This window comes from Corvus kubaryi, unplaced genomic scaffold (genome assembly GCF_017639235.1).
Source record: "Corvus kubaryi isolate FWS band 111438036 unplaced genomic scaffold, C.kubaryi_AGA036_p1.0 137, whole genome shotgun sequence".
NCBI classification, from domain to species: Eukaryota; Metazoa; Chordata; class Aves; order Passeriformes; family Corvidae; genus Corvus; species Corvus kubaryi.
This window is the reverse complement of record NW_024580671.1, coordinates 2568893-2629840: the sequence shown is the minus strand read 5'-3', so window position 1 is coordinate 2629840 and position 60948 is coordinate 2568893. Positions and strand designations below refer to the sequence as shown.

Genomic DNA, 60948 nt, shown 5'->3' with positions numbered 1-60948 from the left:
AGGAAGAAAGTTCGTTAAAGGGGGCTTGGATCGGGACCTTTTGCAGCCTGGCTGCGGAAATCCGGAACACAGTCTTTATTTTCAGGGATCAAAATAGTGATGCTTCACATACATAAAGAAAAAAAAAAAAAACCAAACAAAAAAACAACCGTCCCCAAAACTCAGTTTATTTCAATGCTCATTGAGAGGCAATGCACTTCTTTTTGCTGGCAATAAGAATATTTCACATGATTCTTCTCACAAGCAGGATGTCTGGAAAATTATTTCTCAGCCAAGCTAGCGTTTGGATCTGTAATTTGTAATTTGCCACGTTCCACTGGGAGGGAGATATGGAGTGAGTCGCAGAGTGTTTTTTTACACCTTTTTTCGCCTCCGCAGGTCAGGTCAGTTCCCAGGACCGAGTGGCAGAGATAGAGAGTCTGGTTTCTCAGAGGTCTCTCTGGAGCCTGTGCCCATTTCATGCAGTAAAATCTCCGTGTCTGAAATTGAAATGAGCTCCTAGGTAAAGCCTCAGCAAAGAAAACAGAAGGCTTGCGGAAATACTGAACCATTCGAGCACCTGTTTTTCGAGATAGACATTTCTCTTCGTGTTTCACGCACCCGATCCCCGACCTGCGGCGGTTGTTGGGGTGCTTGATCACATTCAAGACAATTTATTGCTTCCCTTCTTCCCCTATAACCATCCCTCAGACGCCCCTCACTGAAGGGCACTCCTCCCGCGGCAGCACCCAGCCCTTATCTTCATTGCTTCACCTTCCATTTACCAGACAACTGGAATGTTCGTATGTGGAAGGAATTGAATAGTACCCCCAAAATTCGTTTAGCCGAGTCTCAGGTAGCGTGAATTTCCTCCCCTTCAATCCTTAAATAAATTTCGTGTTGTAACTTTTCTGAAGGGAAGAGAAGTGTTGGTGTAAAACAGATTAAAAGATAAAAATCTTCTATCTGTCCTGACATCCATAGTTAAAACCCGGTATTAGAAATGGGGAGGAGGGACGGGAGAGGATGGGGATTCCTGGACATTTGAAGGGGAGATCATCGCCCGTATTGCTGCCGTTCTCACTTTATTTAAACAAATGCAAGGGTGTGAGGAGATCCCTCCAACACGCAGTAGCCCTGTTTCGGCTGGAAACTGCCATCCCGAGCAGCAGCGGCTGCGGACCCAGAAACGGAGCGTACGGGTCCGGCACCGCAGTCCCTCATTTCTCTTCCTAAATTCTTTGACTGTTCGGCAGCGAGACGTTTGAAATTTATGCGGGATCCTCTTTCCTACGCTTGGTCTGTAACTTCTGATCTCAGGAAGGGAAGGAATGCGAGGACGGCGGGGGTAAGGCAGCCAGCCGTCCCCGCAGGAGAGCCCAGCGGTACCGCGGAGCGTCCCGCGGTGTGCGCGCCCGGCTCGTCCCAATGGACAGGCTTCCCCCAAGGAGCTCCTATGCACTGCAGGGCCGAGCTCCTTCACACCACCTCTGGTCACGAAACGTCTCTCCATCACACATAACACCCTCTCACAGAAGGTTTAGGAGATACTCCATCTCTGGAAACACAGCGGCACATCTGCATGCAGCTCTTAATAACGGGGCTGCCTGGCGGAGGGAGTAGGTCCCTGAAGAAAGATGCTTTTCAAAGCTGTCTCACCTCAGCACAGAATTTTTTCCCTTTGCCGCCTTCTCCCCCGGGATCTGTCCAACCCCTCTCAAATGGTTTTAGCCCGCTGAAGTCAGCTTTCTGTTTTCAAGCTTTTAAGGAGAACGTGGCGCCAATTCTCCCCTAGGTTACATCTCTCCTTCCCTTTGAAGTCCTCTGGGTTGCACAGAGGTAAATGAGAGCAGAATTTGGTCCCTGGAGCTAACAGTGATGTGGAATCACTCTGATTTTTATTTATTTATTTATTATTTCCTGTTGAGGAAGGACGTATTTTAAGACCCGGTCATAGTTGCTATCGCGCTCTATATTTAATACTCAGATATTGTAAACGCATATACATAAATGTCGGCGCTAATCTCGGCGGGGAGTGCTTCGCAAAGACGGGGCTGTAAGGGAGAGGAGTCCCCGCTGGGGAGAAGAAGCTGCAGGAGGGTCGTGCTCTCTCAGCGGAGCAGGGGTGAAGAACACAGAGGACGCTGCAGCCCGTCCCCAGCTCGGTCCCCGGACGAGGCCGGCGCTTCCACGGCCCCGCGGGTCAGCCGCCGCCGCCGCCGCCGGGGTGGTCCGATCCTCCCGGGAGGGAAAGGGTGGAGGGGCTGCCGGGGTGCGGAGCAGCTCGGTGGGGAGCGAGCGCTGCCGCCGCCGAGGCGGCTCCTCGCCGCCAGCGGGCCACGCGCATCCCCGCGACAAGCACCCGCGCTCCCTCCGGCCTCCCTAGAAATAGCCCTGCTGCTGCTGGCAGCTCTTGGGGGGTTTACAGTCATAGGAGATGCTCCTTGTCCTCGGCTTTCCTGGAGTTTAATAGTTGTCTTTAAAGAGGGACATTTATTGGGATAAAAGTGGATTGCAAGCTGCAAAAATGTTGCACGTGTCTTTCATTTAAAAGACATCCAGAGCTCCATTTTTTCCCTCTCTCTCTCTCTCTCTCTCCCTCTCTTTCTCTCTGTGTGTTACTCTCTGTCTCTCCCCCCCACCCCCCCTTTTTTTTCCCTTCCCCAAGGCATTTAGTGCTTTTAACGCACAGTTATAAACACGCTGCCGAAGTGCCAGCACACGGAGATGCGGGGGCAGGGAGAGGATCTATTTCCCCGGGTCCGGAGCAGGCGTTGTTCCAGAAGGTGCAAGGAGGAAACGTGTCGTTTTTCATGTGAAATCTGGGGAGGGGAACTGCCCGTGGAGCGGCCCCTGGGGCAGGGTCCAGCCTCTCTCCCGGGGCAGGCAGCTGGCCTCTGCCTCACCTGGCCGCGCACCGCGGGCACCGCTCGTACTCTGCGCCCCTTCCATTCCTGTTCTCTCGGGGGCTTACGGAAACCGCTTCCACCTCTCACTCCCCACCAAAGAGACACCCCCATACCACAAAAAAACCTGTCGCACCCCAAGCCCCCGAGCACCACCTCTGCGCTCAGTCACGACGGGGTTTCGCGCCTCCCGCAGCCCCAGCTCGGTGATGGCGGCAGGTAACGCCGGGAACAGGGACGAAGATGTGGGGGTAGCAGCCCGGCCCTGACAGATGACAGGGAAGGGCAGATGGTGCATGTGGCGGATGGTGCCCACAGCTACTCGACAGTGGTAGCTGGAAAAAAACATCCCTCAGCTACCCCTTTCTCCGGGAAAAGATCAGATTAGAGACCAGCTGAAGAAGGAAGGGAAGCTGCTTGCCGGGAAACATGCTGGACCCGAAATGGCCTTCCCTTCACCTTTGACTGGGTTCACAGGAAAGGTCTCTAAGCCGCTCCGCAGCCCCGGCTGGCCAGTGTTGCACCGATACTTCAGCCACTCATTAAAGCCCCGCTTCTTCTCCCCTCCCCGCCCCAGCGGGGGAAGGGCCCGCCGAATCGGGTTCTAAAATAGCCTGAGTAGAAAAGACAAGCGCGGGCACACGATGCTGAAATATTCTTCTGAAGAGATTGCTATCTCGGGTTTGCTTTACTTCAGCGAGTACTCCTTTCACGAGGAAGCACGGAAGCTCTTTTCCTTAATTCGTGCCTTTTCGAAATAGTCCACTATCTTTCTCGCCTGTGTTTTAAATCTTATCAATGTGCGAAGGGACCAAGGAATTCAACACTTCAAAGCTCACACTTTGGGTGAAAACCACCCGCTTTTCCAATATCCATAGGAATGCATGAATATATGGCTCTTTTATTTTTCTTTTTATTACCTAAGACTTTCAAAAATACTTTCATTTAGAAACAGTATTTAAAAAAACCCGAAATATTTCAGGAGATTTAAAATAAAGGTCCGTTTTAACCACTTTGCACAGACACACACACCCCCCCTCAACCCCAAACACACACACAGAGGCAGACTGGTTAAGATCTGTTTCATAGCAGGCAAATTCTCTTTTAGGCCAGTTTCTGCTGTGAGAGAGTTCTAGTTTTAAGTTTCTCTGTTTCCATTCCCTCTGCGCAAACAACTGCCTATAATATTTCTTTCTCTGTTTAACTCTAGGACAAAACTTCTGAGCAGTTTAATAAAGAGGGAACACCGGTTCTTAATTTTACAGCTTCAGAGAACAGGACTGCAGCTACCGACGTATCAGTCAAATCGATTAAAGAAGATCCTTTACTTGAGGGTATGTGCCCCTGAAATTACGTTGCTCTAAGCCTCTCAGGGAGCTGGGGGAAGAGGGAGGGAAGCGAGGGATTACTCTTTCCAGGATCCCTGGAGAAATAAGAATAGGTTGCAGAGGGGAAATGTCCTTTTTATTTGTCCTCCCTCCCCTCCCTCCCTTTCTCCCCTCACCCTCCCCGAATGCTTGTGTGCATCTGTCTGAAACAGATCTGTCTGTCGAAAACGGGCCTGGAACTCCCTCCTGTGTTGGGATTAGGTCTTGGGGGACCTGGGGTGGAGTTAGACTGCTTGGTTATTTTCATATTCATTAGAAATGGGAGGTTGCACAAGAAGTCCTGCTGAGCTTCAAGATATAAGAGCAACTTCGGGTTCCCCTTTCAAGACAAGACAAATCAAAGGCTCAGAGGCAAAACAGCTCCCTAAGCACTGAACGCCTCTTCCTCCCTCCTTCCTTCCCTCCCATCCACTCACTCTCCCTCCCTTGCTCACAGTCCAGCCTCTGTCTAGGGAAGAGGCTCTCAAGCAGCCTTAGATGATTATGGATTTTCTGAGCGAGAAGTTTGCCCTGAAGAGCCAGCCGAGCAAGAACAGTGACTTTTACATGGGAGCAGGAGGCAGTTTGGAGCACGTTATGGAAACTTTGGACAATGAGTCCTTTTATAGCAAAACGTCAGGCAGCAAATGCGTACAGGCCTTCAACCCTCTGCAAAGAGCTGAGCATCATGTGAGGCTGGAGAGGACATCACCCTGCCAGGACAACAACGGTGAGTCGTCATCCCAGGGTTATTCTTCCTCCTGGAGATACACGGGCGAGGGCAGGGATTCTCCCGCCCAGGGAGACCAAAGGCAGCTGTGCAGCCTTCGGCTGTGGGCATGCGAGGGGCTGTCAGGTCGTAGTAAAATAACAATAACTGTAACAATATTACTGTTATAATACTACCATCACTACTATTAAAAAAAAAAAAAAAAACTCCGGGAGAAGGCAACCGCCTACTTTGAGGAGCTCTTTTCCTCTCAGTGCAACCCTTCGGCTACTGCCTTCCACACCGGCCCCGGCCCGGGTCCAGCGGCTGGCCGAGGAGCACAGCGCCGGGCACGCCGGCACAGCCCGCCCGGGGAGCCGGCGGGTCCCGGCGGGAGCTGCAGGGCACGGCCGCCCCCCGGCACCTCTCGGCGCCCCCCGGCCGCCCCCCGGCACTCCCTTGGCCGCCCCTGGTCGGCTCCGGCCTCTCCCCGGCCACCCTCGCTCCCGCTACGAGCCGCGGCGTTTTCACCCAGCAAACTCCCGGGAGAAAGCATCCCCGGGTGTCGGTGTCGGAGGAACCCCGGACACGGCCGGCTCTCCGGTGCCGATCCAGGAACGGAAGGTCGCTTGGTCATTTTCGGTTCCTTCAGATATCGTCCTGCGACGGTAGCGGGGTTCTCTCGGCCGTGTTACCAAATGATGCGTAAAGATGATTCTTCCGAAAACCACGTCGGTCATCCAAAGATAGTGTTAAACCTTCTATCAAGTATTAAAATTTTCTAGCCTACCGGCAAGGAGAATATGGAATATTTTCTTTTAAAAACATTTTAAATTTTCCTCATTATTGCAACATGATGAAAATCCCTGTAGAAAAAAAAAAAATAAAAATAATTTCCTAGAAGAATTGGAAAACACAGTTAAGATCATATGCAATAAGAAGACTAACAGTACCATACTTTTTTGACTTCATATAGTCATTGAATTATATATATATTTCTGAGAAAAATTTTTTATTTTCTCAAAAATAAAAAACTATGAAAAAAATTGTAAGATAAATTGATAGATTTCTTCAAGTGTAATTAAAAAAAAATAACCTATAGAAAATTGATTTATACATTGGAGTCTTTCCTAATTAACTAATTTAATGTGTGCCTTGAGGGCTTTGGGGCATTTCCTATCTATGTATGTGTTGATGGTATCTAAAAATTGTGTTTCATTACAATCAGCTCAAATTGAAAGAAATTACTGAGAATGTGAGAAAATCTCAAAGCAAGCTTCTTATGTTATGTGGCATCTTTGTAAATTTTAATTTCTATAGAGTTTGAATATTTTTTTACCTTTTTCTTAGAAAAGAAAAAAAGTTTTTTTGAATTCCATAACTTATCTCATTACTTTTCCAGTGATGTGTGATAAGTAAAAAATACTGAAAAGTAAGAAATGTTTTCATTTCCTATTAAGAAGCTACTGCAGAACATTTCTTATCTCTACAACTAAAGACAAATAGTTCCTGCAATCCTTATACAAAGTATATGAAACGATCTCTTTTAATAAGTTAACATTTTGCAGAAATGCCTTGTATTTTGTAACCATAACAAACCTAATTGGAAACAATTCCACCTCACAAATCCAAAAGAAGGTATATGGAATTTATTGAGTTTTTAAAGTGAATTCAATTTTTGATTTCATTTGCTTATTGATTTGTCAGTTTACAGCTATTTAGTTTACTTCTTTGTTAGTTTGTATTTTCATAGAAATAGAAGTTTTTGCATTTGCTTTCAAGTTTAAAGGCACATTTGTCAATAGCTTTATGCCTCTTCTATGAAAATCTGTTTTGGGCTACGATTCCTTATCTGTATAACTCTAGCTGATGCTGATTTCATGGATTGTTAACTACTTTAGTGGCAGTAGTGGCAGAGTGAAAATATCCAAGTCTCTTGCACAGTCTCCTTACTCTGTAAGTTTTCAGATGATATTTTCAGATATAATTCTCATTTAGAATTCAGTGTGATTTAGCACTTTTATTCTATCAGTAGTTAATATTACAGATTCCTCTCCCATGATCTCATATAGAAACAACACAGCCAAGACAGAATCTTGTTCCTTGTGAAACTGTTTTATATGAACTCCTGAATCTAAACACCTCCCCTTCCCCCTTGATCATTTATTAACCAGCTGTTAACCCACCTTGTATGCAGTGAACTACGGGATTACTAAAGTGGAAGGTCAGCCTCTTCACACAGAGCTGAGCAGGTCCATGGACAATTGCAACAATCTCAGGATGTCTCCAGTGAAAGGGCTGCAGGAGAAGGGAGACCTGGATGAACTTGGTGATAAGTGTGACAGCAATGTCTCCAGCAGTAAGAAGAGGAGACACAGAACAACTTTCACCAGTTTGCAGCTGGAGGAACTGGAGAAAGTATTCCAGAAAACTCACTACCCTGATGTCTATGTAAGAGAACAGCTAGCTCTAAGAACAGAGCTCACTGAGGCCAGAGTCCAGGTAAGAACCAAACTTCAGCATTTCTACAACAAATTGTGAATTGTAGGAATGAGTAAATTATGCTCTTGAGGATTGTACAAAAGCCTGTAAAGCTAAAGTAAACAGCTCGTTTTGCTTCTTTTCTTTATGGATATGAGCTGTTATGCTGCAGTGCTAAAATGTTATTTTTTAAAATAGCTTGTGTTGCAGTTCTGAACAGTTGTTTAAGGGATGAGAAAACAACATCATTAGAAAAGCTTTCTTGATCTCATGTAGAATTCCAGGCAATGAAAACATAAAGTGTTACATGCAAAGATCCCACTAAAGACTCGTTGCATGTAGTTCAGACTGATGACAATGCAGAACTCAGATACAGAGGATTGTGTGTGTGTTATGGCATGAAAAGTACGGTCTAAAAAGTAACCAAATTCCTTGTTTCTATCCAAAGAGTGTGCAGTGAAACTGCACATACATAAATGTGCATAAATATCTATATATCTATATATCTATATGCCCATACTTATTTAGATCTCTGTGTGTGTTTGTGCCTGTATAAAAAGAAGGACAGAATCCTTCCACCTTTTCTCTGTGGAATGATCTCAGAAATCACAAAATTAGGAGGTACAATTGCTGGTTGTTAAACTTTCATAACTGATGAATAACGTTATTCTAGTTTTTGGAAACAAACATAGTGTTGACCACTTAGTACATTATTTGAGTATCGTAACTGCATACAAATATGATTCATTCAGTATGTGCTCGTATAGTAATCTCAATAGTATTTATGGCTTTTGGTGTGCAGTGGTGAGAAAAAAAGCTAAATATCCAGGAAATGCAACCTTTCCCTTGTTTAGAGGTCTTCTGTTAGAAAAGGGTGTGAGCCACATTTTGCAAGTTTATCTTAATTTTAGGTATCTTCACTGTTCTGGTAATAATCATTATTTCAATTTAGAGAATTGCAGTCCTGTTGATTCTTATAGACTGGGATTAATTTTTTAAATTTAGTGACTTGAATATGATAACAACTTCACAACTTGTAATTAAACACATGCTCACACATGCATATAGAGAAATAGGCATCAGTGCACATGCATACAAACTGAAATTAAATAAGAAACACTTTCAGAAACAAAGTCAGCTAATTAGTTTTATAAAGAAGTGTTCTTTTCATGTCTATTCAACCAGACATCATATTCACTGTTGTCATCAGAAAATAGAGTCCAAGGCTGTGTGTTCAGTTACATCGATGCGATATCAGCAATGCCGATGGAATTTGTTTCAGTGGCTTTTAACTCTTCAGGCTCTGCACAATCCCTCTCCTGAATTTGGTACAGCTTTCCAAGTATGACTTCCATTCATTGGGTTTTAGTCTTGAAGAAAAGAAGGTAGCATAACGTTAAAACACTGTTCTAACAAATGCGTAATTCTGGAATACAGAGAAGTACTTCAAGAACAAATTAATAGTGAGAACAGGGAGGGGAAAATTGAACTAAAGTGTGTCAACTGACTTCTTATCACATTTATTTTCCTAAGATTTAGAAGCTTCATATGGTAAGAGTATTAAAAAGAAGACAGTAAGTGAAGAATATATAAGTTTATATCAGGCTTTCACAGAGTATCTACTTCTAGTTTATTTAGACATGTTCTTCCCTTTCTTAAAAGATAACCAATCTTTGCATTTCTCGTATGCTAAATATGAAAGGACATGTTGATCATTTCTGTCCAGAGTAGCGAGAGTATTCCATCACAAGATGAAGCAATTTGCAAGGCCTTACGTCATTAAAGGCAAGCATCTGGCAATTCAAGGATAACAAGCAGCAGATTTCTACATTGCTTTGTGGAGGCAAATGGTTACTTTATCTCTGCCAAGAGTAAGTTTCTAGTAAAATGGTGTAAACAGAAACATTTTGGGGGATTGTCAAAGGAAAAAATATGTGCTTTTTCTCATTTAGTTCTATGAATTCAAGCAAATTGTTTGATTTAGTGTAGCAGAGTGATCAGCTGGATACCTTACCCACAGTTCCCTTCACCACCATTTCATCAACATCCAATTTAATATTTGTCCTGCACACATGCAGAGAGAGCCAACCTGAACCTAATTTATCTGAGTTGTTCTCTTTCCTGCTGCATGCCAGTCCAGTAATTGGTACCCATTTTAAGGAGATTGTCAAGGTCTTTTTTCAAGGAAAGAGCTTCATGACTAAATTTCCTTATCGTGTCCTTGATGCCTCCTGTGGAGATAGGAGATTTTTTTTTTTGCCATCCCTTTTCTTTTTGCTGAACCTCAGGCATCATAAATAACACAAATTTACCACCAAGGTCCCTAACAATATACACTCAGGAGTTATATGCATGAGCCTTGCTTTGATTGCTGAATACATTTTAAAATATTGCACATACTAAATCTGCAACAAGTGCTTGGGAATCAAAATGAGCAAAATTATTTCCTGGTTGCTTATGCAGTATCAAAAGACAGTTGTGTTCTCCAAAGATTAATGCAAGAATGGAATTTTAAACCAAACAGTGTTATTTTAAATGTCCCACAATATGGAATCAGAAAATATCCCTCAAAATATAGGAAGTGTCTATACAAAAAAAGCACTATTCATTTATTTATATATCAAAATGAATTAATGATCAATTTAGCAGGAAGACTAACCAATGCCATGGTTTCCCTTAAAAAAAAAGGTTCTGTTAGTAGTGTGACTTCTTAGAAAAGTCTCAGTGAGCTTGCTTACATCAGAACAATAAAGATAAGTCAGATATTACTCTTATACAGTGTTACTTTTCTTAGCAATCACCTTAATTAATCAGGATAATTCTTAACCAGTCCAAAATAAACTGTCTGAAAGAAAAAAATTATTAAGACCATGGGACAATTACAGTTATCAGTAACAGAAAGAAATGGCCATATAATAGGTTTTTTATATAATTCTTGACACTCAAAATATTACAGAACAGTCCAGGGGGTATGAAGAAATTTAAGCATAAAATCTAAATTACTTCATAAAGTTCCATTATTTTGTTTTCCATTATAAGAAGCAGATATCACCTAACAACAATGTGAAAAAAACCCCACAATAGTTCCAAAAACTCTGTGACATGATGACTTTTTATTATCTTCCTGGCCTTTTAGCCTTCCTTATAGGAACCTTTCCTGCTGCGTAGAGTACTGTCCTTGTGCCAGTTTTTCCTGCCTTTTATTACTGCACTTGATAAAGATTATGGACACCTCTAGGAGGCAGATTATGGGTAGTCCTAGGAAGTCAGTGGGAATGGGAATTTAAGAGAATGTTTCTTTACAACTTTACTTGCTGCAGACTGATATTTCTCAGGATGTTTTTTTGTTTATTTGTTTTGTTTTGTCTGTTTTTTGAGATAATAGAAAGGAAGCAATATGTATTGTTAAAATAGCTAGCAATAACTTAAGCAGGTCAGACATTGACCATATTGAAACTGTAAGAAATTAATTTTCAGGTGGAGCATTTCTCTTTTGTAGATAAAGAGAAATTTTCAATGCCACTGTCCAAAATCTCTTGGGTTTTTTTCCCTAAAACTCTTTGCACAGTATATAATTTAGTTTACCCTGATGACTGTTTCCTTGTATACTACAGGTTTGGTTCCAGAATCGAAGAGCAAAATGGAGGAAAAGAGAACGCTATGGTCAGATCCAGCAAGCTAAGAGCCACTTTGCTGCCACCTATGATATATCTGTTCTTCCAAGGACTGACAGCTACCCTCAGGTATGGTAAAGACCAAGCAGTACTTTGGGTCTACATTTGGCAGCTGTCTTAACAACTCTGGTTTTGTATGCTTTGCTAATATGAGTATAAACTATATGATCTCTAGACAGCTTCCTTCTGATGTGTTAAACATGCACCATTTCTTTATGGACCTCAAAAACCGTAATAAAGCCATGTAGAATCATAATTTAATGTATATTGCTGGGGGGAGAGAGGCAGAGGGAAAGAACAGCTCTCTCAGACAGTTGTAGTTAGTTTAATCTGTATTTTTTTTCCTGTTTCAGTTCCCTGTTAGTATGTAGTAAGGTATACGGCATAATAAGATTGTAATCTTCTGTCTCTGTTCTCCAGTCCTTTGGTTTACTGCTTTGCCTCACTCTCTGCTTTTGTCTGCTTGCTTGTTTTAGCACATTGAATACTTTTATTCTGAAGCCATTGTTTTTCATGTCTCTGGCTTCACATTGCTTTTACCATATAATTAATAAAAATAAAACACCATACAAAGCAAAAAATTTTGCATGGTTCCCTTCACTACTGGTGTTCTGGTGCTCTTCAGCTTCATTAAGTAGCGGGGTCTCTGTCAGCCTTAAGAATATACTCCTACTCTATGTGAGCTTGCTTTGGTCATGCTCTAAATTGGCTGAATGGAGAGGTCCTCAGCGTTGGGGAAGAGTGGCTGGAAATTGACCCAGCAGAGAAGGGCCTGTGGGTGCTGGTTGACAGCAGCACAACACGAGCCAGCAAGTGCCCAGGTGGCCAAGATGCCCAATGGCATCCTGGCCAGTATCAGCAATAGTGTGGCCAGCAGGACCAGGGCAGTGATTACACCCCTGTACTGGGCACTGGTGAGGCTGCACCTCAAATCCTGTATCCAGTTGTGGGCCCCTCACTACAAGAAAGACATTGAAGGGCTGAAGTGTGTTCAGAGAAGGCAAACGCAGCTGGGGAAAGATCTGGAGTACAAGTCCTACGAGGAGCAGCTGAGAGAGCTGGAGTTGTTTTGCCTGGAGAAAAGGAGGCTCAGGAGAGACCTTATCGCGGTCCTAAACTACCTGGAAGGAGACTGTAGCAAGATGGGCCTTGGTCTCTTCTCCCAGGGAGCAAGTGACAGGTCAGGAGGACATAACCTCAAGCTGAGCCAGGGGAGGTTCAGGTCAGACACCAGAAGAAATTTTTCACTGCAACAGTGGTTAAGCATTGGAGTGGTGGAGTCACCATCCCTGGAAGTGTTCAAGAAATGACTGTAAATGACAATTAGTGCTATGCTTTAGTTGGACCTAGTGATCTTGGAGGTCTTTTCCAACCTTAATGATTCTTAATGATTAGCTATGAACCAGGGGTCTTTGGTTCATGTGTCCTCTACTCAGCTTAATGTGCTTTACCTCTGAAGAGGTTGCATGTTACTAGGTTTGGTGCCTGGGACAGAGCTGGCTTGTGTTCCAGCAGCTCAGAACATGGACACAACCATCTCAGCTGTGGTGGCACTTGTAAGTCTGTCTAGTTTTATTTTATAATGTAACAGGTCAATAACCCAACTGCATTAGCAACCACTGCATGACAGACTCTGTGTTTAAGCAGGTGGACACAACCTTAGGTAGTCCCAGGTAGATTCACAAGGACATAGATGCACATTCACTCACAGATCTCACTCAAGGTGTTCAGTTCTCTTTTGAAAATCTTTCTGACTTACTTATAGCATAACAACAAATGATACAAGGAACAGTGCAGAAACTTTGGGATTTCTAGACTAATTTCCAGAAATTTTGTGTCTGCAAGGTCACCTTGTATTTTTAGTAGGATTCCATCTACAAATTTTCCCAACTGACCAAAGTTTCATTAGTATAAGATAATGGAATAATACAAGTAATTGGCAAGCACTTAAAATGATTGTCCTAAAATTAATGTTTTTCAAAAAATCCCATATTTTTAAATTATATGATAATATGATCTATAAAATTCTAAATGCAATAAAATATCTATTCTGTCCTTTCAGGTTGTTAAAAAGATTAATTCACTGCATTTCTGTTTACATTTTTGTCAAAAAAAATCTCCTAGACAGATGACACAACTAAGTTTCAGCCTGACAAATGTTTCCATCATTAATTAATAGATTCTTAAAAACAGAAGATTGAAATACAAATGCTGGTCCCATAATCTTAGATCAAGCATCTCTAAAATGTGTAGAAATACAAAATGTGTACCCATTCACAAACAGTAATACAATGTGCTCCCCTACAACCACAGACTAACAGACTGCAGGCAAACAGAGAGGCACAAGTGTGTAACTGAGTCTGGTCGCCCGCACGAGAAAGCTGCGTTGTACTGTTCTGTACTTCAAGAACAGGAACAAGGAGCTAAATGAAGGTGTGAGTGCACTTTACATTGGCTATTTCAGCTGAGTGCTTGCATGTATAACTTGGCTACATGATAAAAACAAGTTAGCCCACTCCTTAGAGAAGAAGTTGGCTACTTTTCTGTACACTGGAATATGAGTGGGTATCCATGTAATTAGCACAGGACATTTAATAAAAATTCATGTTTTTGCTAACCTGGGGGTAATTCTTCATAGTTTTCACATTCTTAAATCCTCACCTTCAGTAAAACCACATCCCTATCATGTATATAACACTTCCAGTGGGAATGCCTGAGACAATGAAAATCTGTTTTAAAAACACAATGACCACTAACATCATTCAAATCTTTTGAACTAGATATCCTTTTCTAAGTGCCTCACTTATGGAAAATAAATATACAGTGCCTGACTTGATATAAATTTATCAATCTACCCCACAATTCAGCAGAAAAGGTATTTAAAATTGTTATCTGCATGTTTTGTTCTAATGTTATAAATTGATTTCCCAAACAATTCCATTATTTCTCTGTAGATAATGTAAGAAAAGGAAACAAATATCCTTTTTTTTCTTTGCTCCTATTCCTGCACCACTACTTGTGTACAATCACTTCTCTCGTGACAAAGAAATAAGCAAATATTAGACAAGCTTTGCCATACTTTTATGTAAATAGTTTTTCTTGGGGATTGTGGAACACAGATCACTGAAGCTTATTTAAGAATCAACAAGGGGAAAAACAGACTCCCTGTTGCTGGAAAAAAAATAGGTTGAATATTGGAAAAGGATGAAATCAAGCCGAGATGTTTACAGCTGTATGGCAGAAAGAGCAGGAACAAATGTGAATTTCTGGTGTGCATTATAAGGATTTGCAGGCTGCAGATTTTCTGTTTTGAGTCCAGACACGGATATGTTGAGAAAACACATCTCGGTTGCTTTCCAGCAGAAGCATCAGTCTCTTGCAGCTAACAGAGGGTGATGTGGAGACTTCTGCTTAATCTCTTCACCAATTATCTTAATCAAATACAAATTAAGAACAAAATGCTGCTATGCATTGTGTGACTATGTAAACATGAAAATTTTTTCCTGTGAGAAAATTATTCTTTCAACTCATTTCAGACAGAAGGCTGGCTCTGAATCAGAGAAAGGTAGAGATTGCAAGTGACCTCGGGAGATGGTCTGGTCCAACACTTGTCTCTACAATCCAGTCTAATTTTGCTATTAAATTCCACATCTTCATCTTCACAATAATAACAGTTTAGGGTTTTTTTGGTAGATCATAGTTCTTTGCTCTGCTCTTTCAGTCTAACCTTAATTATTTTTATAGTGTATTGACTTTAGATGTTTCTTTTTTTCTTCAAAAAAATTGCTCACCTACCTGCCAAGAAGTTGAATATCTCCTAAACTGGCCAAATTCTGCACGCATATATTTTCCATTAATTACACTGTCACAAGCTGGATTACAAAGGAGTGCAGTTTGTACAATAGTCCAGCACAACTAAGTGTTACTTACATGTTTTTTTCAAGGCTTTAACAATATTATGCTGAAAATCAGATTTTTCTTGGAAAATGTTATGCACAGTGTTTTTCATTCATTTTAGTGAAAGATTTCCGTTTCATTAATTTCAGTATTTGAACTTCAAGCTTCTCTTGCAGATACAACACATTGTGGTCTAAGTCATCTTAAGTGCACTCAGAAAAACACATCCTATGCAGTTTAACTTATAGCAATATCCTACTGATGATGTGAAAGTGAAGATGGAGCATCTTAACATCAGTGGGGAAATGAATGCAGATTCACTTCATGGGGGAGTTTACTTCATTTCACCTGAGTGAATGTTAGTAAACAAGCCATACTTAATTTGGTCACCTAAATACAGTATCGAGTGTCATTAAAGATGTCTCAGGATATCTGAGACACTGTTGAAGTGTTGATGAACAGGATTTAAATGGACAGTCCATCCTTCATTGTAGGCAACCGTGGTCAGATAAGTATTAGACATTTGTGTTTAGGAAACTTAACCAAACGGACTTCTATGCCAGACATGGGTTCCCTTTAAAGCTGTCAAAAACCTGATCAATTAAATTTTTTATTCCTGAAACATAAGGTGTAAAACAGGTATGATGATCTCTAAAAGTTTTTTTAATCTCATATGTGGTTCAGCTGCAGTCATCTGTAGTTATCTTACATGGATCTATAAATGATATGTTGAAAGAGGAACAATAAAAAGCCTCTTTAGCTTTGTTCTTCTCTTACCTTATTGGTCTTTATTTGACTCCTTCTGCCACCCTATGTTAGTAGGAAGGCTACTGTTACAAAGGGCACTCGATCTCATCAGATTCAATGCTTACCTAGGAGAAGTAGCAAGAAAACCTGAGACAAAATTTCATATAACCCCTCCTTATTTCTGCGCACAAGAGACTATACTATTACCACACAGACTTGCAGCTTTCCCTGTATGAATCAAGTTTATAAAGATGTTATCTTTATAAATAAGTGCATCAGTATGTAAATAAACATTAAATTGTATCACTGAAAAGCAGATAAAAAAGGGCAACATTTTTCTCCCACCTAGGCTCATTCCTTACTTTGCATCTTTCCTCATTTTGCATATTTCCTCCTTCTTACTTGTTCTTTGAATCATGTTCATTTATTGTAATTTTTCTTCTAAGTTCTTTTAAAAGGATTCATTTTGTCACACCATTCTACTTTCCCTCTTAGTATCACATGTAAAATGTTTGGGTTTTTTAAAATTTTGTTGAAACTGCAGGCAAGAGTGGGATAGGATAGAATTTAATTTTTTTGTTTTAGTTAAAAAAACCCAGTCTAGTGCAGGTGGGAATCTTAAGACGACAAAAGCTTTTCGAAAGTATGGGAACAGGAGTGATATAGAAGGTATAGAAAGAAAGGAAAATGTTGAAATCTCAGAAATAGAAGGAAGATGCTGAAGTTTGCATTCCATCCACCAGAATGATAAATTAAATTAATATGTTGAACAGCATGGCATCACATGATGTGTTGGCAAAGAGTGTAGAAGTAGTATCAGCATACATGTGTTAAGTACTAAGTCCTTGGATCATCATTATAGTTTGCTCTAGCTTTAGTACATATGGCTAATCCTCATTAGCAATAATCAAAGTTACATGCTCCAATTAAAGGTTCATATGGAATATATTAGACACCACATGTTATATGACTGAAAATTTCTTTTAACTGTAGTAGACATAAAAATGACAGTTAATCACAATAGTTCATTAAGGCTATGGGTACACTGATTAAGCAGGAATAGATGTGGCAGACATATCTGAGCTAGCTTCAAAGGAGTTTTATCACACACTCATGCTGTCTAGCTGTGACAGCATGGAGCTCAGGCTGAGCCACCACCTGGATGGTGTGTGTCTTGCTGCATGTGTGCTCACTTGCCTTGCTGTGCCTGATCTTCCAACAAGAGTGACACTTCTAATCTTTCTGGGTGGTGTCTGTTCTACACAAAGTAGCTTATGCACTGCACTTTTATTTTTTCTTGGTAATAAACCACCACTGTATGTGGTCCTTTTCACAGTCTCAACATTCAGTTTGTTCTATCTCTTTTTTTGTGAAACATATTTCTTTAAGTGTGTGAGTGACTTTACTGGGGCTTAATTATAAGGCAAATTAATTTTTTTTTCTGAGATACACAAATTTTTGAATAGTATTTTTCAAAGTATGAAATTTTGCCTTTAACTGTATCATAGAGTTGAAATATAACTAACCCTTATTGTAACTGGCTCCAAGATTGCAGTAGGAAGAATTTACAGTTTACAAAACACCCCATACAAGAATGAAAGCTTGATGACTTTTCAAATCCTCATTATTTTGAAGCTTAGCAAACTTTAGTGTGAAATCTAATGATCAGATTTTTATTTTGTTCACTATCTGTAAGCCCAAATGTGGACTGAAGGGGTCTATCACATATTTTTGAGCATATTTTAAGCATCTCACTACCAGGGGCCAGGTAGCATTTTATTTATATCTAAAAATTGTGTACTGCATCTCTCTCATATGTACCTGAGCCCAATACAGTACAGGTGATCTTCACATGTGCAGTTGGTCCAACAGCTCCTACAAAATGTTCACAAATTACACTGAGAAGCGTTCTGTCTAGATATAAATGTAAAAATGCAATGAGAGTGGTGAAGCTTTGGGACAAGTTGCCCATAGAAATTAAAGAACCCCTGTAGCTGGAGTGACTCAAAACATCGCCGAATGGGGCTTGAGTAACCTTATCTAAATTTAAGAGTAGCTGTGAGCAAGGGTTTGGAAAAATAATCCCAGAGGCTCTTTTCAGTTTAAATTATTCTGAGAATCTACAAACTTGGGAAAAACAGGCAAATTTCTACCTGTATTTTGGATGTTCTAAACAGGCATCCAGAAAAAAAAAAGCAGAAAGTGACAAACCAAACTAATCATAGTGATGGACTAGGAATGGCCAACAGATACGAGCTGTGAACTAGCAGTTTTGAGAAGTTTAACAGCTATTGCATTTAATCTGCCTGAAGCAGCTCCTTGTGCTTGCACAGATTTGATATTTTCTGGCAGTGCAAGGACTGTTGTTTCACACAAGGAGAGGAGTGACAAAAGTTTAGCAAATCAGTCTGACACTCACATGTTTTTTATAATTGCATAAATTCTTAACTGTTCAGTTAGTGCCACTCTTGTTTCCCATGCAGTGAATAAGAATACCCTGAAAACAGAGTAAATGTGTAGTTCCTAATTAATTACTTGAGTAATTATAATAGCATTCAACATATATAACATTTATTGCATAATATAATAATAAAATCTCTTAATAGCTAGAGATCTTAAAAGAGATTAGAATTTTGTTTCTCATGTGAAGCACTAAAACGCACTCAAATAGAAGTGCTCACACGTGTGTCTGCTGGAGACAGACTCTAGTCCGGACAGGCAGGTGACTGCAATGAGTCAAGAGATTTGGTGATGGGAGAACCAAAGCTAGGGAAGTGATAATAAAACTCCCAGAAAATTTTGACATTTGAGTTTGTGTGATTTCTCCAAGGCCTGCATAAAAAGGCTGAAGCTCAGGTTTAACAGAAAAAAGCAGTGACACCAAGCGGAATGAGCAATTACCTCAGCTCGTTTTCTTCTGCAGTGTCTAAGAGAAGGTCACGTGCTTAGGAAATTATATCGTAACCGTGTTAACAACCATAACTCTCCAGTTATGTTCTTGTCACAGCTATGAAATCCTATTTCTTTTTCTATCAGGAAGGGTGTGTGTGCATGTGTATAAAACATACAGTAGGTAAATATATTGAAGGGCTCTGGTAATTTCATGGTAACCACAAGAGCAAAGCTCAAGTTGTTTGTGATGTTAACAGAAACCAGAGATGTGCAGTATGTATAGCCTCATTCACAGTCTCTGAATTGCCTTTTATATAGTTCATGGATCACACAAGATTTTAAGAGGAAAAATATTTTCTTTAAATTCATGTACATAATGTCGCTTTTCCTTCTAACATACCAGAAGAAGGTCTGATAATTTTGACTTATTGTGAAACATTACTGTATTTATTTTTAATATAGGACTACCTTCTGCATCTAAATTTTGCTACAAGATATTTATGTTGTAAATCCTTGTAAAGAAATGAAAATTTAATAGCAAATGTGAAGTCACTCAACCAACAAAAATGAATAGAAAATTGATATGACTGAGACATTCTTTTGGAAAACATAACTACCTCATGAGAGAAGATGTAAAGTTTCCTAGAATCTTGTGGCATTCCTGAAGTTAAGTTTACTAATTTGTATTCCTTTCTCTAAGAAAGAAACCTAGGGCACACCTTTGAAAGTTTTAGGAATTAATAGCTTGTTCACATATTGCTTTAAAAAGACATTGGAATATTTTAGGATTTGAAGCTGAATTCTCTTCTCATTTACACCTGTGCAATCTCACTGAAGCTAAACTGAAAGGGATTTGTCTAGGGTAAAAATATCAGGAAAATTGGTGGTACTAAACTTAGTTTACTGCAAACTAAACTACTCAAAATATGGAAAGACAAAGTGATGTTGTGATTCCTCCAGACCACATAGGTTATTGGGCACTTTCAAACTGAGCCTCTGAACCTTTTGAAGACTTCCCACCATGACTGTTTTAAAGGCAAACTTGTGCATGTTTGCTCTTAATCAGATTTTTTTTGAAAATTATTCCCATAATTATATCTGCACCGCCTGGGTGACTGAAGCATTTGGCATAGAATTTCTTAGAAAGAAATTTCAGTAATTCAGATAAACAAGACTTTGTCACATGTGAGTTACCTTTGGAGACTATGAGCTCCTTCAGAAATAGCTCCTGTATTAGACACTGCACAGATTAACTGTTTCTCCCTGGGGAAATTTGTCTGATTATAAGTCAAAACTGGCTCAGGTAGATCAATTAAGGAGTAATAAGGCAGCTGGGAATCATGTCAAACTGTGGGGAGTCTCCCATGGGCTGATGTTTGAGTCCTCTAAAAACTGATTATGGGAGGAGGGAACTGGAAAGTTCTGAAGCTTTTTATAGATTTCCTCATGTAGACTTCAGGAGGCCCACAGGAACGAGGAAAAATCTTCCATATCCTTCCTCAGGCACCTTACTTACTCCACCGCTTCTCAGCCTGCCACCTAACATATGCAGGAGCAGAAGCCTGAGGTGTGCCCAGCTATGTGTGTACTTGTGTGTGTGGAAAGCCATGTCCACGAGTGTGTGTGGAACTGTGTGTGGAACTGCACATGTGCATGTCCGTGTAAACAAGCTGAGCAGACCCAGAGTTTGGGGAGATGTGTCATACCATTACTTTTCCCCAGGCTTTTGTAGGAAACCAAAATGGAGCATTTACCAAATCTATTTTTGCTGCTGTAATTCCCAAGGAGCCCAGATTAGTTTGTCAGCTCCTGATGACCTTGCTAATACAACTGTTTAAAATATTAACTTTTAAAATAAGACTATTTCATCCTTCCTATCTGCACTAGATCTCAGCTAGACGAGTTCAGTGAACCATAATTTATCGCTTTAGCTTGTTGGTGCTTTGGTGAGTATGTGCTGTTGCAAACTGATAGGAAAATGGGAGAAAACACAACTCATCAGCATTAGAAACATGTTTTCATTCTGTGTATGCCTATGTGTGCATCTGTCATACTTCATTACTTCCCCTGACCTCTACTTTGACAGAAAAAAATCACTCATCTAGAAAGATAACCTTTATATCTTAAGTCAAAATTCCTTTATCTATGGACTTGGAATGTGAATGTAAAATTAAGTTTGAAGTGGGAATTCACTTTTCAGTGCTAACCAAGGAGTAATTGAGTTAGTCTAACATATCACAGAGAACAAAGACACGTGGGCTCAATTGCAGTGCATCAGGGCAAGGATACACTGAACAGACAACAAATTTTTAGAAGGAGGACAAATTTAGCAAAGGAAAACAAATAGGAGAGGATATGGTTACTGGCGGACAAGATCCATACTGTGAATGGGGGCTAAAAATGTCTTCCCTGATGTTATTTGTACATTAAAAAAAAAAAAAAAAAAATCAGCATTCAGGAAAGATATATAGGTAAAAGTGGAGAAGGCATACAAAGCTGTATATTGTATAATGGTGTGTGCAAATGAGGAATGACTGAGGAAGCTTGAGTATGTCAGAAATTATACCATATACATGTAGTACTAATAGACAGAGAGTGGAGAGTTTGAAAAAAACAGAAGGGCAGCTGCTGAGTATGAAGTTTGATCAAATCAAAGTGAATACAGCAGGAATGAAAGACCATGCAGTCTGAGATAATAACAAGAGCTGACTTATGTTAAGTCTTGAAAATCTTCCTGTCTGTTCATCTAGTAACAAACAAGTGAAAAATACCTATCCATAAATAGCATCTATACATAGACGGTAGAAGGCCTGGGACTCAGAATGAAGCTTTAAGTGACTGCCAAGTATAGAAAGGATTATACATCAAAGCTTGAATACATGGTTACTCCAGACATCGCTGGTAACCACAAAGTTTGTGTCCTAGTCTGTCATACAACCTTTCCCAGGGATACATATTGCAGCCTGTTAAGGCTGAATGCTGAAACAGTGATGCCCTCAAAGTATAATTTCACATAAAAACACCATGAAAAGAAATTTTAGCTCAAATCTATCTTTGAAACAAATTTAAGAAAAAGCCTTGAATGTATTATCAGTAATTCCTGTGTTTTATGGTTTCATTTGTTTTAAAGTAATTATGCAAGGCTTCTCATTACTAAATTTTTCAAATACTTGTTGGGCTTTGTCGCTTGAGAAATCCGAATTGGTTTGTTTTGTTCACCCTCGTCTAGTCTTTCCTACCATGAAAGTAGGAATTCTAATGAGGAGAAGCATTTATGGTGAAAATATTTATGATCTTGTATGCTCTTTTGACACCTCTTCTCTGATGTCAGTTGTGTGTTTCCATTAATTTTATTGACTGGCTGGGCTGATGGCATCCTGAGGTTCAACACTAGACATCATATATGGAGCCACAGAGCAAATGGATGACAAAGTAAGGAGCATGAACCATCAGCCCTTGCTCTTAAGTGAACAATCTCATATTTTGACTCATGTGATCTCTTCATACTGTTTTCTAACATGATTGCAGGGAAATATGTTGCTTGTTTCAGAGGAGAACTAGTTATGTGTGAAGTAAAACAAACCAAGCATTGCAGAAAACAAAAGATGAACTATCTAAATTTAATTGTATTCATTTCATATGTTCCAGATTCAGAACAATCTGTGGGCAGGGAATGCGGCTAGCGGCTCTGTGGTTACCTCCTGCATGCTGCCACGAGATACGTCCTCCTGTATGACACCTTACTCCCATTCACCCCGGACAGATTCTGGCTACACGGGCTTCTCAAACCACCAGAATCAGTTCAGCCACATGCCCCTCAATAATTTTTTCACTGACTCATTGCTTTCTGGGGCAACCAATGGACATGCTTTTGAAACCAAACCAGAGTTTGAAAGGAGGTCCTCCAGCATTGCAGTTCTACGGATGAAAGCCAAAGAGCATGCTGCCAATATTTCTTGGGCCATGTAATATAGCAGTACGCTCTCTCAATTTGTTTTTTTTTTTAATAGCAAACTAAAACCATTTTTATTTCCCATATTTAAAGGGAACAACAATAAGCTGCTGTGTGTGGAATGCTAGAAATCACAATATACACGATGTCTGCTTAAAGAAATGCAATATAATATTTAACAATAAACCAAGAATAAACCAAATAGATTTACCATGCATCAAGCTCAACAAGCCCTCTTTGTTTTGATTTTTATATATGTTTTGTTGTACCAGTTGATGAAATATGATTATAGAACCTGAAAAAAAAAATAAAACTACTAAGCAAATATGTCTACTTCATGGTTTTTAGCAGTCCTGTATAAAAATTCTTGCTTTACAAATGAATACTTCATAAGGGAACAACTCTGTAAAGGATAATAAATTTATTATACTAAACCCATGATGTAAATCTCTAAGCACACCACGCAAAGAAGGAAATATGTGACCATTCATGTTGTAGGTAGAATTTGTAGACTGAGTTCTCTCAGCACTGGGCTGCTGCTCTAAGCCAGCTGTTTTACTAAATGCATGTTGAGCTTGTTGAATTTATACCAATGAACAACTAATGTAATATGAATAGAAGGTACTACTTCATCTTATGGACCTGACTGTATTTCTATTAAAGATAACAAGATTTTTTTTTGTCAAATATAACACTTTAATAGAGTATTCAAAGATGTGCACAGATTGTCAACTAGTATGTTTAAATTAAGTCTTAAATTACAGATAGGGTGTCATGAAGCTTAGGTGACTAAAAGACAGCATGGAACAGTACTCCTACACTTTTAACAGAATACAGATTAGGGAAAAACCCCAAACAACACAACAGTGAGGTCTGACTTCCAGTACAGTCCATCTTACTTGGTTTTGCTACTCTATGGTCAAACTGAAACAAAGAAAGCCCAACAAGGCTTGCCACTTTCAGTTAGTAACTGATCTTAAGACATTATTAGAGTACAGTTCATTTAGCTTTAGTTATATTTTGTTGATAATTTTCTTATATGCTTTCCAGAGTGTAAGACTAGTTTGCTACCTTTAAAGTGTACAGGAAAAATCTTTTTGAGTGCAAAGGCAGCAGGATTTGGCTCTCAGCTCCCAGCCTATCACAAAGGAATTAAAATGTCAGCAGACTTTCTGACATTTCTGGTGGAAAAAAAAATAGAGGAGAAGAAAAATACTTTACATCTGGAGAATTGCTATCTGCTTTGATTTACTTCTCCTCCCTTTCCCCTGTCACATTCCAAGCTCCTTCAGATGAGTGAAATGTTAGCCTCTTTGAAAGCAACAGTCAGTCTCTCAGGTTCATAAAGGCAAAGTAAATTAATTGAAATAAAGAAGGACTTGCATGGCTGTGACTAGAACAGGATACAACTCTCGGGGCACCCCCTGCTTGTTCTTGGTTTTCTCTCTGCCATTAGTTAGGAACGGAGGGTGCATGGGGGAAGAAGGGAAGATCCGGGAAGCAGTTTCATCACAGCAACTGCAGAACTACCAGTACTCACAAAAACAGACACACAGGAATCCCCAGATTTTCTCTGCTCCCACTCAGGGGGGCTAAACTTGAAATAAAAATAGGAGATGGATTCATTCTGTAGCCTTTCAAGGGAATAAATAAGCTTAACTTTGAAACCACCAGGATCAACTGAAAATGGGATTTTTACAGCAGATTCTTACACAGCGGAAAGGAAGGTTGTCCTATTTTCCACTAGTAATAAACTCAAATTTTAACACATACATATACTCCAATTTGTGGTTTTCTGATTCGATTCTCCTTCTAAAAATTAGCTTCAGCTTTGGTCTGAGGAGCTGGAAAAGAGTATTCTGGCTAGAAGTTATCTTTTCCATTTTTTATGGTCTGTTTAGACAGCAGTAAAACTAGACTGACAATTTAAAGCAAAAAAGAAGAGCATTTTATTGGTACAGGTAGAGACATTAGTTTTGTATAGACACTTTTGCCACATGCAGAAGGATGAAAGTGGTGGAAATGCAAGGTATATTTTAGTAATCTGTTTAAAGTTAAAAAAAATTATTTTTCCTTTTTGTTTTTGTTATATTTTATTCAGTTTCCACATAATAATTTTTTAAGGTGTAGTATTTAGAACATGCTAAAGTGATTTCCAGAATTTTTTTAGGGTGTCATTAGTGGACAAAGAAGGAAAAGTTTAGTTGACTATCTCCAATCCATTTTTGTTGTTGCCTCTTTCAATTTACTTATTTATTTTCATAGCAGAATTTGCTACTGTTTTCTTCTGAAATCCCCCCAAAATAATTTGAAGATTTTTTATGTCAGGAGTAAAATGCAACAATTTCTAGGAATTTATTGCAGTTGCAGATTACTTGGGGAGAATAAATATCCATTTTCAAAATATTACAACAATTTTAGATGCTTCCAAAATCAAAGGGGAAAATAAAAGAACATGTCATCTTCCTGCTGATTTAAGTGAAAGTGATGCAACTCTAATTAATTCTTCATCCTCAAATCTAGCAACAGAAATTTTTTGTTACATGTTGCTAGCATAACTTTATACATGAAATAAATAGGTATTCAATCCTTCATTAAACCTGAGGTGTGATATGTTGCAGGCCTGCATTAAGCTTGTCATGCTCTTGCATCAGCCTCGTCTCAAAGAATGAATGATAGCCTGTTGGTTGCAGCGTTTCATTTAGCTAATGAAAAAGTATCTTCATGTTAGATGTCAAGTACTACAACAGGGTCACATTCTGCCAGTTTTATTTAGTAGTGCTTTACTCTGTGAGTAGCCGCATTGATGGGAGTGAGGCTACTCACATAGGGCAAATTGTGAATCACTTGTAAATGTTTATTCACAATGGCCCCATTCATGCATAAAAAAGCACAACATGAGTAATTGGTTCATAATCAGGCCCAGCTTAAGGTACTATTCAGCTCTGGTAAGGATGGCAGAATCTGGCCCACACTGGCTTAAGGCCAGACTCAGATTTTTAACCAAGATGAGTAGCTCCTTATTCCACAAATAGTGCAGAGAGACTCAACAGGGCTATTGGTAGTATACTCTTTTTTAATAAAATTCTAGGAAAGAGACGTTTCAATATATGCAAATAATTTAAGCAAGTTTCTATCAAAGGTAAATGATTTTATTTTCTACTGGATTATACTCCCATATTTGACAGAACTTGTGTTTTTGTGCTTTGATTTTATCACTTAATGATTTCTTCTCATGAGCAACTAATCTTTTTACTGCTTCTTGAACATGTGGAAAATGCACTAAAAACAAAAGGAGGTGATTTACATAGCCTTCCTGTCAAGTATGTTAACTAATGTTTGAGATATGTGATCATGATGCTATGCTGAGAAGCAAATTTATAGAACTTTTGGGCAAAGAGTCCCTATCCTGTTAAAAGAGAAAGTGAAATATTGTTCTAATTATTGATGCACTGTTTTTTCTCCTACAATTGATTCATCAACACTTTGAAATCTTAAGCCTGTATTTTAACAAATTTTTGAACAAATGTAAATTTACCTATGAAATGTAAATTTATTTATATTATGGTTTTTACAAACTCATAAGTGATGGACAACACTGCATTTAGCAGCTAAAGATACAGTCTTTTTACGACCAAGATGGTCAGAAAAGTTTGACAAAACTCATTTCTACCTAGAGGTTAACAGTATTACTTACCACAGGAACGTATCAATGAAAGCATCTTTTGTTGCTGAGAATAAGTTGAAATGAACTATATTTCTCACTTCACTTCTTTACTGTCATAACATTTTGTAGAGTGAAGTGTTGAAAAAATACAGTTCAGTATGTTAAAGGCATTTTATTTTGACTGTGAATTTTATGGTAAGGCCCTGAATTATAAAATTTAACAAATATAACCTATATTGTGCATTTAATAATGAGATAGTTTAGCATAATAGAAGTAAATTATCTCATCTGCAAATAATAAAATATTGCAGGGTTTTTTCAAAATGGCAAAGATTGTTTTATTGATAAATTTTTAAATATCAGTGCTATTTCGAAATCAGAGTTAAATCAGGCTGATCAGAGTTAGAACCCATTAAAGCTGCTTTTATTTCTTTCAAAACTTTTTCAGGGGAGGTTCTTCCTGTAAGAAGTATGTGTTCCCTGTAGTGGTTTAAACCCTACCAGCAGCCAAGCCTCACGCAGCTGCTCGCTCACTCCCACACCAGAGAGACTCGGGAGAGAATCAGAAGGGTGAAAGCTGGAAAACTGATGGATTTAGATGAAGACTGTTTAATAGGGAAAGCAAATGCCACGCACACAAGCAGAGCAAAACAAGGAGTTAATTCACTGCTTCCCATGGGCAGGCAGGTGTTCAGCCATTCCCAGGAGAGCAGGGCTTTATCACATGTAAGGGTGACTTTAGAAGACAAAGGCCATCACTCCAAATGTCCGCCTCTTCTTCCCCCAACTTTACATACTGAGCATGGTGCCAAATTCTATGGTATATCCCTTTTGTCAGGTGGGGTCACCTATCTGGGCTGTGTCTCCTCCCAGCCTCCCAGGCCTGCCCAAATTCCATGCCGATGTAGCAGTATGAAAAGCCTTAAAGGCCTTGGCTCTGTGTAGGCCCTGCTCAGCAGTAACAAAAACATCTCTGTATTATCAACTCTACTCAGCACAAATTCAAAGCACAGCCCCGTAGCAACAAATTGTGAAGAGAGTTAACTCTACCCCAGCCAAAAACCAGCTCATTCGCCCAGCACTTTCGTACCCAAATAACAAGTGGCTCACTCATTCCCAGAATGCATACTTCTTATTCATCTACAGTGATCTTTTTAGATTTGGCTGGCATTAGAATCATGAAGGAGTGTGCAGAATGATTGTTCTGGGGACAGAACAATCTTCTGGGAGGAGAGTCAAGAGTACAGTGCTGGAGTAAGGGGGAAACCTAAACCCACTGCAACCCTCCCTTCCCTCTATGCCTAAACAACTTGTCCTGAATGTCACCAGGACCTGGCAATGTAAGATTTATTCTATTGCTACCTTTCCAGTGTGCGTTTAAGGAGGGATATAAAGAATCAAGAGTAAGTCTTGAAGAGGTAGGGTTGGTAGGTGTTTGACTGTCATTGGCAATAAATACATACTGTGAAATTAAGAGTAGTTTTGTGGAGAAGCACCTCTAATCATGAATTTCAAGACTTTTTTTCTCTGTATTTTTGAGGCAACAGTAGGACAGAATATTAAAGCAAAAGCACAGTGACAGTTGAAACAGTGAGCTCACTAAATTCCTGAAGCACAACCACTCTCCCTTGCACCACAGGCTCATTAAAACTAATATGGCTGTGGCATGCAAATGAAGGAATATATCACAACTCTACCACATGAAATATATTTGAGATATTGTCCTGTTCTGACCAGTTGTTTTTACTCTATTGAAATAACAGCATAAAAATTACATCGTGCCTCATCAAATCTTTACAAAGTCCACACAAGATATATAATATAAGGAAAAAAAGCCAAAACCAAGTAGGTGAATCTTCATTATCATCACAAAGAATAGGGGTTTGTGAGCCCTTATACTTTTCTAGACCTCACACTCAACAGCTCAACTTCAGCTTGACTCATGCTGCCGAACTTCATAACAGTGATTATTCCCATAGGAACTAGACTAATAAATACATCAATGTATAGGAAATAATATTGGTTATAGTGATGTTAGCATGAAAAACATAATTTCAAAAAGTGTAGGTTATAGGATCAGGTCAAAATTCATAATTTCTGACTGGCTTATAGAGTGGAACTTGATGGTTTACAAGATGCTGTTACAGGAGTGCTTTTCCATGCTCTAGTTCTACCTATAGCAACCGTCCATAATGTAACAGCTGTCTGCTTCATCTCTCAGAAGCTGGGTTCTGCATTCTTTAATTATGAAAAATAATTGAAATAGGCTTGATCCTCCCTGTCTCGTACTCTCGCGAGAGTATCCATCTATGTGCACTAACTGCAGTTTACTTTAGTCTCACTGTCATTAAAGTGAGGCAAAGTCTTCTGCTATAATCCAGTAGCTGAAAAGATTTGATTTTTGATACCATTACCTCTCTGTGAATGAGCAATTTATTGATATGGAGAGGGATGACTAAGTTGTGTAAAGCCTTTTTTTTGATTAAAACCCAAAACCTTAATTGGTTTGGTTTTGGTTGAATACAGTCTGATTATAATTAGCAATCTGCTTGTAGGCAGGAAAAAGTCCCAGTTAACACTTTTACAATATTTTTGTCCATCTGAGAAGAAAGGGCATCATTAAAATGAAGCTTTGTCAAACAGCATGCTCAAAGACAGACAGAAGCATTTGAATGTTTGTAAGCCTCTATTTACTCAGGTGTGTTTACTGAAATGATTTTGGTTTAATCATTAAAAATGGAAAACAGCTGAGATCTTTAATGGAAAAAACATTATAAAACGTTAATTGTGTTTTTCTTCCAAAGTGATATTAGGGGAACAACTCTGCTTCTAGTGTACTAAGAATGATTTTGCTCATTACTTGTTATAAACATTTTAGTATATAATGAAATACATATTTATATACGGAAAAACCTCACAGATATTACTTAAAAACATAGGGTAAATAAAATACTAAATGATTTTGGAGGTCTTTCAGAAAAAGCTCTGGGATAGAGATCAGAGTTAGTGAGTATTATTTAGCAAATGCTTAAGTAGTATATACAATGAGAAAAGTGGAAAATATACTCATTGGCTGGGAGTTTATTGAATATTTAGAGCCAGAAAACTTGGTGTTGGCAAGGAGGGATGAAATTTTCTTTACTCAAGAAACTCCTTATTATCAAATCCTAATTGAACTTAACAGGAATCTTGCCAGGGATCTCACCTGGGAGTAGGATCTGGTCCCTACTAAACACATAATAGATTTACTATGCTAAATTCAATTGTCCTGGAACAAAATTACTTAGTTTATATGAATGCTTTTTTTATTAAGGTAGTCCATTCAGCTATTTTTAAAGCAGGGGAATTTATTAAATCAGTGGTTTATGTCTGATTTACTACAATGGTTTCTGTATTTGTGTCTGATTTTTTTTGCAGAATTAAAGAGACAAGGATAGACTGAGCAATGCTTTTATGTTTTTAGGGAGATGTGTTCTAAGAGGGCTGTTAGTTTTAGTGTGAAAACAATTCTATGCATATGCTAAATCACTAGTGCAGAGGCATTAATGCTTGTGTAATCTAATTGGACTAATTCTCTTCTGGAATTTAGGCAAATAACTGAGATAAACAGAGTCGCTTACATGTCCACATTTATCTACACTTTCTATTTATACTGTTAAATTCTTAAAACAACACTAGCCCATAAATTTGCCTTTTTGTTCTCATTCTTTTGGCAGTGTTTCCTACATGCTGCACTTTTAGAGTGCAGTTTGGTCTCATCTCAAATAAATAAGAGCCATGGAAGGAAAAAACTGCAGCTACAAAGTAGTTCTAACCCATTAAATGCAGATGGCCCACAGGGGGTTTAATCATAAGAGAGGGAACACACATCATGCTGAAATATAGAGCTGTTTTCTATCACTTGTTACCATTTGAATGTCTGTCCCAGGAAAGTGAATTCAATATATCTTCCTGGCCATCAGTTGCCCTCTGAATACTCCTTCTCTCTCTGATGTAGCTAGATTTCCCTTTAGAACATACAGAGATGAATGAGCTCTTACCACACGTAGAAGTGAAAGAAAACATTTCTTTCTGCACCAGAACAGATGAGATTCATCATTAAGAGAATGGATTTGACCTTGTCAAGTGGACCAAAGCAATTTATAAACAAACTCCTACAGGGGAGGCTACTTTTGGCCAAGTACTATATTAGCAGTGTTTTACTTATGCCTGCTGCTACCTTACAATAACTTCACAAACAGGCTGACTTCCTGAAATATAGAGTGCTGAGAGAAATCACAGATGTACCTAGAAACACTGGGATAGCATAGGGTTACTTCCCTCCCTAGAGACTGCACAGAAACATGTCCACCCACCTTGCTTTCTCATTCCTGGCAAAAGTTGCTGATCACTACCCAAATTAAATCTTCATTTCAAGTATAGATATGTATCACAAAACATATTTATACGTCAATTTGCCGTTGTTATGCTGTTGTTCATGTAAGCAGCACCCATATGGATGATAGTGTTCAATATGAAACTGAATGGCATCTACCTATCAGAGCACTAGCAGAATAACAAAAGCAATTCAGCATGGGTCTATTTTATTTCCAGCATCAGAAAAGGGATATAAAGAGTCAACAGTTTGCTACAAAGTTATTTAGATCAGATAATACTCCTACTAATACCAATAAATTTTCTCCCTTTAATAGGATATTTAAACTGCAGGTAAGAATTTTTACTCTCCTCCTCCCAAGTCTGTGTCGCATATGTATTTTAAGTGAGAGCAGTGTTTTAGTGGTAACGAAAGCACAATGGCTCAAACCTTTCTGTTCTGTCCAACAATCATAAGAAAGGAAATAAAATGAGGACATTCAGTGGCTCAAAGATAACCCTGCTGTATGGAAAGAGAATACTGTGTCCAAGGGGGTGGTTGCATGATAAAGTGGGGAAAAGTCTCACTAGATATGTAAACTACATGTACAATTAATAAAAAAGTTTTTACTATGACTTCTAGGACATACCTGCCCATCTATATCAATCTTAGTCATGCCAGCAGAGCTGATAGTGTTATAATCTCTTCTATGGCTACAAAAAGAGAATCATGGAACATTTGCAGAAGGGGTTTGACCAGAATATTCAGTTTTCTTTGACTCACTTTTCCTGTGCCATGTATCCAAACAGAGATGCAGTTGCAGGTGCAGTTACTTCCTTGAAGACTACAGTAATAAGCCTGTATAAGTGACAACATGTTACTTTACTTTTTGTTGATATTGCCTTAGAATCATAGTTAGGGTTGATGACAGTGAGACAGACCTCTTCTCATGCTAGAAATTTAATAGACTATAGGTGGAATCCTTCAAGCCATGAAATTTCCCAAAGCTTCCAGGAGTCTCCCTCATTAATGAACTCTATGTGAATAGCCAAGAGTTTGATACATATTTTAGCTCAGGAGAAATTTATGCTGTCCAAATCTTATCTGCATCATCATAAAAGCTCTTTATTGTTCAAAACCCAAGACCACACCATTGTTCCATCGCCAGTCTATGCTTCATTGCCAGGAGATAACAATTCTGACCCTCTTAAGGTCAGAATAATGAAAAGAATTTCCCAAGTCCTTACAAGGCACTATATTGCAGATTTATGCCTTATTCTTCTGTAGGTCGAGTTCTCAAGGTCTTCTACAATTAGGTTGAGAAAAGAGGGAAGGCCTTGCTTGCTTCTTATTGCAATTATTCATTATTCACACACCTCTCTGTGTGCGTGTGTGTGTGTGTGTGTGTGTGTGTATGCAAGGTGTTTCTGAGCCAAAGATGGAGATGAGGGACCCAGTTCTGATGTTAGTTCCCTGGTTTTATGATCACTTCTCCACTCTGATTTACAGAATTGTAAGGAAAAACCTTGGGCCCTGCACCCAGCATACTTAAAGTGAAAATATACAATTTACAGAAAAAAGAAAGAAGAACCAGTGACAGAGTACTACTGCATCACTCTTTATCTTAACCCACATTTTTATAAGCATGCATCTGTTTACACTCTCTAAGAGGAAGATCAAAGTTCACAGAGAATTTTTATTGCCCTGGGAAGAAATTTATATCTTTTTAAAAGAAAAAAACATGGTTTATGATCTGCCTTAAATGAAAACAAATCCATCCCTCTCTCCACTTCAGCACCAGACAGTAAGCATCCAAGATGGATGACACTTAGTGAAAGGTCTCAAAATTTCTCCAAAAACACTAATTCATCCTGAAATCAACTCTCACAGTTTTGATCTGCCTGAAAATTCATTAGGATGTTTACAGAGAGGATATTTGGCTGTTGAATTTGGTCCTGTGGATTAATGGGGTAATCACATTTCTATTGTCCTTCAGCTTTATTGATTCTGCTGGAAACCACAGTCCAGGATAATAAGGGCTATTTTCCATTTATTCTGTGTGTCAGTATTCAGATGGGGGTCCTTGGGAAGCTGTCAGAGTCAAGAATTCTATAAACTTCTGTAGCAAGCAATAGCTTGCTACAGAAGACATTTTATTTATTTTAACTTCTCCACCTCCATTCCTTTTTGGCATCCAATGTGCATATTTAAAGTGTTGCTGCTACTTTCCAGTTTGACTTTAGAGCTCTTTGTTTTTATATAAAATAGTTCTGTTGCATTCCTCTAGTATGTCAAAGCAAAATCAAGCTTGCTTTAACTCTTCAGGGTTTTTACATCTCTGCTTTCCTTTTGTTAATATGCAATCTGGCTGTCAACTATTGTCTCTGTTTCATCAATGGTAAGAAAGTTGTTGCATGGCAATTTAAATACTTCTTTTACATAGCCCTGGTATAGTATTAGAGCCCTCCCATGCAATGATTTGTCTAACCCAAAAATTTGTTCTTTAAATTATCTTCCTTGGTTTTGTAGGATGCTATGGATTTGTACAAAAGTGATCTAGTGTAATTTATTTTCCTGAATGTTCAGCTTGTGACATCTCAAAGCAGAGACTGTTCATAGGCAGAATGATTTGCAAAAACAACTATGTAAAATGATTTTTATAGGTCAACAGATTTATGACTTCCTCTCAGTTTCCTCACTTTTAGTTCTCATTTTGAAGAAAAATTCCATATTTATTTCCCATTTGATATCCTCCATCTATTCAACTACCTGCTTGTCATAAGATAATCTTCTTTAACACTATGTTCATTCAATTTTCTGTATTGTCTTCTCACCTTTCTAAATAGATAATACAAATAAGGTTTTCCACTGTGGAATTAGAAACCATCCTCTCTTGTCCCATTTTTGTTCCTTCTTCCTTGAGAATTTGCCCAATGAGTTTAACTTCGCTTGGATCATAGGAGGTAAGAAGTGGCTTTCTACCTGGCACAGGACTTAAACTGAAGCAGAGGAACCTTTCTTTAATACTGAAAACCTCATTAGGAGACACGACAGAATTATCATGTATCTCAAGGCCATGAAAGGGAATTCTGCTACATGAAGTACTACAAGACTCCAATTTTTGTTCCAATGAACGCTTGAAGAATCTGGCAAATATTGCTGGAACAGGATGGGGACTTCTTAAGATGCGAGTCTGCTTACTAGAGGATAAAAATAATTCTCACATTTGCTCTCCTTTTAGCCTTGCATGGTGATTTCTTAAGCTTCAGCAGAAGGTAATAGAAGGACATGTCTCCCTAAAGTACCAGACAGCTTGTTGCAAGGATGTTTGGGTAAAAATTATTGTAACTTTTCAAGCAGAAGATGAAGTTGAGCCTCCTTTCATGAAAAGCAGAGTTTAGTGATAATTCTACCTGTGTGAGATGATTTGCAAAGCAGAAAGGACCCTGCGTGTCTCAGAAAGCCTGTATTTTTCATATGTGCATTACACAGGATTTAATATTCATTACCATATTTATAAAACAGTGTTACCATGATTAAGGATATCCAGGCTGCATTTTCATATTACACTATTCAAAGAGAATATCACACAGTATATTGTTGATATATTCCAAACATACAAGCATATATTTTAACCATCATAAAATATTTGCGTTTGTATTTATGTATATTTTAAATAGGAAGTCAAATTCTCTGCAGAAAGTTTTATGAAAGATATTAAAATGCAGAAATTGAAACTATGTGGCTTTTTCAAGATAGGTGATATTTACAGTAAATTTTTGTTCAGACAAAACCACATGAATCTGAAACATTTAAAAGCCTTAGAGTGTGATTTGTACTCAATTTCAGAGACTAATTTTCATTTTTGAATTTGTCTTCCATAAAAACATGGTTTCTATTTTCCAGATTCTGAAGAGGTTTCAGATCAGTGGTGCAAGTAGTCGCAAGTTCTGGGTGGAAGCAGTGACTCTTTGGTAGTTGGAACTTGCTTTGATGAGAGAACTTGGTGCATATTATTAACGAAGACAAAATTTTAATGTCATAGTGTTGATTCTCAAACTTGAGTACAAGCCATTGGATTTTGATTTTGTCCCCTTCTCGTGTTAAAAAACTGTGTTGTGTGTAGACATGCAGTTGCTGGCAGTGGGGGGCTGCAGAGGAGGCCTCTGTGTGAGGAGGGCAGCGTCTGCCTTGTGTCAAACCCTTTGCACAGCACAGCTGAGCCCAGCAGTGAAACTGGTGGTGCCCCTGACAAAAATCTTGGGAAATGGCAAAATTCCTTGGAAGAGAGAGGAGGAGGTAGCAAAAGACTGAGGAACAGTTAGGGGAACACCAAGATCAGAGGAAGAGGAGGAAGAGGGTATGGGTGTGGAGATTCTCTGGGCACCAGAGCAGTTATCCATTGCAATCTGTGCAGTGAACTGGGCAGAGTTACTGAAGGAACTAAAACTCATGTCAATGCTGGAGAAGGGTAGAGATGTGATAGGGAAGGAGCAGAAGAGAGGAATCATTACATATTGACCCTCATCTCCTCACCCATCCTGTGTCACTGTTGGGGTGTGTAGAGGAGTTGGGAGTGAAGGAGCAAAGCTGAGCCTGGGAGACTGGGGAGGAAATTTGCTTTAATGCTTGTCTTTACTTCTCACTACCCTAATGTATTTTAACTGGAAAAAATTTAAGTTTAAATTATTCTTTCCCAAACGGAGTCAGTTTTGCCCAGCACAGTAATTGGTAAGTGATCTACCTGTCTTTATCTCCATGTACAAGCTTTCTACTTCTGGTTTCTCCTCACTTTGTGCTGGGATGGGGAGTCACTGACCGTCTGGGTGGGAATTCAGCCCTTAGCTGACATTAACACACTACAAAAATCAAATTGTTTCTGGGTCCGAAAAAATGATGTGCAGTCATCAACCTGAAGATTTCAAGGGATTAAAAATCCTTGAATCCACTGCCCATGACAAATCTGTTTCCCTTGTCAGTCTTTCCGACTATGAAACATCTTTTCATTGTTTCTCAAAGAAGTTCACCAGTCCCAGTTTGAAAAAAAATACCCAGCAATTTCATAAGGTAGTTTACTCTTCCATTATTACTTTGATGACCACATCTAACACCCATTTATGGTGCGTTGGATGGAAAACAGGTTTCAGAAGTCTGAGTTGAGTCTGAAGAAAAAAGGTCTTATTTTGTGTTTAATGTCATGTATTTGAAAGATCACCTCCCAGTTTTACTCTTTCACCTTTGTTTACAAAACACTGGAAACTACTGAAAGCAGTTATGAGTGAGAAGGTTATTGCAAAGGTGAGAAATTAAATTAGACCAAAAATTTACAGAGGTGAGAATACTACAGAGCCAAGTCTTTGATGAGTAAACTGCACTACTTTAAATATTGCATTAGTCATAAATAGAAGTATATTATCTCAGTAGCAGTTGAACAAAAATATAGCCAAGTAAATATTATAAACAGCAAAAAATGCATTGTAAAAACATATCAATCATGCAAGAGGGAGTGCTAAGAACTATTCCTTTCATGGATGTTATTTTCTCCCCTATTTATACCTGCTAAACATCTTCCATATATCCTAACTCCTTGAGTGCAAGAACACATGTAAAGGATGTTTTCCTGATGCATTATCAGGTGCAAAGGGTAAAAGGTGAGATATGTAATGCCTTCTAACTCCTGTGATGGTTAGTCCATGGACATGTATCAATCTACAGCTGCCAAACTCTTCTGCAGGAAATGAGTGTGGCAAGATAAGGAAGCAGCAATATTCTATATTGATAAAAAGAATATTTCTGCACAGGAAACTTTCATATTAATGGAAAGTGATAGCCTCCTCAGACAGTTAACACAGATAGATATTAAAGAAAACTCCTAACCAGCATTTTTCACATTGTCACTGGCTATAGAGGATGCCTAGGAAACTTTGCCCTGCCTATCTGAAGTTAGTTTTATGAAAAGCTTTTTTGAAGTCTTTCCACTGATTTACTAGGCAGAAGGTATCTTTCTGGCTTTAAGTCATGAGAATGAAAGGTGGTGGCAGGAGTGACTACTGGTATCAATTAAAGTGTCCCCAGGTTCGCAGAGGCTTTCTGCAGGCCATCCCAAAGTGATTATGGGCAGTAAGGCAATAAGGTGAATTCTGTGCTGCCTCTGAGTGCTCAGTCATTGCCCAGGTTGGGGCTTATTACTCCAAACCTCTGCCAGGAGTCAGAGCAAGTCTGGTGCTGTTCACCCCACATGAATCTGCCTTCTCTAGATCTTTCCTTTGTAGTCCTGCCCCCTCCATTTTGTGGAGCCACACGCAGAGATTGAGATGAGAAACTAGAAAGGAAATAAGGACACATTCACAGCTCTGCACATATATAATATATCCCACAAAAGTTATGGGAGTTAGGTGTTTAAAACTCCTAAGCGTCTTTGTATTCTTCTGTGTTGAGCAAGTTCTCTCCCCACTATCCATAAAGGGGAAGGGAAACCCCTCTTGAGAGGTCATCTGTGATGTTCATTATCTCTGAAATGCAACTGTTTTAACTATTTTATAAATCACGTTCAAACAACTTGGAGTACACAAATGTATGCAAACCTCTGAGGGCAAATATGTGGAAAGGTTCCTCCCTCTTCCTACTTCCTTCAACCTCCCCACAAGCAAAGCTTGCAGATGTTTTTTTCTGCTCTTTATTCTTTTGTTCCTGTTTGGCTCTGACCCTTACTCCCAACTGATTCTTTTTTGTCAAACTTTGTTTTTTCCTGAGCCTTTGATCCTGTGCTTTGACTCTTGCAATAATGAACATGACACTATTATTTTGGTAGATTCATTTTATGATTCCTTACCTCTGAGTCCCCACGAAAAAAAACATACACTTGTTTTGTCAGTGTCTCACAGAAAAAGTGGGGGTCTTACAAAAACTACCACCTTGCCTAAGGACAGGTGAAATATAACCTTTCATATGTAGACTGAATACTTAGGATTATGAACTATAATTATGCATTTGATTATCCAGTCCATCTTTGTTTCTGTATCTTCAGTTTCCCAGCTAGGGGAAACTAGTCAAAGGTTAAAAAACGTGTTAGTGTAGCCAAGTATAGAAGACACATAGCAGACAAGAGGCTAGGGTTCCAGCACTTGCTCAGGAGCAAGAGTTTATTGCTCTCAGAAAGAAATGTTGCCTTATACTCAAATTGTAGATACTCTTAGGTCTTCTGATGACTTTTCCCCCTGTTTTCTGTGCTCAGACATCTCAGTTTGATCAAGAAATGTGGGAGAAAGAGGATCTCTGTCTGTTTCAACGAAAATAAATGTACCTACACAAAAAAAGTTCTAGTTGTAGTTGAGTATCAGTCATACAGTAGAAGATATATGCTGCGAGAAAATCATAAGCCAGGAATCCAGACCACCAAATCTAGACATTACTAGCAAACTAGAAAGGTTTTCCTCCCAGAAACTGTGATTCAGATACATATATTGAGTAGCATACATGTATAACAATAATTACAGAAGGTACAGCTTAAGAAAATTTGCAAGTATGTCTTTCATACACCTCCTTTCATCTGCTCCGGTGATTTACTACAATGTTACCATGCCTCGCCTTTGAAGAAAGGTGACTCTCTAGTCAACACAACGCTGATCAAGGAGGCTGTCTCTCCTTTGCAACAACAGCGGAGGAAGTTATTTAAGGTTACTACTGTCAGCTCCACACAGATCTTCAGACTACTTTAATTTATGTCATAGGCAGGCAGGCCCCAAGCTGTGCTCAGATGATCAGAAGCAGCAGTAATAACTTGGAAACAACACTTTTTTCTCAAGTCTATGTGTTAAATACACCTCAGCTGGAACAGAGGGAATCAAATTCAACTTTTCTAATTTGACTGAGTAAAATCAGCAATCTATGTGAAGAAAGGTAAGGGAAATTATGCAGGCTTAGACAGTAAATAATTGCCCAAATATTTCTTTTCCTACTTTTTTTTTCTTAAATAAGTATTTATTTAGAAACAAAAATCTAGTTAATATGTAATAATACCCCTAAGAAATAGGATCAGAAAAGAAATTTAATGATAAAGGAAAGAAGGGAACAAGAGACAAGGGAACAAGAGTCTTTTGATTCTATCCATCTTTGTAAAATACCTTCTCATGAAACATCCACCAAAATGTGAAAGCAACATTAAAAGGAACAAAAAATGTCCCATAGGAACAAGTCCATATAAAGAAACACATCTCTGGCAGACTACAAAGTTGCCTGGAACCAAGGGAAATGCTGGACTTTCCGACTTCACATTGATGCATCCAGTTGAGTCCCAGAAAATGCTGTTCCTGTGTCTCTGACCCATAACCATGGCAAGTGGCATGCCCAGCTATCAGTGCTAGGAAAGATATCTAGTGCTTCATTCTCTAGTGATTATCTTTGTGCAATTTCTTATTTTTGTTTCCCAGATATAGGCAACAGAAAATACTCTAGTACTTGCTACAGAGCTGCTGGCAGAAAACATGGATTTATATACAGACATTATATATATAACATTTATATATAAGTATATATAAAAATATATATATTTGACAATATAAAAAAAAAAACAACCAACAACCCCCCTGCTGGTAAACTGGCTGAAAGCTGGCAGTCCTGGGTAAGACTACTGGAAGGTTTTTGCTGGGTTACAAATTCAAGAGGCACACATACTTAAATCATGATGTTGAATCATTTCCATACAATAGGACAAATACACATCTTTCTGTTAAATTTAAAATCCTAGAGTAGCCAAGATATACTTCATATGCATATAGTTCAGCACTTCTCCAAAATTTAGAAATATTGTGAAACTTTATGTAGAAAGTGATAAAGCAATTGAAGACAAGAGCAATTAAAGCCTAAGATTTGTAAATAAACTTCATGAAAATGTAGGCATATTCTGGCTTGTGATTACCTTTTATTTAAGAGGAAATTGTCTAAGTACTTACATAGGTTAGTGACAGATATTAAGTAGGTCACAGATTTATTCTTCTATTGCACCCTAGAAACAAATTTTAAAGGCCTTAAATTCAAGAATATGGAATAGAATATCCATGAAGTTTTCAATGTTCCTTAATGGAGATATAAGTTGCATACAGAACAGAGAAGATCAAATCCCGAAACCAAGGAAAAACCTCCCCCAAATCCTAATATATTTATTCTTGTTCTGTGTCATTTCTGCTATTCTATATGCTCAAATTGTTTTCCACAGGCTGAATGCAAAAGGTTTTACATTTCTCCTCTACTTAGGCTGATTTGTTGTCAAGCCCCAAAATTAATTGTCGTGTTATTAGTTGCAGATTTATAGCTCAATCAGCTTTGTAGTAGCCTCTTCTTTTATGAGTGTTTTTTCTTTGAACATTATGAAATATCTGTTACCTCTTTCCTTCTTTTTGTTAGAACATTTTTCAGAGCTGACTAACTTTTCTTTGAGACCAACAGAACATGGATTGCATTTCACTGCTCAACTTAGATGATGCACAACCACTTGGCAAGATACTCTATTGAAACAGTTTCTCGAGGTATGACCACACATTTAGTGCTCAGAATGGAAAAAACTATCATTATTTGAAGTGTTTTGGTTCAGAGATAACAGCTGATGAAGAGCCATGCTAAGTCTGTTTCTCAGACATCTCTCTCCTCAAGCTCTACAGTTCGATGATACAATAGATGCAGCTCTGAGCTCTTGGATAAAAAGCACCATGGTCACACAATGCAAATATTTCTTTGATGAAAAGTTAGTTGATTACTTTAGACTTAATCAATCACTCAAAAAAAGGAGGGTTTTTTCTACTTTTTTGTTTTGCTTTAGAGGTACCCATTAAGGTTACTTTGTAATGTCTGGTTCATACCAGCAGTATAAAGCATATCAGCTTCGCCTGTGTGAATGCAGGAAACACTACACCATACTTATTCTGTGATAAGGTCACAACAAGGTAAATGACACATAAAAAAGCCATATTCTAGATTTTTTTTCGAACTCATTTTCATGGATATGTCATAAATATTGCCATTGTTTCTAATTAGTCTTATCTAGATAGAAGAATTTGTTCAGACACTTCCTGTGTGACAACAAGCACATTTATTAGTATCCTGGAATTATGATGGAGCACTTAGGGTTAGATTTCAAAGTCCAAAATTCTTGGTCTGAGCTTCAACAGACTCAAGTCATTTGGTAGAGACCAGACAATCTTGTTCATCTCTAATTTACACTTACTTTCTCTGTGTTCTGATTTAAAAAAAAAAATAAAAATTTTATATTCCTCTATTTAAGTCTGTGATCCATGATTTTCCTATTTTGGAGAGAGCACTTGAGGCCCAGTATGTAAGTTTAAAACATCAAGATGCTTTGACAATCTAAATTCTAAATGGAGTGCTTATGAAATCATCACCTTTGTGAGCAGAGGTGAAACAAAGCTCATCTAGTACTGAACTAAACTTGAAATTCCATCCCTAGAAAAACAATCTGGAACTTACACTTCCCTTGACTTGTGCCTGGTACACCCATTAAGCTTCCCACTAGTTATTAGATAGTAAAGTAACTTAAGACGATTTTTCTTTTTCTTTTGTTTTTCTTTTTTTTAAAAAATTATGTTATCATTGCAATTATCTCAAATGAATGTTGAAAATTATATTTTTCAATTCTGTATTGTTAACTGATCAGACTTTTTAGTTACCGTTTATTTTTTTCTTTCTCACTACTAATGTAAACGTAGGGTAGAAAGAGAAGAGGAAATACAGGCAAAATTTTGCTTTTTCTTGGTATGAAGCATGCAGGCATGAAAAGTATTGTTCATTGTGGGATGTTTCTAGGCTCATTTTAATATCTGATAACTTCAGTGGACAGAATTTAGCTCTGTCTTCTCCCATGGATAGTAAGTATTTGGTATCATATATATATGCACTCTTAAAACTTTACAAAGGTGAAAGGATACTTTCGTGAATTGCCATTTTAGGTATAAACTAAAGGTGTAGCTCCTGATCAGCATAAAGCAGGAGCTGATAAAAGTAAACCATTCACAGACATCACTCTGGAAAGACTTAGTTGGCTTGTCAAGCAGCAGATGGAAACAACTGGTTATATATATTTTTTATGAAATATCTGAATCTAGCATTTAACCAGAGAGATGGTCTTGGATACTAAACAAAACCAGTTTATATGTTAGCAGAAACTGTTACCTTTGTAACAGTTAGGAACAATAAGTTAGAGCAAAGAAAAATATTTTGTACCAAAGATGACACCTGAAACAGTGCCCCTATATGACCTGTGGTGTATATGAAGTGGTGTTATTTCAGCATGAGACTCTGGTTTCACTACAGCATAAGTAAACATTAGTATTTCTGATCTTTGACATATTCTGGAAGATGGGAGAAACCACAACATTCATCCCAGGAATGTGCTGTTGGTGACACACTGATGCTCCAGGTCCAGCCGAGCCACCTCATGAAAGGCAAAAGGCTGTGCCAGTCAGGCGGCATTTTGAATTCTTGCTGCATCTGAGCAGAGAGTGATGGATGAGCTGTGTGCAAGAAATGGCATAAACACCTCTTAAAAAACCACAGCTGCACTTTCATCAGTCCTAAAAGGCAAACCAAGGGGGGAGAAATCATGAAAAACTGAAGAAAAATTGATTCATTTATATTTACAGAGGAAACGCTTAATTTTCAAGCGTATATAGAATGCTAAGTTAAAGTACAAAGTAGTTGGTGTCCCTCTTATTTTTGCAATATTGCTGAAGTACTTCAATGTCTCTTTCTAATTATTCCTTGTTGTGAATGTATTGTATTTTTTATTTGGATTTCCATGGAACAGTGAAGCTGGGATCAAGATTCTTTTCTTCTTGGTCCCATATAGGAGAGGAATGTTCTCGTTCTAAAGCTTTTACACTCAAAGAGCTCAATCCTACAACTGGTAATACACAAGAAAAGAGATGTAGCTGCTGAGGATAGTAACACAATCTCAAGTATCATGTTTTTTAAGTGACACCCATTAAATTTCATTGTCTCAAGCATAATTGCAAGTTGCAGCCATCACTATTTCACACGTTCTATTTCACCATCTAGGAAAAAAAAAAGTTTTTAACAACACAAATAGCAACTGGAACAATTTTCTTATGGATGTGATGGATTCTCGAATGCACTTCTAAAAGCTGCTATAACTCAGATAGAGGTTACAGGTTTTGAAGCAGTGAGTAGATGAGTTTCTATTACCTGTCTTTTTGTGATCATGCTAATCAACAGAGGTGATATCTGACTTTAAGATATACACATCTGTTTACCAAAAGAAGAAATGAAAGGAGAAGTGGCAATTCCAGAGTTTAATTCATTAATATATTTGTATGTATTTCTAAATATTTGGAAGCATAATTTTGAATGCTATCAGATAAAATAAAAAAATCTCGATATTTTTCAAATTTGTCTAATGTTTCTTGCCATTAAGTTGGTGCCAGAGATGAAAACGCATTTTTTAATATACATTTCTAATTGCCCAAGATATTTCGACCATCAAACCACAAAATAATAACCTAGAAATTCCCCCACAGTTTTCATTTTGGTCCTTGGTAGAGATTGGATTGCTGTAGAAAAGCTCATGCACTTCTGCTTCTAGGTTGAAATGGGTTTCTGACAACAAGATTGGCTTATGATGACTTCCTCTGGGTTGCTGCTGCCTGCTTTAGACTAAAGAAAACTATAATAATTCTGAGTTACTTTTTCCATTAAACAATACAGCAGCTATTCCCACAGATTATCATAAGAATCTCATGCAAAGCTGCAGGAAGCCCAAGGAGAAGCATATAATATCTCAGAAGAGAACGTTGAAGGATGGATGAAATGTCTGTTTAACTTTTTTTTCAGTATGTTCATATTTATGAACTCTGATTGTTTCTTGAGCATAATTGGTCCATCTGTGCCTCACAGATCAAGAGGGCGATAAAGATAATATGTAGTTATTATCAAGCTTTTCTTCTTTCTATCACTCTTTCTTGGGTTATTTTTACACAGTCTAGTACTTATATAGGTGAAACTAAAGAAAAATGGGTTGTCTCAATACTCATACAGTCAATGCTCTAAATATCCCACATCTGTGATGCGTATTTTTAGTAAAAACTTTTCCTGAAATTGTCTTATTTTACAGATTAAATACATCTATTGGATGAGTTTCTTCTGTGGAACATTTTGTTTACTTAGTTTAAATTCATTGCTTTAACCCACTTGTTTCTGAATCAGGAATTAAGGTACACCTACCCACACCCAAACATACACGCACTACACAAAGGCAGAGGCTTTCATTTTATGTGCAGAAACATCCATCTCACTGGTTGTGGAAGGGAAGGGAACTCTCTCAGGAGTTCATTCCAAATGCAATGTCAAGTTTACAATAAACAGAATAATTGCACTGTTTACAGGACTTATTTTACTACTATCCTTGTGATTGCTGCAATTGTAAATAAATCTGCTCCTTGCCACAAATTTATTTTGTTTTCCAGAAAGAAGGACACATTTTCTTCCTTTGCCTGCAATTATAATAATGGGCAATATATGTTTGTATTTAGTTTTCTTTAGCCAATATAAGCCAGACAGCCAGGCAGCTGTTGATCTTAAAGGATTATCACAGAACAAGTTCACTTATCTATAGATAGTAATTTATCATTTGTGGCACAATCCTGATTATGTTTTTAAAACAGTTGCATTTTTAAAATGGCAACTCCAAAGTATATACAACATCTGAAAAATGATATAGTCTTCCATGAGAAACAGCACTAATTCATGGTGTTCATGTCTGAACATTCAGTGAGGCTGTCAAGATAACCTCATGCTCACATCAGCCACGCTGCAGTTGAACACAAAAGACCAAAATGTGCTGGCAAGAAAGCAAATTTTCTCCTGTAACTTCTGGGTGCCTTGATTTAATGAGATTGGTTTTGCACCATCTCTTCCCCCAAAAACTGGAGGTAGGATTAAGGCTGTGTAGTGCCCGAAGGACCTCCCCAGCACCCTTAGCGGCTTTTGGATATCAGCAATGTAATTTTATTTTTTAAAGAGTCTGATTGAAATTGGAGTTAACCTATATGTAAATGGGCCGTTAATGTAAGTAGACATACAATCTACTTAATGAACTGATATACTAGGTTCATTTTGTGGTCAGTTCTTTAGGTAGTAGTTGGTCAGGTGGGATTTATTGTTGCTTCATCCTATAGCATCAGCAGATTGCACAGTAGTACTGAAAAACCGTCTCAGTGCAGGACAGCCTGACAAAACAGAAAGAGAATGTCAGCTGCATCCTGCTTACCTCTGTCCTCCTGGTGCAACAGAGGGACAACAAGGAAATGTTTCTGTTTGTGTGAGGCTTGGCTACACTTTTGACTACCTGATACTTTTAGCAATTAATGTATTCTGAAGCAGTATGAGAATTTCCAAGTACAGAACAGGGGGAAAAACCCTCAGATTAGTTCATTGAAAACACATGAAGATGCCATGTCATGGCAGTGATATGTCCAAACTGAAAAACAAAAATAAAATTGGATATGGAATATTGTATTAGTTTCAAGATGCAGACAGATGCTTCTTATTTCAGTTTATGTAAAGACTAGAGATCTTAAGAGTTTCTTTCCCCAGAGAAAATTTTTTACTTTAAAATTTAATAGAGATCACATGCCCATTTTAATTAAACTCTTGAGAAATATAAAACTCTTCAAAGATTTTTTTGTCATTAATATTTTTTTAATTTGAGCCGAAAATATTTTATTGTGATATTTTCACTTTATCAGTCCACAAGAAAATAGACACTTGATGGAGCCTAGTCTGACATGATAACAAGTGTTTTTAAATGGTGTATATCTAGTCATAAAATAGGAATGAGTGTAAAAAGGCAGAAAAAACTAAAAAAAAAGTAGCTAGATTTTTTTATATTTTAAATTGAAATTACTAAATATAAAGAATACCAAATATTTTGGTTTTAATAATTGATCTCTCTTGTGTACAGAAAATGTGAGTCATGTTCTTCTTCTGCCACATCTACATATCCATTAATCCATGTGTCTCAAGGAGTTGTAAGTATTTGTCACCACTTTCTTCTGAAAAACCTTTACAAATAAACCATTTGGTTTTTCACTATTAGATACTGGGTAAATCCTGTGGCACTTTATTAGTATGCAACACAGGACATCATTAGCAGAGGAAAAGAGTCAGCAATAAAATCAACTGGACATTAAGCTCATTCACAAAACTTAAGTCCCTGTTGAGTGTAGTGTTAAACATGCTTGATTGTTTCATTCAATAGCACAGCCATTGATGGGGTCCCAGAACCCTAGTTAAGTTTTTATAAGGCTTTTCACTAGAGAACTTCACTAGAGAACATAATTGTTATTTCCACATACCTACATTCAATTTTCAGGGATTACTTTTAAGTGTGAATTCTCAGGTATTTCTTCCAGCTGCCTCCTGTCAACCCGTAATCCCATATACTGAGCTCAGTCCCTGCAGGGTAGGCACTTGATCCTAGGGTCAAAGGTCCTTTAGCTCTTGACTAATGCACCTCATTAGAAGAGGAAAGCAGAATGTCTCCAGTAATTTAAATGTCATGAGAAGTAACAGAACTATATATTTTTAATTGTGTTAAACAGGATTATTTTATTTTAGACACAACTTAAAAAAAAAAGAAAAAAAAGCTGAAGGTTTCCCATTTATAACCACTGGAAACACTGTCTAATTTTTTGTGCATCCATGTGTGGTGCAGGAGTGTGCAACTAAACTGGAAGGAAATTAATTAATAATTAATTTAATCATATGCAGCATCCTTTTTTATTATGGCAGGAGGTTGGTCAAAAAATCGTAACTATTTATTACTCAAGAATTTGGACTAAAATGAATGTATCAGTTGAATGAAATGCTATTTTTCTTAGTACTTTATGTATGGTAGATATGTTAGGTAATGGTTTTATCCTGTGCTGAAAAAATAATCACCTCATAAAAAGCAGGTTTTGATTAAGCAATGCAACTGGAACTTAAGTTCACCTGAATCCCTAAGCAAACATAAGCTACTGTGTTTTCTACATAAGCTTTTCTATGGGATCACTGTAGTTACAAAAAAATTCCCTTTGCTTTAGAAGTTGAATGCATTTATTTGCATTTTCATATTTGTATTTTGAATGTTTTTTGCTTTAAGTGGAAATCAGCAATTCTAACTATTTTTCATCCTTGCATTCTGAAGGAGGTTTGCAAAGTAATTATGTAAGCTAACTTTTTTGTAAAATTTGAACTGCAATTATTCAATTAAAGAGCTTCATTTATTGCAGTAAAACAACTTACTCCTTGGCATCCAAATAAGTTAAAAGAAAGAAATGCCAGTTATAGTTTTACACCAGCTATTTTTAAAAAATGCAAAACATTTTGTATGCTAATTGAACGGAGATACAGAACATGAAATCTTGATGTCACCAAAGCCAAAAGTACTTCTACACTGATTTCAAAATGTGAATTGTCCCTAAAGTTTGTTTCATCAGACCTCTGCCTGACAAGCATTTTGGGACTATATGTAGGATTTTCTGACATTTCCAGACCTTTTCTGGGAAACAGGTAAGGTATGTGATTTTAATCATAAGAGGAAACAATAACACAGGAGTAGATATGATGACATGATCTCTGTCCTTATATCATGATTAGAAGTGGATTTCTCATAATATTTTGATGTCAGAAAAATCCTGACACTTTTTCTATGGGTAGTTACTTTTAATGTAATGATGAATCATAAATGTGAGAGAGGGAATTTTCTTTTCTTGAATTAACAGATAAATTTGGAGAAAGCTGAACAGTTCAGTCTCACAATTCTTTCTTTGTCTTGGGATTGTCACAGTTATAACAATAGTACATCTATGCCTTATTTAATGACTCCCGTTTTGAATAAAATGGGATTTCACACTGTTTTAGAGATGTGGTAGTAAGTATTTTTATTATCACTTAATGGAAAGTCTTGCAGATTTGTTTGCAACATGTTGGGTTGGCTACCGTTATGAATAATACATGTATTATTTTACCTTCTCTTAAGTTTAAAAGACTACACAAATGGATGTTTTATTCCATCTGGAGACAGAGAAATTACACAGTGAATTATCTTTGATTTTTTTTTTTTCAGTTTATTAACAAAAAAACACCAAAAAAGAGCCCACCTCTGCAAAAAATCTGTTTCCTAAACAGTCTAATCTGGTATTTTCCCTACCTACATCTCTTCCAGCTAGCACCCCTTTTGAAAAATGTTTACTGTTAAGGTCCATTTTCAAGCCAAAAGCCAAGTGTTTAAGCTGTGCAACATTTTATTTCATTCTTTATTCCAGAGTGTATAGGTATGATTTTCTATCCAAGTTCAAACCCCAGCTCATAAACAGTGTGTACACTGACTATTTTCTGCTAAAAACACTTGGCTCACAGTGTTCACTCTTCTTAAGCAATCTTCCACTTGTGTCTTTCTCCTAGCAACTTCTTTAAATGAAAAATAGTAACAGCTTTCCAGATCAGGGAGTCTAAATCATCCTCTAACAATAACATGGTTTAATTTAGGCTGTAGAAGTGAGGGCAGTTACTGGACAAACTCATGTTTGTCTCACCACTACATATTATTTCAAAGTGTCATTTACTACAGCTGTAAACTCTAGCCTTCTTGTAAAAGTTGTATTAAATCCATCCTGCTTATTGAAGAAAACCAGTTACATCTGAGGTAGCTTTCACTACTGAATTGTTTTGTGCATCTATTTTCCTGCTGGCTGTTGTTAGCTTCTATGATTCCCTCGATAAATCAGCAAAACAACCTTGCTGGCTCTTGGCCTTCTCTTAACTCTCTTACCTGTCTTAGCCTTCTATTTAGTTTTACACAGTAATCTATGCATAAAAAATCTCAAAGCTGCCAGAAAAGGAAATTTTCTCAAAGGGCTTTATTGATGGTTATTTATTACAGCTAGAGATGCATGTTTGGAGACATTTCCCTACGTATACTTAATAAGTCCATTTGTAAATCATAGAATCATAGAAAGGTTTGGTTTGGAAGGGACCTTAAAGATCATCGAGTTCCAACCCCCTGACACAGGCAGGGGCACCTTCCACTACACCAGGTTGCTCAAATATTCCACACAACTACTTGCTTCCTCAGGATTTAGTAATGTTACATCTCTAATGGGGCCCAAAGATAATTGAAATTTTTACCCTTAATTTCACTGGGCTTGCCATCAAATTCACTCTGCTGCTGGTCCTGCTCCTTAGCTGGAGCACTGTTGAGAAGCTGACAGCTGACCACATATAGCAAAAAGATGAAGGGCTACTTGAGGAGACTGACAGTGCTTTTCTGTGTCTCCCACGGTGCTGGCAGGTCAACTCTGTTTATGATGAGTGAGTGTTTCTGTTGTCTGCTCCTCAAGAAGCACCAAAGATTTCCCACAGAGATGATATTCTGTTCTGTTCAAGATGCTCACACAGGAAAAAGAAAGTATCTTTCTATGGAGGCTACAGAGGCAAATGCAGAAAAATAGATTGGAAACATACTTAGGTTAACAAAATACTTTCCTTCCCTCAAAGATGTTGAAAGGCAATATCTCTACTTCATTTTCATTATTGTATCGATAAAAGGTTTATAGAAACAATGGCTAAGAAGCTAAAATCTCAATATTAATGCAAAAGCCATATATTTCATATTGCTACTGTTCTGCATCTGCAGGTTTACTCTTATGTGTCCTGTCTTATGAACAATATGTATGCTTTTGATTTAGGAACCAATAACATTTTAAACTCTGACACTAAAGGAGGTTAAAAAAAAAAGGAAAAAAGGGAAAAGAAAGAAGTGGGGAAATGATTGAATTACACAAAACATATTTTTCTTCTAAAATGCAGTAAAAGATTCAACAGTTGAAATTGCTCAGGGGTGATCACATTTCTTTCAGAAGGTGCTCTGTATTGGGGCCAGTGTATGTATCAAATACTGCTGATAATTCAGCAGATGCTTTTTTTTTATTGAAAGTCACAGAAAAGAGTTGCAATAAAACGTGCATTAACAGCCAGAGCTGAAACTGAGGCTGCCTGATGATTTATGCACTTTCCTTTGGTTTTGATCTTTTAAAGAACGTGACTTGCCACATTATATACTCTTCTGGGATTTTCCCCCTCACCACTCATTACTATACTCTCACAGTCAATCTGATCATGCAGTTTCATATGATTCAGGGAAAAGAAAATAATCTACTAGCAGTCAGCTCTGCATGATTTTGCTCTTCTTTTGGCTAGGGCTCTGATTCAAAATACAGTCAGATGAGTGAGAGGACACTAGTTGTTTTTAATGGGCTTTGGATTGAGCTATGAATGTCTTTTCAGGGCACATCATTTTAGATTATTCTGTGCCTGAAATTTTTCTTTTAAAATTCCCTTTATCTCTACATAAAGCTAGTCTCAGCAAATAAAATAAAACAAAACCACAATTCATCTATTGTTTAGAATGGATGAGAGGATTTTTTTCTTAATTTTAAGTAGTATTATTCCTTAGGAACTATCTTATTCCAGAGGCTGCAACATATGGAGGGTTCTTCAAGTACAATCCATAGTTCCTATTTGCATTTGAGACTCTGTGCAAGTTTTTACATATTCACATTTGCCTCATGAAAATAGCTTGGGATAAGAATAATTTTTCAAATGTTATTAATAGATAAAAAGTAATCCAAGGATAAATACTTCCAGACTGCAGCTACTGTGTGTATCTAGGCTAGACATACATATCTCAGTGTTTTGTTTTTTCAGTCTGACTAATTGTCTTTGTCTTTAATGACTCTCCTTTAAATGTCTGCTTTATGTTTCACAAATACTTAATCATTGCTTTTCTTCATCTGTTTATTGATAGAGTTTAAATGCACACATACCCAACAAAATGCATTTGTGGAAGAAAAGTTGGGTAGAAATCTGGTTTTTTTCCATCTTTCAAATAAAATCTTTTCTCCTACCTGAAACAAACAAAACCAATCATGTCTTTTCTCCTTCACTGTAAATACATGAAGAAAATGGTGGAAATGGGAATTGTTACAGCATGCATAAAATACACTTAAAAGGTACCCACAGGAGAAAACATCACAGTGCTCAGGATCCCATCCCGGCCTGTATGAATTGTACCAAGAAGACCAGTAAGCCTACTCATGGAAGTGAACATTGCACACGTGTTTAAAACTAGGAAAATAGTGTCTCATAGATGGAAGCTCTTACACTCTAATGAAACACCTTCGAGTATGATATAATGTCAGTGGAACAGCATGTGGCTTTGGTACATATAAAAGCAATTATGGCAGCAGTATTACAGGCTGACTTGCCTTTTTCCTTTGGTTTCAGGGTTTCAGACTCCGTAAGAACTGAATCACAAGGATAGCACTTTCCTTCTTGTCATCATCTCACAATAAAAATTTCCATTCTTTTAATTGCTCAGAAGCCCTTCAGATATGCCATTGGTACTTATATTACAAGCATATACATTAGCTAATATTTTACAATTTACTCTGGGTTGTTTTGTTTTGTATTTTAGAAATTTTAGATAGTCTGGGATAGTTTAAATAATAGTGATTCAGTTTCTGGTTATTTAATGACTTGTTCCACATGATGTGTCTTGAAACTATGGTATAGCATATGTCTACATTTCAGAGAAATCCAAAAATATAGTGTCAGATGATGTATACAAAGAGTATGTTATGCTGACCGTAGTGGCCACTGATAACCTGCTCCATCTGTCTTGCCTTTGACATGTTAACTGGACAGGGTAGAGATGAGGCAGCCTCTAAAAACAGAAGTCATTATGAGAAGAAACAGCAGCCCAGCAGCAATCAGGTATTTTGCTGAAAAGTTCAAAAGATCATATTTGTTTTTTTCTTCTTTTACCTGCTTTAATGTCCATTATCACTGCAAACATGGTATTTCCTTTGTGAGTTATAGAGGATGACTTAATCTTTCTAAGCTTCAGCAATGCAGTGTTGTTGGTTAAGAATCTTGAAGCCCAGCTGGGCTTGTCTCTTCTTTCTGTTTTTTGTAGCTCAGGACTTGAACCCTGATAAACTCAGGCAGAGTTACACTTCAACACTTCATACCTATCCTCCTGATATATCTTTAGGGTGAGTTCTTCTGCAACTAATGAAAGTTTTTTCCCTTCCTTTTCCTTTTAAACAACTTTGAATATATCAAGCCCATTAATATAAAAATAGTCTTATTTGTATACCATATATTGTGTTGTTATATTATCCTGTATGTTGGCTACATGCTCACATATGCATGGATGGATATAGTCAGTTAAGGATTAATATCATTTGTGCATTCATACACAGGAAGTATTAAAAATGCTTTGTGTTGTAGATGATATATAGATCTTTGCACATGGCATACTAGACTGCCTAAGAAAATACAAGCTTCTCTGTCACAAATACTTACAAAAATGCATTTTACCTCTAGTGCTCTAATAGAGATTGTAGAAACACAGTCCAAACTCATTGTTTTATTTGAAATTTTCATATTCATAGTTCACATCATGCTTTTTGGCTACTGACTAGATGAAGTGAGAATTTGAAACAGCAGAGTAACTGTTTGAGTGCTTCAGAAAGTAGCATAAAAATCCTGGCTGGGGGAAGGGGGAAATGTTGAAAGAAAAATTAAATATGTTATACATGCCAACTGTTGACCACTTATTCATATCATGCTGGGTTTTTAAGTGGTTCTCTCTTTTGGTTACACAATAAAACCACTCCATGTGTAAAAGGAGTATAACCTTCCATTTCATGGAGAAAAGTCCCCTGTGAATAGTGAATTTTACCCCTTCCCTGACCTAATTTAAAATTTTTACTTCCTTCTTCAGATGATATTGAATTTTAATACAAAAATTGGTGGCCTGTGACACTTTTACTGAGCTGAATACAATTCCAGCTCTGCTATTGTGCTTTTGTAGCTCTCCTAGAGCATCCTGTGAAAAGAGCAGGAAGATTTGTGCTAGTGGCTTCTATTTATTCAGATGTATTTGGTTTAGTTCCTCATCCTTCTGGTTTGAAAGCTAGCACTAGCACAGTAGATGGAAGCTTTCTGGAAAATTATTGTAAGCTCCTAAAAGCCATAATTACAGCTTTACAATATCCCTATCTGTGGAAAATACCAGACACAACTACTGTAAAGTAGTCGTTATGATGCCACTTTTTTATCAGAAGCATGACAATTCATTTGTTAATATGTAGTTCTGTTCACAGCCAAGGTCCCTGGTATAGGCCCTCCCAAAGGTCTGGAGATGCCCATGGAGTCCCCAGAAGCGAAATGTAAGAGGTTCAAGAACACAGACCAAACAGTGCTTCTTATACCCATAGAGAAAATGTAGCAATTGCCCAGCCTTAGTCAATCATCTCTGCCACTTTTATCTGTGGTCTCACGAAGACCTCAATAAAGTCTTAATAATGGTGCAAGTATTGTATAACCACTTTTACTGGCCCCCTGTGCTGTATTTCTTTCTTAGAATGAGCTCTGTTTGCTTAAGGACAGCCTACCTATGAATGTTAATCATTTGTGATCACATAACACCATCCCCCAAAATGCGTGTCTAAAATTAAACTACAGATGGTGTTCGCAAAGGTTAACCTTAGCCTGGGGTGCCAAATCCCCTCAGAATCCTCCACAGTCAATGGGAAAAGGAAATGTCTCCTTTAACACAGTATTCCTCAATCTGTGCTCTGAAAACCAGTAGTGATCTGGAAGACATCTGATGGTAGTTCATGAAAATGTTGGAAACATTTAACCTTCCCCTGCAGAAAACACCTCAAAACTATATACAGAAATTCCTACGTATGCACACAAGCAAACAATCAATTTGGGAGATTTTAAAAGTAATAAACAAAGCTTGAAAGGGCATTTGGCTGTAAATGAAAACCATTATGACAACACTTCATAACAGTACTTTGATTTTTTTTTTTTTTAAGGTTGGGTAGACTTTCAATTTGAAAAAGAAAAGAACTGAAGCTAATTTTTGAATCTTTCTCTCCCAGATGACTACACAAAACTGTTAAGGAAACACTCTTGACTTGGCAAAGACATGGTTCTTCTAAAAGCCCTTACATTTTGAAATAACAAAATATGAAAAGTGATGTCCATGTGGTAGTACATCCAGCATGGTATACTCAGTCATCATTTCTTGAAGTTTCATCTATTGGATATTAGCATTATATCATATCTTTCCAAAGTATGGTTGAAGGAGGTATTAAACCCCAAAAGAATTCAACAAATTAACTTTAAACTGAGCAATATGAGCCTTTATTTTTTTTAAATAAGCCTAGTGATGTTAGTTTTCAAGGAAAAGAATTAAAATCAGAAGCATTATTGAAGTCAAAGTCTTATGCTATGTCATACAAAATTATTCTAAATTGCATGTTGTAAAAATATAATCTTGTAAGTGAATGTTTTCACTTTTTAATTTGACTAAAGGTTTTGCTAATTACAATAGCTTTATGGTTATTTGTATCAAGTAGAATTTATTCCCATGTGGACGGCACCATAAGGATTTCTGTCTAACAGATGGGCTTCTCATGCTTTTAATTCCTTAGAGGAATCTTAGCTTTTTTGTGCGTGAAACAAAGAAGAAGAAACCATTGTGAAGGTCTTTTATGTGCAATCCTTTTCTATTGTGAGCTGCATGAACGAACAAGTCTGATGTGGTATTCAGTGAAGAGACTAGGTTAAAAAACCCAAACCCTTTAATTCCACCCCTTTGGGGGTCCATCATATTTCCTAATTTTATAATTACATGCATTTACTCTTTTTTGCTCAGGTTTGTACTCTGACAGTAAATTATAGTAATTTATACCATGATAAATCATAAATCCCATTGTAGTTAAGATCTTGTTCCAAACAACCTGTGGTTGGATTCTGATCCCATTCCAAAAGTTTCTCCTCGGAACATTTGTTTCTCTTCATTTGAACTATGTCAATTCATCTCATAAAGTGTATTGCTTACATGTCTCAAGAGATCTTCCACCATAAACTTTCTGAATATTTATAAATCCAGGAAAAAAGAATAGTAGAAAGATAATCTATGTTTGAACAAAAGAGTATCTAATAGAAGGCTTGGCATCTCCAAAAGTCTAGATTTTCTCAAAGATGGGTAAAGTTTTAAATAATGGACTAAACATCAATTCTAGGGAATAGAGAATTTGTAGTACAATAAACTGATAAAATTTTTGCATGCTAATTTTAAGGGACTGTCTGATCAGAACTTTAGCCTAGAAATAAATTAACAATTGTAGCATACAAATAATTGAATCAAATTATACCAATCACATCCCAGGATGCCTGACTTTCCAGATAACTCACATTTGCTTGCTAGACAGCAAGCTGCTTGCTAGACAGCAAGTTCAGAAAGGGCATTTCAGGGGAATTCTAGTGTGCAAGTGAGGGTAATGACTTCACAACCGACTTTTTCCCAGCATGGAGTGTTGCCGTTAGCTGAGAACTGCAACAGAACCAGAAGTTGTAAACATGTGTTCACTGCCTATGGGTAACTGCAGAAAACAAGATACAAAATACAGATTTGTGAAGTCCCATTTATGAACTCACTTCCATTCACAGGTGTTTAAATGCCCAATTTCTCTCTAGGTCACTAGTAAATGACCCTGATACTTTTTGTCCATCTAAAACAAGATAATCTTGTAAGTGGTGAAAAGGTAATCCTTTCAAAAAAGAGTATAGAAAGCAAAATTTGAAACCAGGGAATTATTTTTTAAAGGGTTGACCAAAACTCAGTAATTTCTTAATATGATTTAATTAATGTGTTTACCTCCGTTTGGGAACTGAATATGAAAACACAATTTTTAATGGACATTTCTTCAAGCCATGAGAGAAAAATCAAATATATCCTCATCTAGTTTCTTCATATAACTTAAAACAAATTTACATTTTTGAAAAAAAAATCACAGTTAAATGGTTATGAATACATATCTATAACAGAAATGCATATGGAAATGCATATGCCTATACACCTTACTGAATGCTTGCAGGAGAATGAAAACACCATTTGGCAAATGATGACTGTTCTAAGAAAAAACTCTCAGTGATTCTATATACTCCACAAATAAAATGTCTAGGATTGGGTAAGTTATGTTTTTGTTCAGTCAAAACTTTTTTTTGGATTTGTCTTGCATGTTCCATCGCAAGATAGAAAGTTTCAACATAAAGATCGCTCAAACAGAAAAAAATGGTCCTGAAGAAAGTGTAGACTACTTTGACAAAACTATTTTTATATTTTGCTTGATTTTGATCTGTATTTTCTACAAAACACAATTCTGTGAAGCATTTTCATTCCAAAGATGCATTTTTTAAAATGTGAAAAGGTCTACTCAATTCTTAATTTATGGCTTTTCAGACAGAATTACTACTTTCCTCAAAGATTTTATACTTAATAATTACAGAGAAATAATTATTCTGAGAAAAAATTACCTCCTAAATAAGAATTTGCTTCCAAACACACTGAACATGACTGCTGGGCAAGTGAGCCACTATGGAATAAAAGGGTATTATTAGAAAAATGAGATGAAGAGATTTTACAGATTCACCCGCACGACAGAGTGAAGCACTGTGTAGAATTATGTGATTTAGTTCTCAATGAGAAGCAGGGATATGAAAAAATGTTTCTTTGAAAAATTCCCAACTGGTTCTACAATGAAGTCAAACAGTTCACTTATCATAATGCTATTGTAGTACCCCCTTTTAAATAAAGATTAATAGCAACATGTTGCATTTTTTTTCCAAAGATAAAGATTTCTATCTAATAAGCTTACTGTGAATTATATCCTCAATGCAACCATTTTCCCCATCTCTTGTAAAAAATATCCATCCTTATTGGCCTTTAGTTGTAATCCAGGGCAATGTCTCTCCTGCATACTGCGTGTATTTTTCACAAACATGTCAACATAACACTCCTCGAGAAGGACATTGTTTATTTTGGATAAACCTGCCTCATGGAGGATAAAACCATTCTTTGTGAACACTTATGAAGGACAAGAGTGTGTATGCTATTTATGAAATGTTTCATTATGCAGTATGTGGTTTCCATTATATAAATAATTCTTTCCCCCTCATCTACTTCTCTGTGGGAATATTGAATAAATAATTAAAGGGGAAAAAAAGAGTAGGAAGAAATAAGTATAAACAACTTGAAAGATGATTCATAACTTGAGTTATGTTAATTGTATTTCCTACTGAGACAGCAAAGTACATTTGGTAACATGAAATATATGCACCTTTCCAAGATTTTATATTTTGGCTCTCTTAAGGGTGCTGATAATTATCCACAATAACTTCATGGAAAATATCTCCAAAAGCTTTGTTTAGCATTTATTTTCCCAGAGCAAGACATTACTTACAATCCCATTTTTTAAAGGGTTAGTTCTTTGCCTTTTTTATAGTGAGACACACTGCCTAGTCCACAGTCAGAGTATAGAAGTGCTTATCACAGTCACATAACATTTCTTCTTACTGCCTTTAAGAAACTCATCAGCCACAAGAGAGAGCAAAAACCACCCTAAACCACTAAAAGCCCCCACAAGACTGGCAGAGCACTATTTAAAATGACTGCATTTTGGCTACCTTCTTTGAGAATTATTATACCCCAAATAATTGGGATTTATTTATATTCCAGTAATATCTGGAGACCCTGATTGGAGATTCAGGGTACTGTTTTCTAAAGTGTATAAGTAATGCAGCAGCTACAGCCATAAAAGAGCAAAGGCAACAATTTCACAGTTTAGTTCCATAAGTCCAAATTTCAGGTACTTGAAGTCTGGCTCAGTTGTTTTGTTGCCCTGGCAGACTTTGGTTGCCTGTGTTTCTGCTGCTGGTTGTTTGCAGAACTTCCCCAGCCTTTCCAACACAGAGGTGATCATGCACACAGAGATACACCAGGAGTCATGATACAGAATTTCTGCTACCTATACGTCCTGGTGGGCCTGCTCTAGAAGACAGTTCTTATGAAATAGGAGGAGCACTCTTACCAAATGTGGATAGACTAGAACCAAAACTCAGAAAGCAATATCCTCCTGCAGCTTCCTACAATAGTGAAAAGATGGAAAAGGCAGGGAATTGGCATCTTATTTTCTTTATCTGAAAAGAATTTGAATGACAGAAGATGCTGAAAAATCATGAAAAGAATGGGAGAATACACTTTCTAATTTTTTTTCCACTCTTCCCCCAGAATAGGGAATGAACTTGGATTGTATTTGCTGCAGCTGGCTGAAAAAGAATGACAGAAATATTCTGAGGTTTTAGCCATAGGTATTTTGTGGCTTTCGTTGTTCTTGTTTGTTTGTTTGTGTTTTGTGACTTTTGTTTTGGTTTGTTTGTTTTTTGTTTTTGTTTTGTCTTTTGGTTTTTTGTTTGTTTGTTTGTTCTACCTGAAGACATCTTAAAAGAGAGAATTTCCTAAGTAAGGAAAGGAAGAGAAAGCCAGTAAACACCCACCTGGGCTGTAGTACATTCGTCAATGTTCGTGGTCTAACACTACGTGGTTCAGAGCAATGAATATGTCTGCTGTGTGGCATGGAGTTCTCCAAAAACCAGTTAATGAATATTTAATGAGGGCAAAATAGTTTCAATGGGAGTACTTTAAAGACCAAGCACCTCGCTAAGCCAGGGTGAAGTAATATGCTAGGGAAGAGGGAAAGGTTTCACATCAAAGTCATCACTCAGTCTGTGTTTTTCTCTAGAATATTAAGTTTCAAAAAATGCATAAACCTGGCTCTTCAGGAAAATTTCTCTAACCTCAAGGACTACTGGCTATTCTAAGATCTCATTCATACTTTCTGGCTTCCATCTAAATTTACAAGTGACATTGCTGAGAAATGCATTATAAGCCATGGTTCTCTAAAAAAAGCTCTTAGTTGGCTAAACTGTGGAATTCCTAGTTACTCAGAACTTCTGTTGGCAAGAGTATTTCTTTAAAGATGGAGAAATTTGTTTTAATAGAAATTGGCCAAGGTGGTTATTTTTTCAGTGAATAACATAAAACTGGTATCATCAACACCAATTTTAGACACACACATGCATAATAGTCTATCTTCTACCAGCTGACAATGATGGACTTTGAAATAATTGGGCATGCTGTACCGGATTTTATTTTTCACCATGTTTCAGGATATATTTGATTGTTTCTTCTACTGATGATATTTAAAATGTAATTTTTTTATTTGAATAAGGCAGTTTGAAATCAGGCCACAAGTAACAGACTGCTTTGTTTAAACTGGTTTCACTTTCTTGGTCTTATCTTGTTTTATGTGTTCCATATCATCAGCATTATACACAAGAAATGCCTTATACTATATGCATTCAGAATGGCTGCTGTGGAGGGATTACCAGCCCAGCTCTTGCATAAAGCCCCCTTTAGAATTTGTTGACTACAGCACTGTATCCCAAAACCACTGGCAATGACTAGGAAACCCAAAATTGTTAAATCTTGCTATAGGGCCTTGTAGTTAGTTCAACGGAAACTTTAGACAGTTTTCACCAAATTTGCTCTTTTCTCCCCACACCCCTCACCCCAGATTTTCACCTAATTATTGCTTGTTTTTATTGCATTGCATTCTATTGTTAAAAAAAAAAAGATATATTACTAAAATATTGTGATTTTTTTAAAACTGTTTTCCTTACTTGGGCCTTATTTCCTTTTGTACTTGGCTTGGTTAAAATCCATTTTTTCTAGTTGTAAGGTTCTTGCTGCATGGTGGTTCCTGTGCCTGCCACGAGAGGTCTCTTACTGTGCGACAAATCTGAAAACTAAGAGCCAAACATACTTTTCCTGACTGCTCTTTCAGGCTCAAGTTCCCCTTTCACTTCCAGGGAAATTTCAGACATACTTGACAACAAATCTGTGTTTGCAAAAGTGACCAGAATCTGATCTGTGGATTCAGAATTGAGAGAGCTCTGAACACAAGAAATAGAAATGATATTCGTGTGCTGAACTTAAGATATGCTCCAGCTACCTTTCCAATTTTTTGTTTTCCCTTCTGAGTGTTACATCAATTTCCTTGTTTCTTCATAAGCTGGTGAGTGTGATGAGCATGTGCTGTACTCAGCAGCCCAGAGCTCCTATGATAGGGTTTCATGTTTCTGATCGAAGATTATGTTAAAGAGTTTATAATTTGATTTGCTGCATTCTGAGACACCATGAATAAACCTCATCTTCCCTTGGAGACCATTTTCATTTGCTCTTTCCTTTAATGCAGGATTTTCAGAGTTTGTTTATGACATATGAAAAAATGTGAGACTTATGAAAAACATTGCCTTCTGGGATGCCCTGCAATAGTTTTTAATGAGTAAGATGCTTCTTTTAATCTCTCTAGGTTTTGGAACTTATGTCACAGTTTTATCCACTAGCTGCAAGGACAAAAGAAATATACAACAGAAAAAGAAATGGAAATGTGTGAAAGGCCAGTAGGTAGCTGATAGAACCTGAAAAGATTCTATCTATCACAACTCTTTGTGTCAAGTGATAAACAAGTTCTTCAGATTTTAGTATGGACAGTGAACTTCCTAGATAGATAATGAAGTCATTTAAGTCTTATGAAAATTTTGCCGCTTCCAGATTGATAAAAGACATTTTTATTAAGTTTGTGTAGACTATTAGTGATGTGAGCACTATAGCTTGGAATAGCAGCTGTTAGCATCCACCAGCAAGTGGATGGCCAGATCTTATAAAAAAATAAAGTTATAATCTCTTTTCTACAAATTTATCTTATGCCTTATATATGGTAAATGAAGTGGTACTTACTATCAGTAATACAAAAGAAAAGGAAAAAATTATCCTATGTCAAGCATATTCATGTTTCCTGTCTTTGTTTTTCCCCATGGTAGGCTTAGGCAAAGTCTAATGGCTGCCAAAATCATCACAGAAAATTAATGTGCCAAGTACAGTGGATCAGCAAAAGTTTTAGATGGAGAGAAGCCAAAACATTTTTCAAGAAAAATACTGGGACTGAAGGTTTGGGGTGAACTCATAAAGAACCATCCTCTGGCAGGCTAGGAGTCAATCTTATTTAAATTCCTCCTGCTTTTAATGTCAATACTTGGCAAAATTCCATTAGTCAGATAAAGGCACAATGATTTCAAAACAATGTAAACTATATATGTTACCTGATAGCATGCCTCATTTGACTCCCCTTTCCACACCCATTCCAAAAAGAATCACACAGAACTTTATGGAGAGAGAAGTTGGGCTATTTTGGCAGTTCTTCAAAACATAAATTAAGTTCAAACAAAAAATGCATGTAAGGAAACGGTTTGGTTACGCCTTCTTATTCCAG

General features: G+C 37.5%; 1 protein-coding gene across 1 annotated transcript; it reads left to right on the top strand.

Annotated features, from left to right (window-relative positions):
* Positions 1-4437: 4437 nt before the first annotated feature.
* On the top strand, positions 4438-24627 carry ALX1 (ALX homeobox 1). The gene is made up of 4 exons (XM_042017632.1): positions 4438-4982; positions 7159-7463; positions 11057-11185; positions 22301-24627. Exons 1-4 carry the CDS (start codon positions 4751-4753, stop codon positions 22619-22621), a joined length of 987 nt encoding a protein of 328 aa, XP_041873566.1. The 5' UTR covers positions 4438-4750; the 3' UTR covers positions 22622-24627.
* Positions 24628-60948: the final 36321 nt, after the last annotated feature.

Bases quoted from the DNA above. Each gene is read 5' to 3' on its own strand.
- ALX1 (XM_042017632.1), top strand. From the start codon at position 4,751: ATGATTATGGATTTTCTGAGCGAGAAGTTTGCCCTGAAGAGCCAGCCG. The intron at 7,464-11,056 runs GTAAGAACCAAA...TGTATACTACAG, and splicing joins TCACTGAGGCCAGAGTCCAG to GTTTGGTTCCAGAATCGAAG. The intron at 11,186-22,300 runs GTATGGTAAAGA...CATATGTTCCAG, and splicing joins GGACTGACAGCTACCCTCAG to ATTCAGAACAATCTGTGGGC.